The 61,096-nt window shown below is 43.3% G+C and overlaps 1 protein-coding gene across 5 annotated transcripts; it reads right to left on the bottom strand.

The window, feature by feature from the left end:
- Window positions 1-5,395: 5,395 nt before the first annotated feature.
- myom2a (myomesin 2a) lies at window positions 5,396-53,762 on the bottom strand. 5 transcript variants are annotated; one of them, XM_072463905.1, is made up of 38 exons: window positions 50,544-50,668; window positions 45,162-45,254; window positions 44,622-44,760; window positions 44,275-44,429; window positions 42,501-42,593; window positions 40,741-40,829; window positions 40,073-40,111; window positions 39,173-39,337; window positions 38,257-38,418; window positions 37,636-37,777; window positions 34,794-34,993; window positions 34,671-34,724; window positions 32,710-32,837; window positions 31,318-31,501; window positions 29,815-29,832; window positions 28,527-28,701; window positions 26,716-26,837; window positions 24,808-24,995; window positions 23,998-24,124; window positions 22,448-22,626; window positions 22,106-22,220; window positions 21,178-21,337; window positions 20,914-21,020; window positions 19,110-19,154; window positions 18,854-18,990; window positions 17,289-17,433; window positions 17,152-17,211; window positions 16,516-16,583; window positions 15,447-15,560; window positions 15,284-15,371; window positions 14,635-14,673; window positions 12,247-12,352; window positions 11,139-11,302; window positions 9,435-9,471; window positions 9,323-9,345; window positions 9,190-9,245; window positions 6,358-6,804; window positions 5,396-6,306 (listed from the first exon to the last, which is right to left on the bottom strand). In XM_072463905.1, the coding sequence occupies exons 1-38, from the start codon at window positions 50,666-50,668 to the stop codon at window positions 6,205-6,207; spliced, it is 4,590 nt and encodes a 1,529-aa protein (XP_072320006.1). In that variant the 3' UTR covers window positions 5,396-6,204. The 5 variants fall into 5 exon arrangements, with proteins under 5 accessions (XP_072320006.1, XP_072320007.1, XP_072320004.1 ...); XM_072463906.1 differs by lacking the exon at window positions 50,544-50,668 and adding an exon at window positions 53,659-53,762 and having other exon boundaries at window positions 5,396-6,804; XM_072463903.1 differs by having other exon boundaries at window positions 5,396-6,804.
- Window positions 53,763-61,096: the final 7,334 nt, after the last annotated feature.

Genomic DNA, 61,096 nt, shown 5'->3' with positions numbered 1-61,096 from the left:
CGCTGCAACTACACACTACATGACATGAGGGATTTAAAGTCATAAGAAAAGTTATGGTCAAGGTCAAACGTGATTTAAATATTCACAGGTGCAATGATGTGACATAAACATACATAAATGCCCAACTCAACTTGAGCATGAGAAGATACATTTTTAGTGGTAATTTAAAACTCTGAATTGACCTTATTTCACTTCGCCCACTTTCCCACTCTTTTCCCACGAGATCACCACTTCTATTGTAATCGCACTCCCGGTTCAGCAGTAATTCTGTTGGTTTAAATGGAGGGAAAAGATATATTATAAAGTAGATTGATTTGTGTAAAATGTCCAATGTTCATGTGACCAACAGGTCAACACTGCACCGATTCCCTGGGCCTGAAAACAGCTTTTTAGTCTGTGTAGAACTGATTTTCTCTTGTTCTATGAGTGGATGGATCTAATATTCAAAAGAAGGCTGTTCCAGAGTTTGGACCCCAATACAGCAAATGCCCTGTCACGTCTGGTCTTCAGCCTCAGTCTGGGACCCTCTACAAACAACTGGCCACTCAAGGTTCAAGGTTATTACAGGAGTATAAAAGGACAACATTTCTAACAGGTACATTGGTTAATATTTTGGTTTGTGTGCTTGCTTTTACTGATGGTCACATGTTTGTGTTTTTGCATTTACTCTTGGTCACATGTTTGTGTTTCTAGCATTTAAATCTAGTTCATAACTCTCACAAGTAAGTTCTTGTGTGGACAGTAGTGTGGTATATGGTGTTGGTTGTCTTTTTTTTGTTCTTTAAATATATATTGTTCTATATGGACCCCTTTGTGTGCTCTCGCTTCCTCCATTTTCTTCTTTACCTTCTCTGCCTCTGTCTGTCTTGTGTTTAATTATGTCCTTGGCGCAGTCAGAGTTCCATTTGAGGCGACGGTGCGTTTACATATGTTAAACGAACCAGTCAGTCCAGTGTGAATCAGCTCAGTCAATACAGTCCTTCCACAAATACAACACTAGTCTTCACCATAAACAACCTGCAGGACAACAACTGACGAAACTAGACAATGCCTATTACATTTCACACTTTAGTGGCCTGTCTTAATAACATACTTTGAGTTTTGCTTCAGGAAATATCAGGATAATATTGAAAGTACACAATAACTGCATGATGATCCCTAATGAACCGCATCGTAAAGAAAACATGAGCTATAACAAATCAACTGCAAAATGATTATTTAGAGTCCATCATGAGCCATTGAAGTTGCTTATTTGACTCTCTACAGCTCAAATATGATCATATCACAAGGAAACAGTGCCGCCGTTCCCATTATGCAAATAACGTGCAGTGCGTAGGTCATCGTATGCCTCGAGGGGCAGCGACCTGACCAGGCGGTTTGGACTGAATGACACAATAGGCTAAAGCAGCTGCACTCTTCCTTTTACAATTAGACGTGGAGCATTAAGTAGGCCTACTCTGCCTTTAGTTCTTTATCATTTCAAAACCCTGACAAGTTGGAGATGTACTATTATTATCTCAACCAGAATACAGGAAATGTACTAAGGCCCCCCTTAGGTTTGCATAGAAACTTCCCTTGTCACCCTTTGTGGTCTCGTCCTTTTCTCTAAGCTCGGGTCCTCGGGCCTGGGAGCCAGAGGGTTCTTCAGTATCTTTTCAGTTCCTGCACTGCACTGTTCTGGACCGAGATGTCTGATGTTTTTCCTGGGATCCTCCAGGTTGGGGGTCATTGCTCTGATGACCACGGGCACAACTTTTGCCTTCACCTTCCACGCCTTCTCCAGCTCTTCACTGAGGCCTTGGTATTTCACCACCACAATGTCTGGATCTGACTTTATCTGGAAGTCCCAGGATATTGGTTCGGTCATTCTTTATCATCTTTGGGGATGTTTCCCACTTTGACCTTGGGGTCTCCAGTCCATACTTGACTTGTTCTTGCCATTGAGCTGAAGGACTGAGGCCCTGAGCACCAGAGCAGAGGCCCAGATCTAACACACCAGACAAGACCCAAAGTGTAGGCTGTGCAGAGAGGCCCCTGAGACCATCCCGCACATAACTGCAGGGTGTAAGATGCTGGCAGGGACAGCATACATGGAGCCCCATAACCAGGTGGCTGGCATAGTGTACAGGAACATCTGTGCTTAAGGCATCAAAATGGCTAGCAGCAGCAGCCTTGCAAGGAACAAGGAAAAGGATCCACACAAGTGCAAAGAAATACTGTTTCAACAGCGTTTCATGTACTGAAGTTGATATACTGCAGTAATTATCGTGACTGCAGAAATAACATTGAAAGAGTTATGTTCAAGCGCCATCTTAAGGTAATTCTTTTGGTACAAATGATGAAATGTGCTGTCAGAAGTTGAAAGGCAAAAGAGGCTTCGAGAAGAAACTTTGTTCTTAATGCTTAAGACGGACCAAACTGAGTTAACAAGAATGCGTTAAACTCTATATTAGATAAGACTCTATTTGCATATACAAGAAAAACATTGAACATTACAACACTTACAAGGGGACTGGAATGCTCATGGAATGTTCAGGTTTTGTGACTGACTTACTCAAAAGAATTAGTTATGGATTTTCCAATTTCAATAAATATTTTGCTGCAACATTCTTGTTTTTTCGTCAGTGTCTTTGAGGTTTTTCAACCACTGAATCTGAATCAACTGAAAAATATCACATGCAGCTTGTTGTAGTATTTTAGGTCCATAATGCATCTGGAGTCCAAATTTGAATGTTGTCAGTGAAGACAATTATATGAATGTAAATTAAGTACGATTCAGTGCATTGTCTGTATATTTTTTTGAGACATTTGAGAGAGATTGAATCATGAACTGCTAAACTAATATGAGTTAGTTCAGCATTTCAGAACATGTTTGATAATTACATTAAACACAATGATTGTAACACTGACACATGGTTTAGTCATCCATCTTAATTTTAACTTAGGGTTAGGTCTCAAATATTTCAATGTTCAACTGTGCATTATTATATTTTCTAAACTTCAGACAAAAAAAATGCCTTAAACTGAGCAATCGGACAAATATTCTAAATTCTTTCCAATGGGGTGGGCAATATTTGCAATATTTTGTGTGTGCGTAATCTTGATAGCAATCTTGGAACGATATTCAGACAATTATGTTAACAATGCATCATGAACGTGCTAAAATGTATTGTTGATGTTCAAGTGTCGCACAAAATGTGAATGGAGCATAAACTTTACCACACAACTGCAGAATTATGACTTTACTCTCTTTTTTTGAGACTAAACTAGATGTTTCTCATTTGAATCGTTTCTATCATGGAAACAACATTTGCAGTATCCCATCTCGACTCTACATCACTATTGACTTTTTTTTTCCTTGTTGCGTCTGAATATTTCAAGCACCTTTATACAATTTTAACATAGTCCAAACAAAGTCTTAATCAGAGCAGATAAAAAGTGTAATCACGTGGGAATAAAGTTACTTCAAAAAAATATGAATCAAGTAAAAGTACAAAGCAGTGATCCAAAAAAAGAGTACAAATCTGAAATAATTGGAAGCTGATGAACTGGAAAGACAAAACCATAATGTATCTGGAGGAGAAACACAAGCGTTCAAATCATCAAATCATGAGACTGTTCCTTAAAACATTTACATTTTTGGTCTACGTGTCCATAGTCCATTTGGAAATAGTTCAGTGTAAACAGACTCGTACCTCATTGCTGCAGAGCTGTCGGAGCGCTCGGTGTGAAGGGCTCTGAGGCGTGGAGCGATATGGGAAATTCTCCTGTGTTTGCTGTACCTGTCCCAAGCCCCGCCCACTGCACACTCAAGCCCTGCCCCCCCAGTTTCACCTGGAGCTGTGAGTTTTTGTGCGGTTTTAAGATACTTTAGTGGTATTAGCAATTGACATATGTGGCCACCAAGATGTAGGGTTACAAATGAAACCAATGATGTCCCCACTAACCCACAATATATAAAAAAAAAACTAAAAAGTCAAAAATGTTGCCCACTCTTGAGGCACCAAAATAAAAAAGACTGAAGGGACCAGAAACAGGAAATATGAAAATGACATTCTTTATTGTAACACGTTTTAAATGACACATATTTCAATAAAATATTCTAAAAGCAGACCAAAAATTATGCACTCTCTCATTCACACATAAAACCAGGTCCTTAGATGAAAACGTTTTAGAAACTGGCAATTGAGGCCCAGATAAAGGACAGTAAAATAGCACGCTACTTTGGTTCTCGATAGCGGTACAGAGTCCAACCCAACTAGTCCACAGGGCACAGTGGAACCGCGCCTTGAGGGCCTTAAACTGCATGAACCGTGCGGGGGAGCAGTGTGAGCGAAGATCCCTAACAGAAAGGGGAGGCTCGGGTCAATCCTGTAGCACACGTTTAACATGAATTAAATGACTCTATGCACACATCTTAGCACACTAGAGGCGAGGCACAGGGCAGGAAGTGGTCCCAACGGCTAGTGTGCACGCAGCAGATCCGAACAAACACTCGACGTGAACCGCAGGATCCGTTCATAAATTATTCAGCAATTAAATATAATTAGAATGCTTACTGGAGTAATTAACTGAACAAACATACACGCCGAAGGTAAGCAAGATAGCGCGTGCAGAGCCAAGGACAATGTGACAAGGAGAGCATGTGGTTAACTCTCGTGACAATAAACACGCACCAAACAGCGGAGCGTGTAGTCGCCGGGCCACATGGGATGGTTTGGGACCTGGGACCGTGTCATCCAAGCTTCTGCCTGGAACAGATTCAGAGAGAACAGCAAAAAAAGGCCCAAGACATTCTCTCTGACCTGAACCATTCTCTGGTCTCTGAGCGTGTCTTTCTGCCCTCTGGCCGTCGCTCCTGTCCTGCTGTTGAAGAGTGAACGGGAAACCAGTCATGTTTGGGATTCGCTGCAAACCATTTTCCCCACAGGGACAAATAAGTCTTCTATCCATCGAAAAATATCATATTTTTGCAGATTTCTTCTTTCTGCAACATGTCAATCAATCACCTTCAGATCATATCTTGATTATTTTAATGAAATGTTTTTTTTTTTTGTTCTATTATAACCCCCGCCCTGCTCTTACGCTAATACAGTGAAAACACTCATTATCTGTGATTTTCTGGAGTTCTGAAAGTATATTTTGCAGTGTGTCTGAACCTTCAGTCCTTCTGTCCTAACAGCGGTCTCATTTTGACCATAAGAGCTGCTCTAAACTGGGGCAAAACAGCTTTAGCTCAACAACATGGACAAAAACAGGATAAAGCTACTTAAAGCTAATGATGAATAAAACCCATTATGACTTGCAAGTTCATAAAAGTTGTTTTCCAGTGGTATTCATGAGACATACTGTAGGCCATGCATTTATCCACACACAGAAAGGACAGACCAGAGAGGTTGATAAGTGACGTTTATTGCCATCACAAGCTTTAGGGCAAACACATGTGACCAGTGTTAAAACCAGGCTTACCATTCTTCTTTATTTTCCCCAAAAGAACAAAACTATCCTTAAAACCTCAATGCATTAAGAGACACATCCCTTATATCAGAGTATTGCAACTACGGCCTGAAGAAATATATGTTAACCCTCCATATATATTTTATCCACAACTTTAAGTGTTTGCTACATACTCTTTATGTAACTTAAATAAGATGAAATGATAAATAAGCGTTCCACTTTGTATCATGGAAGGTGCAACTCTTTGTCTCCATATGTTTTCACTTCCTTTTTGGCTGTCTCCAGTGAACAGCCGCGCCACTTGTGACATCCTCAACCCTGGCTACACGGATATTTTTTGGAAGACATTTCGGTGGCACAGGTAGTAGAGTGGTTATCATTTAACTAAGGTTTCTTGTTCAAAAAACGCTTTATTCTGCGCTACAACCTCCCAACAGTTTACAAGAGCCACATAAATCAAGGAGGAACATGACAGCTCTGAAATCAAAAAGCTAAACTCTTTTTATGCAGGAAGTGAACCAAACTACTATCTTAACGAAATGCAAATTTAAAAAAAATATCCATGTAGTCCAGTTCTAAGCATAAACTCCTCTTTAAGTCCTTTTTTTTAACCTGTTTCCTCTTGTTAAAAGTCCAGAGTTTTAAACCGAAAACCTGGACCAAAACCCTCATCTACATCTAAACATCAAACTCCACACTCATGCGGTTTTAGCCCTGCTCTGGACTACAGTGGACCTCGGACTCGGTCTACTTCCTGGGCGGGGTCGGGGACTTCATGGAGCGAGGCGGGGTGGGTGACTTGACACCACGTGGGGTCGGGGTGGGCGACTTCGGGGTCGGGGTGGGAGACTTCGGACCCGGGGTTGATGCGGGAGTCGAAGCCGGGGTCGGGCTCTTTACGGAGGGCGCCGGGGTCGGGCTCTTTACGGAGGGCGCCGGGGTCGGGCTCTTTACGGACGGCGCGGGAGTCCCGGGTTTGGAGGGCGTCGGCGTGGGCGTCTTGGAGTGCGGGGCCAGGGATTTTGGCGGGACGGGTGTGGAGGCGGGCGTGGCAGCAGGCGTGGCGGATGGCGGTTTGGCGTGTCCCAGTTTAGGCTCCGGGATCTGCTCGCCGTGCTTGTAGACGCTCACGGTGATCTCCACGAACTCGCCGCCGTATTTGTTCCGGACGTTGATGCTGTACTTGCCGGAGTCTTCGGGCGTGACTTTGGTGATGACCAAACTGGCGAATTTGCCGCCGTCGAACGTGACCTTGGTGTGTTCGGTGCAGGCCACTTCCTGCTCGTTCTTGAACCATGTGACCTCAGGGGTCGGGTCGCCCCACACGGTGCAGGTCAGGCTCAGGGACTGGAGAGGAACAGGAGACAGAGGTCAGTGTTCAGGACCAACAAGAGACGCAACAATCATTCACAGGGAAGAACAGAGAGAATAGAGATCACGCTTAAGTAGAACGATTTAGGAAAAATATCTGTTTTCAATTTTACAGACAAGAGCGATTGCACATGTACAAACATGTTTGTGCAGATCTAAACTAGTTAAACCACAGAATATGTCAGGATATTATGTTGATTGAGGGGGAATTGATGGAACTTAAATTTCAATTAGAATGTGATTAAACTTGCAACTCTAGACCAGGCTGATACTTTTTAGCATATCGACTATCTGCCTTACTCCTCCAGGACAGGCCGATACTTTGTTTTGGTCAATATGCTGCCTAAACACATAAAGCTTTATTTTAACACTTAGGTGCAGGTAATACACTGCAGAAAACGGGACTACACTACTCTCTTACATGTTTGTGGTTAAACAGGGCTTTGGGCGACTTTGTAGACAATTTAAATCATTTTGGGAAATTTAAAAAAACTCAAATCAACCCTACATAGACCATGAAACTTGGCTTCATTTCAGTGCAGACAACATGAAGAAAAACCTGTAATCTAATTATAATTTAAAGATGCACTGAGTAAAATAAATAAATAACACCTTTTGTGCACTTTACTACATCACAGAATCTGTCCAGGTCACATGTGTTCTAATGATCAGCACATTACGGGTTCAAACCTCAGAGAAGAGACTTTTAACAGTTAATAACAATATCATGATATTAGAATTCTAGATGGATAAGCCTTCATCCATAATTATATGATCATTTTTTTTAAAAGAATATAAAACATTTATTAACAAATAGAATGTGACCAAAGAAAAAAAACACAAGTAGCACTAAACAACCAAAGAAACAAAATCATGGCACATTTAAATGAAAGTAGGAGGAATGTCATTTTGTCCATTTGTCTGACGTGTGTTACTATGTCAGTCCTGTCTTTGATCGTTGGTGAGGTTCGTGTCATCCATTTCTTTGTGATGGGCCTTTTTTCCTGCAGCGTATGTTCAAAATATATCCATTTATTGTGTCCATGGCAGGAGTTCTGAGGCCCAAGTACATAGTTCTAAAATGGAGTGGGATAGCGTATTATATAGCTCTAATCCCATGTTTTTTTATCAAAGTAATTTATTTTGACAGTCAAAACCCGCTCAATAAAGTTAAACAGGAAATGATGTCGACAGTCACACGATCTCATTCAAGTTTATCAATCCAGTGTTTATCAAGCGCTTCAGTCCTCGGTTCCTGTTGTTGTGACGACCGGCAGAAGATGATTGTCAGGAATGCTGCTGTTCCAGTCAAACTCCAGCTCAGAAACAAAGATGGCGCCTGCAATTCAGTTTCTACAGAAAGTCATATGAAGTTAGCTACGATTGTGTGAGCTAGTTCAATCCATCGATCTCCCTTCAAACGGAGTCAAGCGGGACTGAAGCCATGATTCATTATTAAGTCCAGCTGTATTAGGAAACACACACCAAAAATATATAGGCCTATTCCAAACACTTCATAAAAACTACACCTTGATTACCATTAATAAAGCATGAACAAAGACTTGAAAAGAATGATTCAACACCCAAACCCCATAATGAAGTCGTTACTAAGCCTTTATTCATGCTTTATAAAGGGTAATTGAGGTGTAGTTATTATAATGTTTTACCCAAAATGTAAAGGCTACTTAAGTTGATTACAAAGGTGTCTTTTTAACCTGTTCACACACCTTTTTCATATTATATATTAGCATACATAAATATACTATACCAGCTCAAAAATGTATGTTTATCGAAGCAGTGTTTTTCAACCTTTGTTGCATAACGGCACACTTTTTTGGTTAAAGACAAATTCTAAGGCACAACAATATGACCAATTACACCATTTAGAGCAGGCATGTCCAAACTAAGGCCCGGGGGCCAAAAGCGGCCCTCAGACCAATTTTTGTTGGCCTTCCGGCTTCCTACTAAGTTTGTCCAAACAACAAAAATTCAAGCATTTTGATGTTATACCAACCTAATATTAATGTTCTATGTATTATTAAAGGTGTGGCGGCTCATGGAAACTATGTCAAATGTGTTCAACAAATTCAAGTTTCAAAATGCGGCCTTCTGTGAAAAGAGTTTGGACACCCCTGATTTAGAGAAAAAAAAAACAAATGCAGATATTTTCATGGCCCTTGTATCTGGTTCTTTTTTTTCCAGCGATGACGGACGTTTTGCCGTTTCCACTCGTTCAGAAGCTGCTCAGGACAAAGTGATAAATTATTGAGCCTGACATGACGGAACTTTGACTTTGTTTCCAGTGCACACCTGGCAACACCTCAAGTGTTCCCTCTAGTCAAGTGTCCGAGTGTATTTTACCTTGTGCTCCATGATGGTGACGACATCAGGCAAACCGCCGATGACTCTGCCACGATCTGACAAGAAAGAGGTCATAAAACATCAGTAACAAGCGTTGTATTTCTATTATGAACGGTAGATTATCGCTACTCACTCTTCTCAGCAAATGCAGCCGCCCTGAGTTAAAAACGAGAGGAATAAATGTTAGATTTAATTGCTGATAAATGCATGAATGACTGTAATCTGTAGTTCAAAGGTGAACTCACTTGAGCCTGAGGTACTCGTCGTAGGCGTCGGTGTAAGCTGCAGAGGACACAACTGTCAGTCTAACTTACTTTGGATAATAAAAGTGTAAAGAACTTGCTGCTACATTTGCTCTTTGCACATTTTAACAAGTTGTAACTAGTAAAGTAACGATGATGGCAGAATGTGATGCTTGTGTGAGTGAAAAGTACATGATTCCATCTTGCTCTTTTCTCTTAATACTATAATAGTGCCCTTTGGCAAAACACCTGAACCATTGAGTAATGTGATGACACACACGTCTATATCCCATATTTCTATTGTAGATACTTAGTTGGACTTGTTATGGTTCATTTAAACCACCTCCCAGACACAGACATCCAAACACACAATAAATGTCAATACTTTACAAAGCACAAACTACTAACAATGAATATACAATATATAAGTTTGCACAAAAACGTTCTAAATTCAGAATCAGTTCAATCCGAGTGGAGGCAAAAGTGCCATGGAAAATGATGTTATTTCAATGGAGAAAGTGGAATCTCTCTCAACAAATGCGCTTTGACTTGGAAACTACATTATCAATCTGCACCTGAAGATGTTTTATTCTTTCATTTCATCCACTTTTAAGCAGATTCCTTTGGGCCATTGTAACTTTAAAGACTGTTTTCTCCACATGCATTTTTCTCCCACAGAGACATAAAAATCATCATCTACACACACCAAAGAAATCAAAACCTGCCTCTGTCCATTGGATGTCCCAAATGTGTTGCCTGACCAGCCGTTCCCAACACGTTTTGGCAAACTACTTATCAAAACGGCTCGACCGCTGCGTTTACATTTCTAGGGCGGAGTTTAGAGCAGAGACAGAACCAATCACATAAACCCAGAAGTGACGCAAAAAACGCGACACGCTTAACCAGATATTACGTAGCCCATGTCGACAAGGCGTGTCCCGTGTTATCCGTCCTGAACGCAGAAAATGTCTCCTGAATCGTGACGACGCCCTTCGTACAACCGCATGTAACGCACGTTCATCACGGCGAGTAGAGCGGACTTTCCTCATCGTTCAAACCGAAGCCAGAGCAGAAGTAAACACTGGGTCACGAGCCGGGTCACGAGCCGGGTCACAGGCCGGGTCACGGGCCAGGTCACGAGCCGGGTCACGGGCCGGGTCACGGGCCGTGTCACAAGCCGGGTCACGAGCCGGGTCACGGGCCGGGTCACGAGCCGGGTCACGGGCCGGGTCACGGGCCGGGTCACGAGCCGGGTCACGGGCCGGGTCACGAGCCGGGTCACGAGCCGGGTCACGGGCCGGGTCACGGGCCGGGTCACGAGCCGGGTCACGGGCCGGGTCCGCTATCTTGAATGTTTTGGAACAGGGGTGAAGAGCTACTTCCGTATCCCAGTGTGACACGTTAAAACCTCCGCCTGGGATTGGTCGGTAAATGGATGACCGACGATTTCATTGGCTCTGACTGATTCCAGACCCTTAGGAACTCGAACAGAATGTGGGCGGGGCTGGCGGCTCAGGCAACCAAATGTGTGCAATTTTAGCCGTTTTTACACACAAAACCCTTTCCTGTGAAACCATGTCCAGGTTTGTCTTACATTTATGTTTGTTACCTGTAGCCAGATTAGATTTGATAGTTTTCTTTTTGGCTTCATACGAGAGCTTAAACTGCTCCTCGTCCTTCATGCGTCCCCCGGTTCCGAGGCTGTACCTTGCCCGCTCAGGTCGAAGGTGCGGGTGTGCGTCTGGACCCCGTCGGAGATCTCCATGGCGTATTGGCCCTTCTCTTTGTCGGACGGGTCACAGATCTGCATCCAGGCCATCTCCGCCATGCCTCCGATCCTCATCTTCTCTGACGACGCAATCTTACTCTCCCTGAACACACACGATGACATTTAGAACAAAATAAATCATCTTCACTGTTGTTACTTTTGTATTACTTCATGACTATAATAACATGGAATAAATACATTGTACATGGAATATCTACACTTTAAATGGTGGAATGATAGGATATTGCTTTGCGTAAGGTTGACTGCTTCACATTTATATCTAGAAAGTCCAATTTGTTTGTTGAATTGTTGAATCGTTTTTCTGATTGATCTCAACTATTTCTCTCTGTGGAGTAAGAAAACTGTAATTTTGTCAACTAAAAAGTCAAAAGAAACAAGAGAGAACTTTGCTGGAAAAAGTAGGGTCACGACTAATGATTGTAAAGGTGAAAGGTCTGGTGAAAGAAGCCTTCTATGTAGAAAATAAAGTATATTATGAATGGAAATGTGACACTTTTTGATTTGACAATACTTTTTAGTTTTTGTCATAAAAAAGGGTTTCATATTTGTCAGTTTACAACAATTTTCAACCAGGAATATGATTATTCCAATATTAACACTCATTGTAGTTAATCGATGCATCAACAATGCAAACTAAATTGAATCTGAATTTATTTTAAGAACAAAAATAAAGCTATTGCCAAAGCAAGAGTGAAAATAAAACTCCAGCACAACTTTCTCAACACGTGTTTCAACAGTTGGCGTGGTTTTATTTTAGAGCTGGAGTCGACCAAAGACATGAACTCTATTTAACTGACCCAAGACTACAAGGTTATGGACGTTTATGCAAAAACAACTATTTACACAGAAAAGGACTGGGAAACTATATATTTATCTTTATTCTGCTGCTGCCCTGTGTACTCTAAATCCTTTATCTATAATCAAAATAAAATAATGAGTCGACTAATGCTAGTTTTGGTTGACTAAAACACCATGGAGCGTTGAATGGACTGAGGAGCTGCAGTTGTGGCGAGCGTTTGCACTGACTTGTGTTTCCAGACGGTCTTCATCTCCTCAGTGTAATACTTCATGCAGCACTGCAGCCGGATTCCTTCAGGAGTGCACTGCAGCACCAGCTCCGAGGCCGACGCCCCTGCACAGCCAAACACAGCATTATTACAGCTGAAAGTACAAGCACCATTCAGCTGGTCACAAAGTGTGTACGCGCCGGCTTTAAGGATTTATACATGTTTTACAGCTTTAACCAGAGGTGGGGCCTTGTTTTGTGAGTCTCAGGAAGTCTCAAGTCAAGTCCGAGTCAAGTCCCAAGTCAAAGAGAGTCAAGTCCGAGTCAAGTCCCAAGTCAAAGAGAGTCAAGTCCGAGTCAAAGAGAGTCAAGTCCGAGTCTAGTTCCAAGTCAAAGAGAGTCAAGTCCCAAGTCAAAGAGAGTCAAGTCCGAGTCTAGTCCCAAGTCAAAGAGAGTCAAGTCCGAGTCAAGTCCCAAGTCAAAGAGAGTCAAGTCCGAGTCAAGTCCCAAGTCAAAGAGAGTCAAGTCCGAGTCAAAGAGAGTCAAGTCCGAGTCTAGTTCCAAGTCAAAGAGAGTCAAGTCCCAAGTCAAAGAGAGTCAAGTCCGAGTCTAGTCCCAAGTCAAAGAGAGTCAAGTCCGAGTCAAAGAGAGTCAAGTCCGAGTCAAAGAGAGTCAAGTCCGAGTCTAGTGCGAAATCAAAGAGAGTCAAGTCCCAAGTCAAAGAGAGTCAAGTCCGAGTCAAAGAGAGTCAAGTCCGAGTCTATTGTGAAATCAAAGAGAGTCAAGTCCCAAGTCAAAGAGAGTCAAGTCCGAGTCTAGTCCCAAGTCAAAGAGAGTCAAGTCCGAGTCTAGTCCCAAGTCAAAGAGAGTCAGGTTCGAGTCAAAGAGAGTCAAGTCCGAGTCAAAGAGAGTCAAGTCCGAGTCAAAGAGAGTCAAGTCCGAGTCTAGTGCGAAATCAAAGAGAGTCAAGTCCCAAGTCAAAGAGAGTCAAGTCCGAGTCAAAGAGAGTCAAGTCCGAGTCTATTGTGAAATCAAAGAGAGTCAAGTCCCAAGTCAAAGAGAGTCAAGTCCGAGTCTAGTCCCAAGTCAAAGAGAGTCAAGTCCGAGTCTAGTCCCAAGTCAAAGAGAGTCAGGTTCGAGTCAAAGAGAGTCAAGTCCGAGTCAAAGAGAGTCAAGTCCGAGTCTAGTGCGAAATCAAAGAGAGTCAAGTCCCAAGTCAAAGAGAGTCAAGTCCGAGTCTAGTTCCAAGTCAAAGAGAGTCAAGTCCCAAGTCAAAGAGAGTCAAGTCCGAGTCTAGTCCCAAGTCAAAGAGAGTCAAGTCCGAGTCAAAGAGAGTCAAGTCCGAGTCAAAGAGAGTCAAGTCCGAGTCAAAGAGAGTCAAGTCCGAGTCTAGTGCGAAATCAAAGAGAGTCAAGTCCCAAGTCAAAGAGAGTCAAGTCCGAGTCAAAGAGAGTCAAGTCCGAGTCTATTGTGAAATCAAAGAGAGTCAAGTCCCAAGTCAAAGAGAGTCAAGTCCGAGTCTAGTCCCAAGTCAAAGAGAGTCAAGTCCGAGTCTAGTCCCAAGTCAAAGAGAGTCAGGTTCGAGTCAAAGAGAGTCAAGTCCGAGTCAAAGAGAGTCAAGTCCGAGTCTAGTGCGAAATCAAAGAGAGTCAAGTCCCAAGTCAAAGAGAGTCAAGTCCGAGTCTAGTTCCAAGTCAAAGAGAGTCAAGTCCCAAGTCAAAGAGAGTCAAGTCCGAGTCTAGTCCCAAGTCAAAGAGAGTCAAGTCCGAGTCAAAGAGAGTCAAGTCCGAGTCAAAGAGAGTCAAGTCCGAGTCAAAGAGAGTCAAGTTCGAGTCTAGTGCGAAATCAAAGAGAGTCAAGTCCCAAGTCAAAGAGAGTCAAGTCCGAGTCAAGTCCCAAGTCAAAGAGAGTCAAGTCCCAAGTCAAAGAGAGTCAAGTCCGAGTCAAGTCCAAAGTCAAAGAGAGTCAAGTCCCAAGTCAAAGAGAGTCAAGTCCCAAGTCAAAGAGAGTCAAGTCCGAGTCAAGACCAAAGTCAAAGAGAGTCAAGTCCGAGTCATTGTCCCAAATGATAGAATACTGTATATTTTTGCAATGTATATGATTTTCCTTTTAAAAAGTCCTTTTCACATCAAAGTATCGACTGTGAAGATTATTATTTGATTTTTTTTAACACATTTATTATTTTCGTCCCTAATCTTCATCCATTTTATCAAGTCAAGTCTCAAGTCATTAAAAAAGTGGCTCAAGTCAGACTCGAGTCACAGCTTCGTCATATTTCCAGAGCCCGCTCCACGTAAACTGCTCCTAAACAGGAAGTCACTTTAGCGTGTTCATTTCTTTGTCCGAATGCTTCTTATGTGGACGTCTTTAATGTTTTACCGTGCACTCTTTTTGTTGTAATAACTCACCAGCGACATGAGCGAGGGCATTAATGATGTCTTCGAAAACTGAAAAAGAAAACACTTGATGTAATAAAACATTTGTAAAAAATAAACAGTGCTTCAATAATGATCCGCACACGAATGGAAACACATTTATCCAGGAACATGAAAATTGGCAAGTTGATTCCTGTTGGTGTTTTTGGCCATGAAACTCACTTAACTCGCCCGTTCATGCCTGTGTTCTGTCTCCAGTTCAACCAGAAGTGAAAGAGATCATCCTTTATGTATCCAAGTCGACCGATAAACCGACTAAACATAACGTCTTTCACACATTAGACAATTTACATGATAAAAGAGCCACTTCAAAACAGGCGTCTTTAACAGAAATCTTTACAGTCGCTCGATAAGTTCAGGAAAATTATAAAAACTGCGGTGACATAAACATTTAGTGTCAGTTTCTGTTCTGTGCTGCCAGGTTTTCCTTGTAAAAGAAATGTTCTAGAGACAGAGACTCTAAATAAAAGCTGCTGCATAGTCCGTGTACATAAAGTCCCAATTCTTTGAGCTCTTTGACTTTGGACTTTTCTGCTTTCAAACTCTTTTGTAATGACTTCTGTGCCCTGTATTTGGAGTCTAAATATAACGTTGTGATGGAGTATTTGCAGCTGAGTCTGACCTTGTCCTGAGATGTCAATCACAGAAGTGTCTTTGCATTTGTCGTCGCCGACCACAGCTTTGTACACGCCCTGATCCTTTCTGGAAAACTAAATAAACAAGACATACTTTAAATGGCAAGTCATTTTAACAGTCGTGTGAGAGATTGGATTGAAAAGTCTGACGTTGGGGATGGGCAGAGCGCAGGCCCCGGACATCACGCTGGGAGGAGCTTCTGGGACGATCTCGTCGTCCTCTTTGTACCAGTGGAAAGACGTCTCCTTCTTCACGTTAGCGACCTGCACGAGAAAGAGTCAGAGACGTGCGGGAGGAAATGGATTCAGGGCGGGTCAGAGAAGGGGTCAGAGAAGGGGTCAGGGAACGGGTCAGAGAAGGGGCCAGAGAAGGGGTCAGGGAACGGGTCAGAGAAGGGGTCAGAGAACAGGTCAGAGAAGGGGCCAGAGAAGGGGTCAGAGAGCAGGTCAGAGAAGGGGCCAGAGAAGGGGTCAGGGAACGGGTCAGAGAAGGGGTCAGAGAAGGGGTCAGGGAACGGGTCAGAGAAGGGGTCAGAGAACAGGTCAGAGAAGGGGCCAGAGAAGGGGTCAGAGAGCAGGTCAGAGAAGGGGCCAGAGAAGGGGTCAGGGAACGGGTCAGAGAAGGGGTCAGAGAACAGGTCAGAGAAGGGGCCAGAGAAGGGGTCAGAGAGCAGGTCAGAGAAGGGGCCAGAGAAGGGGTCAGAGAAGGGGTCAGGGAACGGGTCAGAGATGGGGCCAAAGAAGGGGTCAGAAAACAGGTCAGAGAAGGGGCCAGAGAAGGGGTTGAGAAGGGATTAGAGAACAGGTCAGAGGGTGGGTCAGAGAGAGTGTCAGAGGGTCAGAGGCTCAGAGGGCGGGTGAGAGGGTCAGAGGGCGTGTCAGAGGGCGGGTCAGAGAGAGGGTCAGAGAGAGGCTCAGAGGGCGGGTGAGAGGGTCTGAGGGCGTGTCAGAGGGCGGGTCAGAGAGAGGGTCAGAGAGAGAGTCAGAGAGAGGGTCAGAGAGAGGCTCAGAGGGCGGGTGAGAGGGTCTGAGGGCGTGTCAGAGGGCGGGTCAGAGAGAGGGTCAGAGAGAGGCTCAGAGGGCGGGTGAGAGGGTCTGAGGGCGGGTCAGAGAGAGGGTCAGAGGGCGGGTCAGAGAGAGAGTCAGAGAGAGGGTCAGAGGGCGGGTCAGAGAGAGAGTCAGAGAGAGGGTCAGAGGGCGGGTCAGTGGGCGTGTTCACCTTGCAGTTCAGCAGAACGGTGCAGTCGTCAGTGACAGTGAAGTACAGATACTCAGAGAAGTGTGGGCCTGGAACACACACATCGACACTGATGAGCAGCTCATGGGACGAGGCTCATCAATTAATCACAACTAATCGATTATTGAAACGATCGACAAAGAATAGTATCACGGAAATGTGTCAATTCAATCTTTTTGTTGAAAACTCTCTTTGGACGGTAAATATACTCCACCAGGACGTCCCACTGCGGCTTCATCGTGAGTAGGAAAAAGTGTCTAATGTCTTTTGTGTTCTAAACTAACTAACTAACTAATTAACTGATCCATTTATTTAAAGAATAATTAATTAATCGTTTATCAAAAGAATCATTAGATGCATTTACATTTTATTTGCAAAGGAGGATTGTGGGGTTATAAAGTAAATTAACACAAAAATCAGCAACCAAACAATTGAATAAAGTTCATATAATGCAAACCCAACACACTAGAGTCCAATTTAAGACCAGAGAATTAGGAAAATGGATGGAGTACGCTTTGAAAACCGCAATTTTTGTTTTGTTCTGAAAACACATTTCTCCACCGCGACATGAACGCTTCGACATCCACACCACAGTTGGGACATAAAAGCGCGGCACACCTTGTTTCCTGATGTGTTCCTTTCTCTGGAACTCGGCCTCCTTCAGAGCAGCTTTGAACACTGAAAACACACAAAACGTTGAGGTGAACTTGAACGCTGCCGTGTGGAATCGACCCTGAAGGCGAGTCTCCTCTCACCGTCTCCCACCAGCACCAGCGAGGTCTGAGCCTTGGCCCTCCCGTCGTGGATCTGGACCGTGTACGTGCCCTCGTTGGCTCTGGTGAAGTTCTCCACGATCATCTGGATCACGCCGGTCGCAGCGTCGTGGCTGATCTTGTGGCCCTGAGACACAAACGGGTCATCGCAAGTTTTTAATCACTGCTGATCATAATTTATTGATCGGGTACAAGACGAGAAACATTTAGGAATCATTCTAGACTCACGGTCGAACTTCAAAAAGCTTAAAGTTCAAAGAGTGCGTTAAACCAAGAAAGTGGTGTGCGAACGTTTTTTAAACTCTACGATCCTCTCTCATTGGCCAGATTACACTCCAACAGCCAATCAAAAGCCTTCAAACTGGGCACGAAAGGTGTTTGACATAAAACGATTTGATTCTACCTATGGGCGGAGCCAGGCCCTGGCTTTGGGGCTTGAGCCCCGGATCTTCACTTTAATCATGTCGTTCTTTTCATATTTAAATGTTTTAAAAGTGAAATGTGTCATTTGTGCAGAGTGGAGGGTCACTCTTCTTCATCTCTGATTGGGTGCTTGTTCTCTTTACCCGTTTCATTGGTTATTTTTGTTGAACTGGTGTATGATTGGTTGCATGTAGAAAGTGCGCAGTGTTTACAGCAGACAGCACGTCATGTGATCTGACCAATGAGCTGACAAAAAGGCCTTTTCTACATCAGTTAACTGAAGTTTTGCAAAAAGTGAAGGGCATAAATAAGAGCAGATCGACTGGAAAAAAAGAGATTTCAGAACATGTGCTGCAAAACAAAGTTTATCTAACGTAGAATAGACAACAACAGCACATAATCGTTCAAACTGTGAATTCATCGTGGTTGTAGCAGTGGCTCAGGTTTGATTCATCTACAAAGAAAGTAAAGCAGAGAAAGTACAGGACAAACAGCTCACTGAGGAAGGTAAGACTGACTTTTACTTTCCAAAACATTCTGACTAATTCTAAAAGAATCAGTTCAATGACAAAGAATACTCAAAGGGTTGACTAGCCCAGTCAGAAGAGCATGAGACTGTGGACATTAGGGTTGTGAGACAGAACATCAAGATTTCTTGAAAAAGTAAACGTAACTAAATGCCACCTCTGCTGTTCTGTTCAACGTTTTTTCACTCAGGTTTAATGTGTTCACGTGGCTCTCCGTGTTGTACATGTCTTTGTATTGATGCTGTTTCATTCCCGTGTTCTCTGTTGCGTTAAAAGTGCTGAAATTATACTGCAGTTTTCTTTTCTCGACTATCAAAGTTCAGCCTCGTGGTCACAGGAGGCGACAGGAGCGACAGGAGCGACAGGAGCGACAGGAGGAAACGGCGATATTTAAAACTAACTCGTCCCTAACTCTCACCAATCCTTCGCTCATTTCTAGTGATGCTTTTACACTGTGTACTCTTTCACAAATGTATTCATCACTGTCGCTCCTCGCATTTGCATGACACAACTGGGCACAGATCTGTCAGTCCGCCCCAGGGCATCTGCGGCTTCAGCTCACGACCCCGGCGAGGAGTGACTAAAGGGATGCCTCACCTCTCCACTGGCAACCTCTTTGTCGTTGACGATGAACCGGTAGGACACAGCGGAGGAGAGCTTCACGGCCTGGAGCCAGAAGCGGACGTGGCCTTTCTCCAGGATCTCGTAGTTCAGACCGTGTTTCAGAGGAACGACTGGAAAACAAAGCAGCTTTTTACAAGTTTAACCCGGGAAAAGTGCTTTTACCACACGGTGAATGATAGTAGAAAACAGAGAGTAGGGCTGAGGGCCTCCGTCAGTGTGCGGCGCTCACCTGGATGTCTGATGGCGTAACTGAGCTCCAGCATGGTGTCCAGGGCTGTGGGGGACAAACACAGGGACTCAACATAGGACGACACGACGAGCTAAAGCACGATGCAGCTTTATGCGCTAATGCAGACACTTTCACCCCCCACACTGTGGCTCAAATCTGTCATGTTGTTGTTATATTTGCTATTGTTATATTGTATTTTATTCGTGTACAAGTCTCTCCACAGCCTCGCGTCAGGACTAAACATGGACCGGCCTCCTGCTGGTGCCAGAGTCAGGACTAAACATGGACCGGCCTCCTGCTGGTGCCAGAGTTAGGACTAAACATGGACCGGCCTCCTGCTGGTGCCAGAGTCAGGACTAAACATGGACCGGCCTCCTGCTGGTGCCAGAGTCAGGACTAAACATGGACAGGCCTCCTGCTGGTGCCAGAGTCAGGACTAAACATGGACCGGCCTCCTGCTGGTGCCAGAGTCAGGACTAAACATGGACCGGCCTCCTGCTGGTGCCAGAGTCAGGACTAAACATGGACCGGCCTCCTGCTGGTGCCAGAGTCAGGACTAAACATGGACCGGCCTCCTGCTGGTGCCAGAGTCAGGACTAAACATGGACCGGCCTCCTGCTGGTGCCAGAGTCAGGACTAAACATGGACCGGCCTCCTGCTGGTGCCAGAGTCAGGACTAAACATGGACCGGCCTCCTGCTGGTGCTAGAGTCAGGACTAAACATGGACCGGCCTCCTGCTGGTGCCAGAGTCAGGACTAAACATGGACCGGCCTCCTGCTGGTGCCAGAGTCAGGACTAAACATGGACCGGCCTCCTGCTGGTGCCAGAGTCAGGACTAAACATGGACAGGCCTCCTGCTGGTGCCAGAGTCAGGACTAAACATGGACCGGCCTCCTGCTGGTGCCAGAGTCAGGACTAAACATGGACCGGCCTCCTGCTGGTGCCAGAGTCAGGACTGACCATGGACCGGCCTCCTGCTGGTGCCAGAGTCAGGACTAAACATGGACCGGCCTCCTGCTGGTGCCAGAGTCAGGACTAAACATGGACCGGCCTCCTGCTGGTGCCAGAGTCAGGACTAAACATGGACCGGCCTCCTGCTGGTGCCAGAGTCAGGACTAAACATGGACCGGCCTCCTGCTGGTGCCAGAGTCAGGACTAAACATGGACCGGCCTCCTGCTGGTGCCAGAGTCAGGACTAAACATGGACCGGCCTCCTGCTGGTGCCAGAGTCAGGACTAAACATGGGGAATCTGTGTTTTAGTTTTATGCAGCTAAAATCTTCCTGAAGATGTGAGACCGGCTTCTACATGACTGAAAGCATGTAACTACACTCAGACCTGTTAAAGTTAAAGCTATAATGATTAAATATGTTCTTATTGCTGTTGGAATTCATGTGCAATCTATGTGCTGTCGTGACACATATTCATGTGCAATTACTGTCGTGATCACATGCAATGGTATTTATTTATTTATTTATTTATTTGTCTATGGGAGTTTTTATTTATTTATAGGAGATCTTCTACTGAAAGTGTTTTTCAGACTTCCTATAAGTGATCTGTTCTGTTCTTCTGTATCTACCTCTGTATCTACCTGCCTTGCACCAATGAAATTTCCCCATGTGGGACAATAAAGGAATATCTTATCTTATCTTATCTTATTTGTTTATTATTGTGGTTTTAACACATACTTTCCTGCTTTAGAAACATACAAACTGCACGAATCGTGATACAAATCAAAACCGTCACCTCAGCTCTAGAAAAAGGCGAGCTACACTTATTTTAGATGAGAGAGCCCCAAACGTACCGTCCTCAGTGAGAGTGTGACTGGCAGAGACTCCATCAGTGTCAGTGACCACCACAGAGTATCGGCCCAGGTCGTCTTTGTCTGGGTTTGTGAACGTCAACCTCGAGCTGGAGACGGAAAACAAAACCAAAATGTAAATATATATATTAATGGCTGAAGATGGAGGCTGTGTGCGCTTCAGCTCCGTCTCTAATTCAAACATATCTAAGAGTTCCGGCTGTAAGTGAGAAATGGGACGTTGACGGTGATATTTTTGTCCCTTACGTTCTTCCTTTGCTGCTCGTGGACACGCGGGGACACTCTCCCACGGCGCTGTAGTTTTTGGACCAGACAAACTTGGACGTCTCACTGATTTCACAGGCTTCAAGGGACAAAAAGATGTCCCCGGTTTCCTCGTCCACTCCGACCTCGATCTCCCGTGTGCCTGCGAAGCAAAGTGCGAAGAATGTAAGGAAATGTTAAAACACCTAAAAATCCATTCAGTCTTCACTCGTAGCACATTCTTTCATTCTCCTGTCTGAGTTTGACCAGGCTAACTCCTGATTGTGTCACTGTGCACGTTGACCAATCTGAAAAGGCGGAACATCCAGACAAATAATTTGAAGCTGTTAAGTTTTTTTTTTTCAAGCTGAGAAATCAAATCCGGTTGAGAGAATTCTATGCTTTTTATTTTATTTATTTAATTTATTTATTTCATTTCATCCATTTCATTCATTTCATTCATTTTTTCAAAGGATAAAACATAAAAAACAAAATATAAAATAATAACACAAAAAACTACAAATTTAAATAAATTAAAATAGACAAAAAAGTCCCATTTGGTTCATAGTCTTTCAAATTTTGTCCATTTCCAAATTAGGTTCAAACGTCATTTTTTCCATTTGTCTGAATTCTATGCGTTTAAAAGACACAATACCAGTCCACAAATGCACAGAGAGCTTAACAATAGTGTGTATTTGTGCTGAAACAGACTGAAGTGTTTGGTTCGTCTGGGCGTTTCACCTTTGGCGTCGTCCCAAACCTCAAAACTGCTGCGACTGGTCTGAACAGCTGATGGTTCAGGCTCAGTCACATTCAGCGTTTGCAAAGTCATACATTGGCAAGACTATTTATTCCAACCAAGCATTGTCCTTTATCCTACCATCCATTTATATCAGTTTTTAACGTATATAACCATCACTTGTGCGTTTACCTGTCAGAGCTTTGGCGCACACCGGCTCCGACGCGAGTGAAGCTTTGCCAAGTCCACTGTCGTTTACCGCACGGACTTTAAACACGTACGACTGACCCTCCTCCAGTCCAGACACCTGCACGGGACAATCAAATACCACTCATCATTATAAGAAACACACTGCGACCAAAGAAACGTCTGTGGATGATATCTTTGATCTCGGACTGCGACAAGTCAGATGATTAGCATGATGTTCTTATTTATTTTCAGTCACTAATCACTCTTTATAACGACACAATGCATTTTACCATCGAGCCAAATCAACGACGTGAATAAATGGTCGTGTCGTTGTTTTTGACTCACCTGGAAGTAGCGGTGGCTGACTGCTTCCTCATTCAGAGCCACAAAGTCCTTGGAGCCCTTTTTGGCCATTTCCACGATGTATCCGGTCACGGCGCTGGCTCCGGTGTAAACAGGGGCCTTCCACAGCAGAACCAGGGAGTGGCCCCTCACCTCACTGAAGCTCAGGTCATAGCCCGGCCCTGAACGCAGAGATGATTGACGGTTAAACAGTATACGTGACATTTTGGGGTATTTCTTGCCCCGACTCACTCGCATGTCACGGTTGTTTTAATGTTGCGTAAATGTATCAACTCGGCCGTTTGGGTGACGTGATGATGGAATGATGATGTCACAGGTAAAGGTCGGCAACGTTGACAAAAATATAATAATATCGTTCCATAATGTGCTAAAATGTGTCGCACAAAACGTGAACGGATCGCGAAAGTGCCGAAATATCACTTTATTCCACTGTTTCGGAGATTACAATAGAACTTTCTGACTATTTCTGAGCTAATTTTTAATCATTTTAATCACAGATGAAACACTTGATAGTCCAATCTTGCAAAATGTCTGTTATAAAAGGGAAGTACATGTAAATAAACCTGAGAACATATATTAGTACACACAATTCACACACAGAGATAAGGATGGAATTACACACAGAAAGTTCTTTTACACAATGTCTCAATTTGTATTTGTGGAATAATCTTGAGGAAGAAATGAAAGCGAGTTTATGTATTATTCCATTTAGAAAAAGTAAATAAAAGTGAGTTGATGCTATTCTTGGTTTTACATTTTATGAAATTACATTAGGGCTGTGATTATTTTGGTGATTGATCCGTGTAACAATTATACTTTTGTTTGTTTAGAACAGGCCAGAGAATGTGAGAATTTTACTCAATTTGACGCAGATAAAGCTGAACTTCATCCATTTTGAGGACATCCTGGTGAAGAATGTCTTTAGACGAAGGGTGTTTTCATTAGAAACACACACTTTTAGTTGATTTCTGCTCTTTTATTTACTTTATTGTATTTATTATATTTTTTATTTTATTTATTTTATTTATTTTATTTATTTTATTTATTTTATTTATTTTATTTATTTTATTTATTCGATTTATTTTATTTACACTCACTTTTAGTTGATTTCTGCTCTGTCTGTGTAATAAAACCTCATCTCTCAGCTCATGGCATGTTTTTGAGTCAATTATTCGATAACTTCATTAGTTGCAATTCATCTATGAACTTGTTGTAGCCCTAAATAATATCCTTGAGTCTGTTGAGCGATTATTGGAAAAACGTTATTCCTTTTTCTATAACAGTGTTTTAATGTCAACGTAAGTAAAGGAGGTGAGGAAAAATAAGCACTCATTGTAATAAATAGAATTAAATGTGTGTATGTTACGTTTTGGGACATATTCTAGATCAAATACAACTGAAAAGACATTTTAGCTCTAGAAACCGCGATGACCTTAAAACGTGCAGCGTCTGAACATGTGAACGCAACAAAACGCTCCAGATTATGTTTGAAAAGGGAAGAAGTTGTGAACGCGGACACATGAGACTCTTACCGGGCGTGTCCATGGTCCACGCCTCACATTTCATGGGGGCGCTGGGGGCCGAGGGGACGCCAATGCCGGCCAAGTTAGCAGCCGTGATCGTAAACTCGTAGAAAGTGCCCTCCGTCAGATCCTCCACCTGAAACGAGCAAAAAATGTACAAAGTTGTGGTCCAAGACTTTACTTTGAAGTTAACTGGTCACAAAAGGTCACATTAACGTGACCTTTACAGGGGTGGGCAGTGTTCAGTTGATGTAATTGTACAGACAAAATGATGAAGAATGCTCAAAATGTGGGATGGATGGAAGGATGGACCACAAAAATGAAAGAAACTATTCATATTTGAAGGAGTGGTGCAGGAAACACAAATGTTCAAGCCATTTCATATTGTAAAGATTTTTGTCACTTGGATTTACTCACAGCAGAAAGAGAAATCAGAACCTTAACGTAAGAATACTGTTACTTCAAACTAAATATTACTTAAGTAGAAGTATTAAATCAGTCGACTATAAAGAGCTATCATTATCTGGACAAGAGAGACTCTAAAACACGTACAAAAAGTCCTTTTATAACAAAGACGGTGACGTTATTACATCAAAAGGTCAAAATGAATCAACAAATTCAGATTTTGATCCATAATTAGCCTTCAGTCACCATATTTCAAGCTTTATTTGGTTAAAAAAGTCTCAATGTGCAATAAAAATACTGCTAAAATCCTCATTAGTCGCAGCCTCACTGTTCAACCACGCTCACAGTAACAAGTTCAAAGTAAAATCCCGTTAAATGCCGATGAAAACACACCCTAAAGCCTCATTCGCTCACCTTGGTGACTCTCTCGGTCACCGCCTGCAGGTTGACCTCTTTCCACGCCAAAGTGTCCGCGTTCCTCTTATCGATGTAGTAGGCGTTGACTTTAGAGCCTCCGCAGTGTTTGGGGCTGTTCCAGGCCAGGGTCATGGACGAGCCGTCGCAGCTCAGCATCGTGATACCGAACGGGGCACTAGGGGTCGCTGTGGAGCAGAGCCATCAGAATCACCCCTTCAGTTCGACCCCGCAGACCCGTTCACCTCGGAGCGCTTCGGAACCATTCTTTTAACGTCGTGGTGAGTCTATGGACGTCACGCAAACATAGCTAAAATCTAAATCGAACCTGAATTATATATTTTATCCTGAAACAGATCTCAGCAATTCACAAGATGTTTAGTGATTCCAAGTTTGTGTTGCTGTGAGTCGTGGCTCAGTAAAGAAACTACAACCGGTTTAACATTTATTTCACTTCTTTGCAGGGCCTCTACTCCACATCATAACGTCTCTTTATGTCATTAATTGGGTTTGAATGATGTACATTAAGTAGTTGAATAATAATACTTTTGGTCTTGCAGTGCATTTGTCTTTTGGTCTGTCGGATCACTGAAAATATACATATTTTATCCCAGAATAGCACATTTCTGAGGTTTGTCATTTTACTTCCTGTTTGTAATTGATGACATCATATTAGGAAATAACGCAGCAAATTCTGGGCCAAAACAGTTTTTCATTCATAGACAAACATATATTAGAGCTGCTTTATTTTGTTGAATTAATGTTCAAAGGGTGATAAAAGTTGTTTCATTTATGTAACTTATGAATAAACCTTGGATGGAATGAGTCCCTTGTGTGATGTCATTTCCTGTTATTGTCTACAGATTTTTCTAAATTTCTCCACAAATAGCTACTTGATTGGTGTAAAACCACCATTTATAATTACAACAGTAAATACACCAAATGAAGTCAAAAAATGAAAAATTAGAAAAACTTGTCATAGACACTTTAAGATCCAATCGGCTCCAAAGAGAATGAGTGGAAACATGCCTCAGGACAGTCTACAATTAAAGCATTATGTGTGTCAATACTATTTGTGCTCAAGTCACATTATTCAAAGTTTTTGTTGTGCATTCATAAATACCAGTGATTAGGTGAGAGGTCAATAAAACGTGTGGATTAAACATGGTGGAAACACAGTGCTGAGTGAAGCCTGAGGTGGAGGTCGTGTGACATTTGGAACATACCGTACTCAAAACCCCTGTCTGTGAGAGACAAACAGGCCAAATTCAGAATTGTGAAAGTTGAAATGTTTTATACATAAAACTGGAATGATACTAGGGCTGACACTAAAAAATAAATATACTGTTAACTATAAACTGACAATTACATCATAAAAGAGATTACAACACAGACACGGTGCCACACAATTATATATTTGGGGTTTATTAAAACGCATCTATCTTGCATTTATTCAATTACTTTCACAGCTATTATTAAGGCTGGGCAAAACGACAACAATTACATTTTTTTTTGTCTGATTTAAAAAGGGGGAAAAATAGCTTTCTATATTAACTTACATTTGAACTTAACCAATTGAGACATTTATAACAAAAAAGTAAAATTTCTAAACTTCCTAAACTGTCTAAACTTCCTAAACCGTCTAAACTTTTTAAACCGTCTAAACTTTTTAAACTGTCTAAACTTCCTAAACCGTCTAAACTTTTTAAACTTCCTAAACTTTATAAACTGTCTAAACTTGCTAAACTGTCTAAACTCTGGTCCAAAGTGCACGTTTTTACTGACAGACGATTCACGGTAAACGACCCGAGCTGATCACTGACAATTAGAAATGACTGAATCTCGATTAAAAATGGGATCGATCTCCCCGCCCCTTCGTCTGATCGAATGTAAAGCGCTCTGACTCACAGAGAGCGGGCTCCACGGCGATGGGGCTCGACTCCTCAGACTCTTCACTCAAACCGAACACGTTCACCGCCTGAACTCTGAACGTGTACGTCTCTCCAGGAACCAGAGCGTGCACCACAAACCTGAGGAGAGACCAAACATTCCAGAATGCCTTTATTGTATTTGCACAGTTTTTAAAGTCCTTTTGTCATAAGTTCAGGCCTTTTATGCGACTAGAACGGTTTAAAGCGTCTTAGGACTTCATGTTTCCGGCTGCGTTGCTGCGTACACACTGACAAACACATCAACACAGGGACTGAACTGGGACTAAACTCGGAACTAAACCAGGACTAGTTAAATTTTTCCATTTCATATATGTCCAGATTTATTTCAGCCCAGTCCTTGACCGTTGGCTCCGTCCATGTCGTCCATTTCCTTGTCATTGCTTTTATTGCTGCAACCAGAAGTACATTCCACAGGGATCTATCGCTTGTTTCCATTGTTGGAGATACATCGTTTTATTTTATTTTATTTATTTTATTTATTTTATTTATTTTATTTATTTTATTTATTTTATTTATTTTATTTTATTCATTAAAATTAAAGTTAAATAGTGCCTTTTGCCTATTTAAGCACCTTAAACGCTGCCTTGATTTGGCTAACTCTTATACACTCTTTAAAAATGTGAAAACTAAACATTCCAAATTCCACATTGGAGGTGAAAATGAAGAGGAACATAATGTGATTTCAGTGGATGAACTGGGATTGAGCACATAACATCACAATATTTGAAAAGTCAAGCTGGTTTTGTCAAAAGAAACCCGCTCAGATGCATGTGAGTGACACTCCTACACAGTTACTGTCGTAGGAGACCTGCATCTGACCTCTGACCTTTGCCAGACTAATACCATTGGAACAGGACAGATCTGTGTTCTGCAGCGCTTCCCCCAGTTTGGATCTAAGTGCACATTCCAACCCTCCTCCTCCAAACAAGAGGACGGAACACTCCTGTTTCTGGTCGCAGCTCGCACACATTTCACAGTTTGGCTGATACGATCATCTCAGTATCAACTTTAAGTCCAAACTCAGAATTAGATCTTGGTTGTATCTAGAACAATCGTATCTAGTTAATGGCTCATTTGCATAGTTCATATTCATATTTATCTATTTATTTTTTTGTTCAATAAATCTTCATAAACCGCTGTTGGTAAAGTTGTTCCTCACAAACCTTCAGATGAACTAACTATTAGTTATTGATTAAAAATAATTCATTTCGATATTTAAACTTAGAATATGTTAAATAAACTTACCCACACTCTCAACAAGAGCTGTGTGGTTTTAATCAACTTTGAATGTTTCCCTGTTTTATAAGTGGGAAGACATGGGAATAACTACAGTATTTGGACTAGTAGAAATACTACACTGTTGTATTTGACATTATTCATTTATTAATACCACATTCTAGAGATGAAGGCAAAATCCTGACATTTTACTGGACAAATACAAATACTAGTTTTTTTTATTTTGTCTCCAGATATATTACACACTTTACTACAAATGATACTTAATCTTTATTACTCTCTGACATTTTTACTCTTTGAATACAAAATTGTTACTTATTTTTCATAATCCATAATTAAAAATCATTACTATTTAGATGTGAATTCAGTGAATCATTGAAAGTGTATTATTACTTCAGATGACAGAGCGATTTAAGGAGTTTATAGATTTTTTGTTCTTTGGCCCATTTATTTACTTGAAAGTCATAAATATGATTGTGTGAAGCCGTCTGAAGCCCGGTTATTGTAGTTTATCTTCATTTGAGTGTTGACCTGTTGTGCTTGAAGGGTTTGTGGTTGCAGGGGAACCACTCCTTGGAGCCGACCACTCTGCCATCGATGTAGTATCCCATCAGGTTCTTCAGGTGTTTGGGCGCGTCCCACTGAACAAACACAGACGACTTTGTGTTTCTGGTGGCAGTGACTTGCCCCGGGGCAGATGGGACGCCTGTGGAGAAGATACATAACGAGACAAATGTATTATTCATCATTCATTTTTTACCAGTGGGCCTCTTTAGACTTAAAGGACAAATATGATGCATTATTTGTGTTGTTATCAGCCTTTGGTTTGGCTTCTCATGTTTTAGAACTACATCTTTAAATAAAAAACTACTAACATCTGTATCAGTTACATCTGTATCTCAGTCAGTGCCGCTTCCCACAGCACTAACTGAGGTTTGGCCCAATCTACTGGTTACAGAGGGAATTACACAATGTAATAATAAACGCTACGATGCGAGGCAGCCATGATTAGACGGGAGACTCTGGAGATAAAACTGCAGAGAAGATTCTCAGAGCCACGTCACAGAGCGAGAAAACGACAGATATCGAGGAGATTCAGAACCGAGTGTTTTTGATGCTCAGAGCGGGAGGAGATTCAAACCAGCATTCATCAAACTAGTGTGAATGAAGCGGAATGCTACTCCAGGAGTGTTTTTGAAGAGGGAATAATGTTACAACACGGTTAAAAGGTCAAAAAAAAGTACATTTAGCATAATATGTGTCCTTTAATGGCTCATTTTCTTTTTTCTTTTTCAAATTTAAAATAAAAAACAAAAAACACAGGGATAACATTAAATTAAAACAGAAGACATCCAAATAAAATTAAAGCACATATAAACCAATATGGTCCATAATGACTCATTTTCAAGAAAACGTATTGACCATAAAACAGCTTGATACACAGTAAACAATAACATTTCATAGTACATTACAAATTAAACTGTAGATCTGTAATAATTCTCTTTTATTTCAGTCTTTAAACCTTAGAAGAATATCCTATATTATTAACTGCAACTGATCGCAATTGATTGATCGTTATTGATTACAACTATGAGCAAAAACAGTGGAGAAAAGAGAGTAACCTGAATAGATGCATTTTAATAGAAAATACATCCATCTATTGCTTTCAAAAGTGTGTGTGAATACTCTCAGAAGTGTAAACACGAGGTGAGTTAGAGCAGCGTTTGTAAATGTGACAACAACAGAAGAGAAAAGGTCCAGGTGAAGTTAGAGCACACAGTGAAAGTGACCTCAAGCCAGAAGGTTCACAGGTACATACCAAACGGCTTCTCCACGTCTGCAAAGTACGACACATGTTTCAATCACTTTCTGCTCATTTGGCTGTACGTGGTGGGAAAAGGGATCGGTTGAAGCTAATTTATATGAAATGTGTGAATTTGCCGACATTGACAGGACAAACTCGACATGACAGACTTGATTGTATAATTTTATCTTGTACATAATCTTTTAAATAACAGTTTTTTTTATTTTACACTCACTTTACTCTAAAGACAATTTCCACAATGGGAATAGAATATCCCCATCTTATCAGAGGAAGGTAGAGTAGCCAAAGATCTGATTCACTGCACAATGTATTACACAAGTAAAAGCAAAAATTTGGACTTGAATACCAGCTATTTTACTACTTCCATATTATGTAAATTACTTTAGGATTGTATGTCATTTGTATTCATGGTTTTCAGTCACGTAACATATTTGTTGTCGCTCCGCTGTTACATTGTCATGAACAACAGCACATAAGTTCTGGCTTTTGTCCTTATCTACAGCGGTGAGTCACTGACACTTGAAATCAGAGACAAATTTGCCACAACAATCTTTTGTGGACATTTCCATCTTCCTCGTCCACAAACCTCTGCACCGGACACGCCCACAAGCCTCTGCACCGGACACGCCCACAAACCTCTGCACCGGACACGCCCACAAGCCTCTGCACCGGACACGCCCACAAGCCTCTGCACCGGACACGCCCACAAACCTCTGCACCGGACACGCCCACAAACCTCTGCACCGGACACGCCCACAAACCTCTGCACCGGACACGCCCACAAGCCTCTGCACCGGACACGCCCTCAAAGCTTTTAAGAGCACGGACTGTGTGTCTGATCCTAAAATATCACACCCAGAGAGCCGGAAATGAGGCTCGTTAAAGCTGTCTGCAAGTAGGCTAATGTTTATTAGCATTGCCACGCGACAATATGTAAACTAGCATTAGCTGCTAACGACCTGATACAAACACCTCAGCCTCAGTCTGGAGTGATTTCTGTAAGTCCTCTGGTCCCTTCTGACCACAGTCACACATTTCTGGACAAACGGGGTCTTGGGGACGTTAGAAGAGGAATCCTTTGTATCGTTTGAATCCACAGTGAACATGCAGCTTTTGACCTCAAGATGGCAGTAGCAACGAGTGTGTCACGTCACCTCAGACCCATGATTTGATAAAGTGATCACGGCACAAAGTCTTCTCCAGCTCGGCCCAAACACTCTCACTGAGGTTCACATCTGTAGTAGATTAGTTTATTTTCTCTGCTTTAAAACCAATGATTTGACCCTTCTCAAACACACTGACATCTTTTCCATGACCACGGGATTTGTCTTTCCATGCGGTTGTTTCAGAAATGATCCAACAAGAGGAGATGACACATTTGCTTAGTTGATTCCAGGTGTCGACTTTTCTTTTTTGGACAAGCAGTGTATTTGCCATAAGGAATAAAGGCAATAAAACAAACATTTAAATGAAATGTTTGGTCTTGCTGAACCTTACCGTCCATGTCGATTTTCTGCACAGGCTCAGTGGGCTGCGACGCCTCACTCGGCCCGTGCTCGTTCACAGAATACACTCTGAACTGGTATTTCTGCCCCTCCTCTAAATCAAAGACGGGATATCGCGGAGAGCTGATTGCGACGGCCGTGTTGATGCGGCGCCATGCTTCTGTGCCCGCAAAGCACTGTGGGAAAGCGGAGCAAAAAGGACCAGAGAACCGAGCAGACAAATGGACAAGCGATTATCACCAAGGCATACGTGAAAATACAGCAGTGATTGACAGACATGTGCTTGAATTTCAACATACAATTTGATTCGGAGGTGCAATTTGAATTTAGTTAATTTTAGTACAAATCTGTCAATGTTTATGAGGGGAAATGCAAACATTTATGCTGAATGTCGTCCCCAAATGAGAAATGATAGCATCTGGACGTCAACAACTTAAAAGTCTAACAATCACAGACAACAATAGGAATATGGCTGCTTGAATATGGAAAAAAAGTCATCATAATTAAGTTTATTTGGGTCATAATTAGGGATGTGGAGATTCTTGGTTATTATTCAGGTCACAATATAACAATAGGCAGCAGAGTAATTTCAGTTCAATACATGCTCCTAAAAAGTCCAACTAAGTGTAAAATACTTTTTATGTGACAATATCATTACTTTTTCATTCAGAAATTTTGATTTCATAAAGCTAAGGAGGAATGAGAATTAAGGACTTTACTGCTGTTTTGTGGTGGTGGCATGAGAATAATTGTCAAATCGTACAATAATCACAACACAGTGACATCCCTAATCAACAATTGTTTTTTTTTGTCAACAGTCAAACATTATGAGGTCTGTCTTATTTAGGGCTCTCAGTATTTCTGTACATGATCAATATCTGTTTTTCGGTACCTGTTCTGTATCAATTATGATTTAAAATGACAAAAGAGAATGATCGTTTTCATAAATTCCTGTCTTTGAATAAAATCTGTACTTTTTAATCATTATTTTTTAGCGACAATCTTGTGTACTCTCCCAGGACCCCCCAGACGGACCCTGTCACTATTTTCTAATGGTACCAGGCCCTAGCTAATTCAATGTAATCCCAATTAAAATATGATTAATCAAAAAGAAACATCTCCACACAATTTATAACAATAGAAAAATCCTGATATGTGTCATTTTTAGATCTACAGTTATTATTATTAGGCCTATATTATGTGGCTTTCTTCACTTTTTGCTAGTTTGATATTAACCTTTATTTCATTTAAAGCTAAATGATCAATTCCAAAAGATAGATCCAAAACTCCATACGCTGCACTTAGTCTGTTTCTGATTTGGGGACGTTCTCATTCGCTGTACATAATGCAGATTGAAGCGCACACGGGCAGATGGGTAACGCACCTTCTCGACGACGTACCACAGCGGCGCTCGTCCTCGCGCTTTGGGAGGAGTCCAGCTCAAAACCACGTAGGCCCTACACACCTCAGACACATGCAGCTCTGTGGGCTCGCCCGGCAGCGTGACGTAGCCTGATGAGGTCAAGCGCAAGTCAGGTACAGGGCAGCACATACCGACGACGACGCTTTGAAAAGTGACATGCGGGACAAGCGTAACAGGAAAGGTTTGACATGCGGCGGTTTAATGCAGACAGACACACACTGGATCTGCATGCTAAAGACGCCGGTGAAGCCATTCAGCTGTTCAACTTTAACAATAAGAACTGCTGTTTCCTCGAGAAGATTTTATTTCCCATCCTTAATAACCTTAACACAGTCTACCCTTCTCATTTACGCCGTGTTCCAGGCAGACAGGTTTGTCGTTTCACACTTAAACGTTACGAGTTGCAGTTGAATTACTGATGCGTTCATGTGGTCCTCGGGGGCCACGGTTTCGGAGATGAAAAGTTGAGGTTCTGACTCGTGCTTTTTTCTCAGACCGTCAGGATTTAGGTGCCACCAAAAGAAACACTCAGCGTTTCATAAACATTGTTTGCTTTGGGAAACATTCCACAATGTTTTTACTTTGCTATCTAATGTTATATATGTGGTTCAGTAAACAATAGTGTCAAGTTTTTCTTTTGCAAAACTGTTGCTCTTAAAAAAAAAATCCCTAAATGTAGTAATATTTAGTCAAAGAGCTCAAATGTTAAAGATAAATTGACAAATCAGCTGATCCGTCTCCACAGCAGGTGACGTCAGGTGTTGGACAGACGTTGTTCTTTTTGTGCTTCATGTCCCTTATTCAACTCAGAACAACATTTTCCCAAACTCCATAAGTCGACATGAAGGCAGCACAACTCGCCTGATGATAAAGAAATGTAACCAGATAAACGAATGGCTTTAATGCGTTAGATAAAGGAATATGGTCGGATTTAACATGTAACAGTTCATCTCGTATGTGAAGTGAGAACCCATTGAGCATCTCGGAGTCTGAACCCGAAAACCCCTTTTTACTTGCCTGACCCGCCAGCCCCGCCCACATTCTGTTCAAATGCGTAAGGGTCTGGATTCGGACCATTGGGGTGTCTCTCAAATGCAGAAGACTTTGTGTCACGTGTCTCTCAAATATTTTCGGAACAGCCAGAACAAAATATATAACTTAATTCACCTCAGATTGACAGAGTTTAGTGCGTCGCTTGTTGACTCGGCAGAAGTCGGCAACGTTATTTTTATCCTTTCCTCGTAATCCACCATGTTTGTTTAGACACGAACGGACAATGCGTTTGTCTGATTGGTTAATCCGCCTGTCAATCACTCCCTTAGGAAATTGGAGCGACTGGGTTGGATCCCAGACCCTCAGGTTTTGTAAAGTAATCTGTCGAAACGAGTTGGGAATGGCTGGTCAGGCAACCTTTTTACCAGTTTCCTAGAACAAACCCTAACCCTTTAGTGTGGCAACATGTAATAACCTGACCCTGTAACACACAATTTAACCCTATCCAGCAATAAAAATCCATGTCGTTGCATAAAAAGTACTGTAAAATAATGTAAAAACGATTTATTTATTTTCTTTTAGCAATAACTAAAAAAGTGGGATCAGTGAACTAGCAGGAACAGCTGCATGGACAACTTCTTTTTACTTTTATTCAGTTTGTTTTGAGGCTTTATTAGATTGGAGAAAGTAAAGCGTTGAGAAAGGGACAATTAGTACAGTCCCAGATATTGAATCCATGGCTTGTGCAGTGCGTTATGTGTCGCAGATCTACCACCGACTTATGAAACACATTTCACAGTGTCACTCGTCTCTTTTAGTCCAACACGTGATGTTATTTCAATTAGCACTTGGGAAAGGGAAAAGATTAAAAATGACCGTGGGATTATGAGGAAAGTGGGTGAAAGAGGGACAGTTCTGAATCCGTTTACCTTCCAGATCATCGTCCTTGATCACAATGTCATATTTCCCGTGGATTTTAATCACTGTTTCGGACACAAGTCTTGGTTACGTTTCGGGGATCTCGCCGTTTTGACATTTACCTTCGTCTGTACCTTGCAGCCGTTCGTTCTCCGCGGCGTCGATGGCGGTGACTTTGGCGGACTTGCGGGACGGCCTGCTGATGCCGGCGCTGTTCACGGCCCGGACCCTGAAGTGGTACGAGTGGGCCAGCTTCAGCCCCTGCACCGGGTATTTACAAACCTTCACGGGAGAGTCGTTGCACTGCACCCAAGTGTCGCTGCCGGACTCACAACTGGAAACAGACCGACAGGAGTTTAAACCTTTTCCTTTAGATTTCCTCTGATCAGAAGGCTTCAATTTACTACTGTAAATACACCGACCGTAAGTAATTATTTATGCTTGAATGTAACTAACCAAAGTGAGGGTAAAAGTGTCAAAAGCATCGAAAATCAGATACTAATCGATTCTAAAACTAGTATCGAAATCATTTGATATGTGACAGTTTTAATGATTTTGTGCTTTATCAGAGCTAGTAGAAGAACACAGAGTTTAATAAAGAAAGTACTATTATTCTAGAAAGTACTATTATTCTAGAAAGTACTAGTATTCTGTGTCGAAAATGTCAATGAATTGTGTAAAACCTTGACCAAAAAAGAGCAGCTCGGTGAGACTGGGCCTTCGCAGCTCGGTGAGACTGGGGCTCTGCAGCTCAGTGAGACTGGGGCTCTGCAGCTCAGTGAGACTGGGGCTCTGCAGCTCAGTGAGACTGGGGCTCTGGTGAGACTGGGGCTCCGCTGCTCAGTGAGACTGGGGCTCTGCAGCTCAGTGAGACTGGGGCTCTGGTGAGACTGGGGCTCCGCTGCTCAGTGAGACTGGGGCTCCGCTGCTCAGTGAGACTGGGGCTCTGCAGCTCAGTGAGACTGGGGCTCTGGTGAGACTGGGGCTCCGCTGCTCAGTGAGACTGGGGCTCCGCTGCTCAGTGAGACTGGGGCTCCGCAGCTCAGTGAGACTGGGGCTCCGCAGCTCGGTGAGACTGGGGCTCCGCAGCTCGGTGAGACTGGGGCTCCGCAGCTCGGTGAGACTGGGGCTCTGCAGCTCAGTGAGACTGGGGCTCTGCAGCTCAGTGAGACTGGGGCTCTGCAGCTCAGTGAGACTGGGGCTCTGGTGAGACTGGGGCTCCGCTGCTCAGTGAGACTGGGGCTCTGCAGCTCAGTGAGACTGGGGCTCTGGTGAGACTGGGGCTCCGCTGCTCAGTGAGACTGGGGCTCCGCAGCTCAGTGAGACTGGGGCTCTGCAGCTCAGTGAGACTGGGGCTCTGGTGAGACTGGGGCTCCGCTGCTCAGTGAGACTGGGGCTCCGCTGCTCAGTGAGACTGGGGCTCCGCAGCTCAGTGAGACTGGGGCTCTGCAGCTCGGTGAGACTGGGGCTCCGCAGCTCGGTGAGACTGGGGCTCCGCAGCTCGGTGAGACTGGGGCTCTGCAACTCAGTGAGACTGGGGCTCTGGTGAGACTGGGGCTCCGCAGCTCGGTGAGACTGGGGCTCTGCAGCTCAGTGAGACTGGGGCTCTGGTGAGACTGGGGCTCCGCAGCTCGGTGAGACTGGGGCTCCGCAGCTCGGTGAGACTGGGGCTCCGCAGCTCGGTGAGACTGGGGCTCCGCAGCTCAGTGAGACTGGGGCTCTGCAGCTCAGTGAGACTGGGGCTCTGGTGAGACTGGGGCTCTGCTGCTCAGTGAGACTGGGGCTCCGCTGCTCAGTGAGACTGGGGCTCCGCAGCTCAGTGAGACTGGGGCTCTGCAGCTCGGTGAGACTGGGGCTCCGCAGCTCGGTGAGACTGGGGCTCCGCAGCTCGGTGAGACTGGGGCTCTGCAGCTCAGTGAGACTGGGGCTCTGGTGAGACTGGGGCTCCGCAGCTCGGTGAGACTGGGGCTCTGCAGCTCAGTGAGACTGGGGCTCTGGTGAGACTGGGGCTCCGCAGCTCGGTGAGACTGGGGCTCCGCAGCTCGGTGAGACTGGGGCTCCGCAGCTCGGTGAGACTGGGGCTCCGCAGCTCAGTGAGACTGGGGCTCTGCAGCTCAGTGAGACTGGGGCTCTGGTGAGACTGGGGCTCCGCTGCTCAGTGAGACTGGGGCTCCGCTGCTCAGTGAGACTGGGGCTCCGCAGCTCAGTGAGACTGGGGCTCTGCAGCTCGGTGAGACTGGGGCTCCGCAGCTCGGTGAGACTGGGGCTCTGCAGCTCAGTGAGACTGGGGCTCTGGTGAGACTGGGGCTCCGCAGCTCGGTGAGACTGGGGCTCTGCAGCTCAGTGAGACTGGGGCTCTGGTGAGACTGGGGCTCCGCAGCTCGGTGAGACTGGGGCTCCGCAGCTCGGTGAGACTGGGGCTCCGCAGCTCAGTGAGACTGGGGCTCTGCAGCTCAGTGAGACTGGGGCTCTGGTGAGACTGGGGCTCCGCTGCTCAGTGAGACTGGGGCTCCGCTGCTCAGTGAGACTGGGGCTCCGCAGCTCAGTGAGACTGGGGCTCTGCAGCTCGGTGAGACTGGGGCTCCGCAGCTCGGTGAGACTGGGGCTCTGCAGCTCAGTGAGACTGGGGCTCTGGTGAGACTGGGGCTCCGCAGCTCGGTGAGACTGGGGCTCTGCAGCTCAGTGAGACTGGGGCTCTGGTGAGACTGGGGCTCCGCAGCTCGGTGAGACTGGGGCTCCGCAGCTCGGTGAGACTGGGGCTCCGCAGCTCGGTGAGACTGGGGCTCTGCAGCTCAGTGAGACTGGGGCTCTGGTGAGACTGGGGCTCCGCAGCTCGGTGAGACTGGGGCTCCGCAGCTCGGTGAGACTCAGTGAGGATCATTACACTCCCTGAGTAAAATTCCTTATAAATGATGGAAAAGATCAACTGAAGAGCAGTCGATGAAGCGCTGATATAAGGTGAGTGCTGAATCTCACCGGTCGACAAAGTATCCGGTGATAGCCGCCTCGTTCACGGTGTTGGGCGGTTTCCAGGCGACGAGGACAAAGTCTGAGTTGATGTCGTAGGCCTTGACGCTCATGGGGGCTCCAGGGGCCCCGGCGGAGGAGGGGGCCGCATCTACAGAGGCAGGAGAAGAAGAGATGAACATCACAGGACTCTGGGACATTGTTCATGCTGTGGCTGGAGTGACCAAGGAATTGTAACAAGTGAGATTGATCTTTTTTTAAACTGTGGGTGCACTAGCTTTCATGTTTGTAATGCTTTCCCAGTCTTTCTTTGCACGTAACGATTGGTAAAAACTGAATTTCATATTGTGTTACTACCGTTACTATCTAAGTTTTCTGAGTTAATCCGCGTCTTCCTCTACAGTTGGAGTTGGTCGCTTATGGCCATAGCTGATCATTTACAACAAAAGTAGTCTCATAATAAGGAATTCTTCTTTTGGCGTGAACTGAAAAAAATATTAGCCACGTGTTCACAAGGTGGAAATAAAAAAAAACTCGAACACGATAAAGAGTAGTCATGTTGAACCACATGACCTTTTTTGTGCAGCTTTTGTTCATATGTTGTTCAAACCGACTCAAAAGTACTCATACCTGAGACAAACAGGTATGCGCTGTGGTCCACGGTGCCGTCCTTGGCGAAGACGCGCAGAGTGTAGAGGCCCTCGTCATCTTTGGCCAGAGTCGGCAGAGTGAGACGAGCCGCTCCGCCTCCCACAGACATCTCAGCCAGTTTACCTGCCGCCAGGAGCTTATCTGAAGAAACACGCAACGATGTGAAGCTTAGCTCAGGAGGAAAACTGTGTGCATTTTGTAACCGTTAAAACTGTTTAAAGACTATATGACATTCTAATTATGACTTAGCTGGTGAAATAGAAACTGTATTAGGCTGAGCAAAATAATATGTCTGTTTGCCGTAACCCGACCGACCCGGAACAAAACTAGCTGACTGAAAAATAAATGTCAGCGTTTTGTTAAAATAAACCCAAATTAATTTATTTTTCAAATATTTCACCGAATTACCGACCGGTCTTTCCAAAAGCGCCGTGTAGAATAATTTTATAGCGCTGGTTAACCTATCTTTCATCCCAAGTGACTAAAAACGCATTGCGCAATTAGATTGCTTTTTACCTGTTGGTTTGCCTCTGTCAGCGCCACTGCCCTGGCCACCGCTCATGCCGTTCTGAGTCATGGTGTGGCTTGATTTAAATTTTACTTGCGCATTGCATTCTGGGAGGCAAACACGCCCAGCAGCGCCATCACAACAGAGTTGTTTAATGCGCCACAAACGGTGTAAGTATAAACTCTAAGTAGGTAGACGATGAATCTGAAAATCAACCCACTGGAATTCTCCCTGACAGAAAGAGAACGAGAAAGAAAACCCTGTAAGAAGACAAAAACACCTGATCTGAGAACCAAACCCGAGACCTTCTGGCTCTGAGGTGACAGTGCTCCCTGCTCGACCGCTGTACCACCTTTAGTTATGTTCCCGGAGCGGTTTGCGACTCACCGTCTCTGTACCAGTGCACGAGGGGTGGGACGTTGGGAAGGTCCGGGACCACGACCATGGTGCAGCGCAAAGTGACGGCTCCGCCCTCCACGCCGAAACTCACAGGGAAACAGTCCAGAAGAGCCACCTCCAGCTTACTGGGATGGATCTCGGTCAGATGGGGAACTGCACGCGCAACAAATCAAGACGTGAGCCGGATTTAATCAAAGCTGACGAGATAAACAATTCACGTAATGGAATATTTGGATTGCTTGATGCTTTTGGCCACAGTATTAGCTTTAAAAGGACTTTAAGACCAGTCATTTCTATCAGTAAGACATTCCCCTATCAGGACTTGTGTTAGAACTACATCTACTGGCAGCAGAGAGAATTACAAATGGAAAATAAACAAAAGCTAGCTTGCCCCGACATGCTAATACAAGCACGACGTTGCAATGAACGCAATTTGAAGACAGAAATGATGCAGAAATGATTTATTCATTTCTGTATTTCAGTCTTGGACGTCACAATCCGGGGAAATTAACCTAAACACACGGGAACAAATGTTATAACCCGGTTAAAAGTTCAAAAAAGTTAATTTCGCAGTTTATGTGTCCTTTACTATTTAATGTATAAGTAAAACTGTTAATATTTGAACGTTTCGAGACTCATTCGCTTATAAATCATCTGTTGAATTGACTTGTTTGTGTTTGGAAGTCTTCAGTTGACACTAAAAGTTAGTCGTGGTCGTCGGCGTCGTCGTCCAGTCTCAGTGACCACAGCGGCTCCTCGTCGTAATAGTTTCCACTGATTATCTCTCACATGTTCAAATCCACGTCTATTTGAGGAACAGTCTCTCTAAATATCTGGGGCTCCATCCAAACTAATATGAATAAAAGTGGTGTGAAAGTGTTTACTGACCCAGACCCAGATGGCAGGGCTCTCCAGATCCACTCGCTCCTGTGAACAGAGAAACCACAGACAAGACAAGACCATCATTTAGGGACGTTTCTGTTTAAAAATGTACGACGAGAATCACTTTGTTAATACTTTACACCGTCACATACAGCGCGAAGGAGAGCGCAACGTACAAACAAATGCCAGTGGCCGTACAAAACCTTATCCCCTTGTGAAAGAACAATTTGAATGTAGTGAATTTGCGCCATATTTAAACATTTTAAACAAGACAATTCAAAATATATATCTTCTAGATCTTCTGGAAGCACAAGATCATTAAACAAGTTTGTGGTGATGATTAATCTGCATTAAAATGGTCCTCTACAGTCTTAATTATAATGAAAATACTATGATTTGCTCCTCACGTCATAAAAAAATATATAATCCATAACTTTTAACCTTCATTTAAGTGGTTTTGACTCATTTAAATGTATTAAAATGAATTATTGTATCAAGATAATCCAAAGTGCTACAGGACATTTCTTGTTAATAGTTTAGCTTGAAATTAAAAAAATATATTTGCTAAAGAGGTCAAAGTTACTCAAAATCATTCCAGATATAAATGAGGTAAATCGATGTAGAGTTTGAGCAGTGCAATCTCTCGTTTTCTGACCCGTAATAGTGAAACTTACTCTTGACAGTGACCGTTGCTGTGCTGGTCGCGGTGCCGTGCTGGTTGGTGGCCACGGCGCTGTATTCACCCGTGTCACTCACTACACACCTGCAGGACACACACATCGAGGACATAGTCACCTGGAGATTCACCACAAAACAAATGTAGGACTTTGACCAGTGAGAAGATTTATTCAGGTTTATTTTGTTTCTTCTCCTAATGTGATTCTGCCTCATGTTTGTTTGTGAAGCGACCTACAGTCTCACTCAAATCTACTTCCTGTTTCCATTTTGCTATATAAAGTTCCTTCTTCGCTTGTTGCTTCCTCTAGAGCGGCACTAGTTTGTTTTAATCAACCGCAGGGGGAGATAAATGACACTTTCCCTCTACTCACAGCTATACAAGTCCTCAACATTCAGAAATGTTCAGGGAAAGAAAGCGTGTGTGAACTTTTAAACATGCGTGGGTAGCCTACAGCATCTGGTTCAACAAAATATTAAGCAGAGTAGTAGATATTTGTATTTGTTATTAGACTGTAGCAGTTCTTTCACATCTTGGCTATATTTTTAGCTTTTACAGGAGCTTTTAACGTCTCAAAACATCCGACTGTAATTTTCTTTTTTCCATGAAAAATAACTTTTCAACGTGTTTCCAAGAGATGAACGACTAAAAGAGCATGTCTAATTTTACACTTGAAGCTCTGAAGTTGCTTTATAGCTTTTCAGTTTATTGCCATGTTTACAAGTCTCTTCTTTCCCAGTTTACAGTCAAACACATTGTCCTTTATCTGTAAATGACCTCATGTTGCGACAGAAACGAGAAAGGCGTGCGCAGAAGGGAGCGCCGAGACTTGGGGTGAGAATAGAACAGAGAAATGCGACCTTCAACTATTTCAAACGCCATTTTCTGCTCAGCTCGAGGCCAGTGGTAAAAGCTCCTTCAGGTTGTGCAAGGATTCCTCTGCAGATCAAATATTTGCTGAATGTAATTAAACTCTTAGTCCTTGTTCAGAACTACAATAGCAAGAGTGTAAGCCTGTTTTAGACTTGGTTTAGCGTTCATTTAGAGCTAGAACAGTCATGTTTTAGAACTGATGCAGCTCGAAGGCCAAATATATTCGTAGGTGGGTCGTAAATCAGCCTTTTAAAAACTTGGTTCGGAAGGTCTTGAAAGTTTAGAACAGTGTATCAATAAAAGTGTAAATGCACTAAACATTGGTGTTTAACATTTGTAAATGTTCAAGAAAAACAAAGAGAGAGAGAAAGTCTGAGACGCTCCACAGACGGAGAGAGGAAAATGGAAAGAGAGTGGGAGGAGGAGTGAGGTATTTGTGGCTTGAATGACGCAGCGGTCAGCACTTGACATGAACAGCTGAAGGGTCTTCAAGATGACGAACTGGAGCAAGACGCAAAGCCCGAGGCCCGTACAGTATCCCCAGAGGATTAAAAAAAGAGCAAACACGCCTCCTCCAGTTAGGTAAATTAAGATTGCTCTGGGAAAAAAAGGTCGCCAGACAAATCAAATTATTTAGATATTTGCCAAGATGAAGTTGAATAACATCTCACATTCATGTGCATATAACTGATGAGAATAGATCTTCATTTTTCCATTATTATTGTTCGTATTATTGTCTTACGCTAGCTGTTTTATATTTTTAATTTTAATTTGTATTTTTATCTTATCTTATCTTAACCCACACATGAATTAAAGCTGTGTGGACAAGAGTGTGTGGAAAACGATGCAATGCAGTGCACTTCTCAATACGTGACCGTGTGTTACCTGCTGATGATCAAACTGTGGACTCCATATTTGTTTTCAATCTTGTACTTTCCTGGAGCGCTCAGCGGGTCGACCAGCACGCCTCCTTTGTACCTAAATATAGAAACCAGAAAGAGCAAAGCGTTTCAATGCATCCAATAGAAATACCAACACTCATTGTAACCAGGACGATGATGACAGATGCTGCATCGGGTTACAACAAGAACAACAACAATGACGACGACAACAACAACAACAGCTGCAGCAACAGTAATTACAAATCCCTGTTCAAGCCTCTTGCATTGGTGAGTCAAATGATGATGATGGAGAACAGGGGCTTATGGGACATTTATTGTTTTTGAAAGAAATATCCAAAATTAAAATCCTCAAATGTTGAACCTTATTATTATTGTTTTATGTTGCACCAAAACATTTTCCTGTGGATGTGACTTCTGTTCATTGACAATGGCAATAAACCTTTTCTGATTCTGAGAAGGCAATCTTTGTTATAATTTAGTTTTATATTTTGTATTGCCTTGATTTTATTCTAAAGCACTTTGGTCCAGGAATTGGCTCCACAAACTTTTGACACTGTTGATCATGAGATTCTCTTACAGATTAAATGAAATGGGCATCACTGGCACTGCTGAAATCTGGTTCAAGTCCAAGCTAGAAGACAGGACGTACTTTGTTGAAATGAATAACTGTGTCTCAGACCACATGCCCTTGACCTCTGGGGTGCCCCAAGGGTCGATCTTGGGACCCCTTCTGTTCAACCTCTACGTGCTGACATGACACTCAGATCTATGTTTCACTGTCGGCAGGTGACTATGGACCAGTGGATTCACTCTGTCACTGCATCCAACAGATCAGTTTGTGGATGCAAAACAACTTTCTCCAGCTGAACACAGACAAGACTGAAATCATTGTCTTTGGCCACAGAAACAAAGAGAAAGTGTTAGCGGTCACCTCCAGAGTCTCGCTCTAAAACCTACAAATCAAGTTAGAAATCTGGGGGTAATAATGGACTCAGACTTGAACTTTAATAGCCACGTCAAATCAATAACAACAGCAGCTTTTTACCATCTAAAAAACATTGCCAATATCAAAAGTATAGTGTCTGAAGCAGATTTAGAGAGACTTATCCACGTGTTTGTCTCCAGTAGATTAGACTACTGTAACGGCTGCTCACTGGCCTCTCCAAACCAGCTGTAGAACAGCTGCAGTACATCCAGAACGCTGCTGCTCGGGTCCTGATGGTGATTTTAATACATATTTTCTTATTCTGTAAAGCACTTTCAATTATTTGAGCACAAATTGTGCGCTACAGATAAACGTGCCTTGCCAATAATGCATTTTTTTGGGTATTTAATATTAACCTATTACATACTGGATATGTAGATCATTATTTTTTACATTTTGTTCAGTTTACTGAACAAAATATTGCTCCAAAACAACGAGATCTGTTTAGAGCTGATAAGCTCTGCCTCTTCATCCATAAATTTCACAGTAACAACATTTCACAGGATTTTCATTTACATGTTTTTATCATTACTACTTGAAATTAAGGCCTGGAGTCAGATTTATTTTTAACATATAATCACAAGTAAGTACAGAGCTGTGAGCGGGGATAGGGGGTAGGTGGAAACAGAAATAGCCTGAGCACTTAAACCTCGAATGCAGGACGGAACAGTCTTACTAAAACATGCAGGAATCCTTTGAAATACAACTTTGACTAAACTCACGGTAAGAGAAAACTATTATTATATATATATGAATAATACAGAATTCCTACCATTTGACGATGGGCCTGGGGTTTCCTTGCACGGTGCAGAACAGCTTCACTGGAGTCTTCTCCCAAACAGTGTGAGGCCTCAGAGCCACCAGGAAGTCTGGCATTTTCCCAATGTCAGCCAACAACTCCGACTTCTTAGTCATCATTTCTCTCACCTGAGAAAACAACATAGTAAACTAGAACTCGACTATGTTCAGTGGTCCATCTGTGCAGGGTAAGCTCATGTTTTTATTGGGAATCATCCCTCAGACTTAAAAGGAAAACTGATGCTGGATCAAGATCTGGCTTCACGAATACTTGATACTTTTAAAAGCCGATTATGACCCAAATAAAGGCGTGGCTCGCACCTCTCTCTGGATGGCGATGTTGTCGACCTGGGCCTTGGTGGCTATCCTCATGCGGTGCAGCTCCTCCTGGATCAAAGCCAGGCCTTTCCCCACGTTTGCAGACACGCGCTGATACTCCGGGACTGAATCATCCTGGGACCTGAGCAAACAAAGGCCTTTAAACAGAGACAGTGCAGGAAAAAAACACACATGCATCTAAAGGAAAACCACTTATCAGAGGATTGTGTTGAAGAATAAACCTCACAGAAAATCCAGTGCAGAACAAAACCACGTCACACACATTTCATTAAAAACAATTATAATAGCAATAGCAACACCTTGAAAAATATGAATAAAATGTGTTAAAATGTTGATTTATTTATCGTTTTATGAGGATAAATATGTATGTTTTTGAAGTTTATCTTATTTGCACAGTGAATAAGCATGAGTCCCCAATAAAAACATGCAAAACTGGATTTAAATGACACAGAAAAACTGATTCTGATGGTAAAAGCAGTCCCAGTGACCTCCGTGTTGTCTTGCAGGCCTGAAATAGCTCACCTCTCCCGAAAGGCCGGGACGGTGTAGGCTGGTTGTGCCATCGCCTCGGTGGCCTGCGGCTCTGGGCACTTCTGCTTCTGACTGACTGATTTCCTGATGGACAAAGAGTGAGAGTTAATATCACAGAATATTACCGCGAAGACGACTCTGACTGGAGAACGTGTAATGCAAACAGTGCATTAAAGACATGTCAGCGAACAACAAACAAGGCATAGCATAAACGGAGACTCTCTCTTACTTCATTTTGTACTGCTCTGTCTGCACTTTTTAACAGTCGTATAAATCCAAATTCCAGCCCTCATATCCATTCAAATCTGTATGTTTTGCAAAATTGCGCTCATTAGTAACCAAGATAACGTGCAAACATGTATTGTACCAGAATAGCTATAGTAAACATCTTTTTGGCTGCAGTTTTTATGCCATTTATTCATTTTGGTTCCAATATAAGTTCTATAATCATGTAGGAAACTTAATGTTGTCATTTTGGATACGTTCTGAGGCCTAATCAACCCCTTGACCCCTGACAATTCAGCCAGATGAACACTCCCCAAGCTGGAACACGTCTTTAGTGGGACGTGGATGCTTCAAAAGTTTATTAACGCTCCCAGGGGCCATTAGCTTGAAGAGAGGTTGAAGGGGGGATGAGGTTAGAATGAATAGCTTTTAGTTTTATAGCATTAATTACAGTGGGTAGGGGTCTCATTATGTACTCTGTTCTATGTATTCTATGTTCAGAAGGCCACAGTGTCGTGCGTTTGATTCCCGTCTCTCATTATTTACTGCATGTCCTCCCTTCTCTCTCATCCCCCATTTCTTTCTCATCTGTCCTGTCCTATGAAGCCTATGGCCAAAAATCCTTAAAAAATCATAATGTTTTGGGTCCACTTCACTCCTCGACAAAGAGATTTGAACAGGCCTCTATCGTTGTTCTCTAAAACTAAATGGAAGTCTGTGTCTCGCCTCGCTCCCTCTCACTGCCAGAAGAACAGTTCTGACGTGGTAACAATCGTTATTGTACCAAAATGATCATAAATATAACACGGATCTAGACGTGCAATGACAAGGAAATTATGCAGCTTCTGGCAGTGAGGAGATGTAATGAAGATAAGTTTGTTATCTTAAGTTCGGGAGCAGGACCACGCCCCTTCCTGCGGCTACACTACTTAATCATCCAGATCACATACTCCGGTGTTCATGACTTCGTGCCCCTCCCTCCCACCCTCTTTTAAACTGTTCTAATTATTCTGATTTATCTCCTAGATGGGGGTATCCAGGCCCGGGAGCCTTCAGCCCTCATCGCAAGAAGCCCCAAAACGGCATCAACTTGTGTACATTTGTGTTGTTCATGTTTCTCCCCTGCCAATAAACACCTTGCATCGTATCTGGGGTTGTGGTCCTTGCTAGTGAATTATTGTTATCAGTGCATTGATATAGCACCTTTTCACCTTCAAGGCACTCAAAGCGCTTTAGGCAATGTGGGTGAAGTGTCGACATTTCCTCTAGGGCCCCACATTGGCACCCGATGTCCCAGTGGTCTCCCATCCGAGTACTGACCAGACCTTTGACCATCAGGTACGACCACGGACACACGCCCCAGATGCACTTTAAGGGCTCTGAACTCTGACATCAGACTGAAACCACTCGAGCCGACATGGCCGCCGCAGACAGAGTTTAACTGACGGAGCCCGGGGACAGTTTTGGAACCATGAGGTTATCACTGTGACCACCGGGACAGGCAATGAAAACGTATATACAAGACCACCTTAATAAAGCAAGACTAAGTGCAAATAACGGGAGGCTTAGTGGTTTGAGATCGTCTCCTGTGTCTCGATGTGAGGAATGGGACACAGATTTTCACAGGGGAAGAAGCGAAGAATGAGAACCTATTTGAAAACGTAGCCACTTTTAGAGTAATTGAATAGTTTTCTTGGTTTTTCTAGTCATTTCTATGTCAGTTTGCTCAAAGGCAGAGTCTTTACCACTCAAACATACTTTTCAGTCCAGTTAAAAATAGTGGAGTAGAAAGTATAGATTCCTTCTCTCAAATGTAGTGAAGTAAAAGTAAAAAGTATCCGCTGTAAAATGTCAATAAAGGACTGTACAGTACTTTTTTTAGAACATATGGATGTACTTTGTTCTTTCTTCTTTGACAAAACCGACACTTCTGCTCATCCGTGTTTGTAAAGTAAATCAGCTCAAAGTGTTGGTCTATAAAATGAAAGGTTTTGAAATGAAACAACAGAGCGTTACAGAACCAAGCACAAAAATGTGACGAAACAAACAAAACAAACCAATGCGTGATTTATTCAAGCCAAATATGAGTTTAAATGTCTACGTCTACAAAGCAGCTCTGCGAGAGTCGAGCAGCGGCGAGCGATTTATGAAAAAGCTGAAATGATTTAGCAGAAGCCGCAGAGAGTCAGTGACAGGCCCATAAGCTCGGAGCATTAGAGCAGATTAGAGCCAGATACTGCGGCTCAGGGCGAACGGGACTTCATCCAGACAAGTGTGAGGTCAAAAGCGTCAGCATGAGGGAAACTTTGACACGTTTCTTCAGATATTTACATTTATGAGCTTAGAATTTATTTTGTGCACATTCGTTACAAAAAATAGGGGAGGGGGGTATAATTTTTTTGGTAATATAATAAGTTTTGAGCTGTAGAGTGTTGAATAAATAACTAGGAAACAAATTTGGTGTGAAAACAAACGCTTCACTTTCATGGTACTTTTAGTGTTCTGCCACTTATGTTTATGTGGTGGTTTGAGTTGTTTTGTTGTGCACTTTGTTTGTCTTTCAATGTGTTTTTTCTGTTTTTTTTTACTGCAAATGACAAATAAACTAAATTAAACCTGATATTAATATTCCAAGACTGAATCAAGGTGTCGTGGCACTTTCAAACCGTAAGTAAAACCTAATTCTTTGAACGATTCATTGTATTAATCAAAAAAAAAAACACTCCTGTCACAATTTTCCTTCTGCTGTTTGTTTTTTGCAGCTCAGACCTTCTAGACCTACACTAGACCAGGTTCTAGTGTCAGCGGCTCAATGTATTGATAAAGATCATTTCTGTAGCAATAAATCGTACTTCAGAATGTGTCACCGTGACAGACTTCTGCACACAACAGGGAGACATGGAATACTTTTTGCGTAACGGGAATCGACGTCGCTTCGTATTTACTCAATGGCAAAAGCCGGCAGCTGTTGCAAAGCTCGCGTCTACCCACACACTGTCTGATAAACCAAAGCTTCTAACACCAGCCTCAGCTCCAGCTCCGGCCTCGGCTCCAGCTCCAGCCTCAGCTCCAGCCTCAGCCTCAGCTCCAGCCTCAGCCTCAGCCTCAGCCTCAGCTCCAGCCTCAGCTCCAGCCTCAGCCTCAGCTCCAGCCTCAGCTCCAGCCTCAGCCTCAGCTCCAGCCTCAGCCTCAGCTCCAGCCTCAGCCTCAGCTCCAGCCTCAGCTCCAGCCTCAGCCTCAGCTCCAGCCTCAGCTCCAGCCTCAGCCTCAGCTCCAGCCTCAGCTCCAGCCTCAGCTCCAGCCTCAGCTCCAGCCTCAGCCTCAGCTCCAGCCTCAGCTCCAGCCTCAGCCTCAGCTCCAGCCTCAGCCTCAGCTCCAGCCTCAGCCTCAGCTCCAGCCTCAGCTCCAGCCTCAGCTCCAGCCTCAGCCTCAGCTCCAGCCTCAGCTCCAGCCTCAGCCTCAGCTCCAGCCTCAGCTCCAGCCTCAGCCTCAGCTCCAGCCTCAGCTCCAGCCTCAGCCTCAGCTCCAGCCTCAGCTCCAGCCTCAGCTCCAGCCTCAGCCTCAGCCTCAGCTCCAGCCTCAGCTCCAGCCTCAGCCTCAGCCTCAGCTCCAGCCTCAGCCTCAGCTCCAGCCTCAGCCTCAGCTCCAGCCTCAGCTCCAGCCTCAGCTCCAGCCTCAGCTCCAGCCTCAGCCTCAGCTCCAGCCTCAGCTCCAGCCTCAGCTCCAGCCTCAGCCTCAGCCTCAGCTCCAGCCTCAGCTCCAGCCTCAGCTCCAGCCTCAGCCTCAGCTCCAGCCTCAGCCTCAGCTCCAGCCTCAGCTCGAGCCTCAGCTCCAGCCTCAGCTCCAGCCTCAGCCTCAGCCTCAGCTCCAGCCTCAGCTCCAGCCTCAGCCTCAGCCTCAGCCTCAGCTCCAGCCTCAGCTCCAGCCTCAGCTCCAGCCTCAGCTCCAGCCTCAGCCTCAGCTCCAGCCTCAGCCTCAGCCTCAGCTCCAGCCTCAGCTCCAGCCTCAGCCTCAGCCTCAGCTCCAGCCTCAGCTCCAGCCTCAGCTCCAGCCTCAGCTCCAGCCTCAGCCTCAGCTCCAGCCTCAGCTCCAGCCTCAGCCTCAGCTCCAGCCTCAGCTCCAGCCTCAGCTCCAGCCTCAGCTCCAGCCTCAGCTCCAGCCTCAGCCTCAGCTCCAGCCTCAGCCTCAGCCTCAGCTCCAGCCTCAGCTCCAGCCTCAGCTCCAGCCTCAGCTCCAGCCTCAGCCTCAGCCTCAGCCTCAGCCTCAGCTCCAGCCTCAGCTCCAGCCTCAGCTCCAGCCTCAGCCTCAGCCTCAGCTCCAGCCTCAGCTCCAGCCTCAGCCTCAGCCTCAGCCTCAGCCTCAGCCTCAGCTCCAGCCTCAGCTCCAGCCTCAGCTCCAGCCTCAGCCTCAGCTCCAGCCTCAGCTCCAGCCTCAGCTCCAGCCTCAGCCTCAGCTCCAGCCTCAGCCTCAGCCTCAGCTCCAGCCTCAGCTCCAGCCTCAGCCTCAGCTCCAGCCTCAGCCTCAGCTCCAGCCTCAGCCTCAGCCTCAGCCTCAGCTCCAGCCTCAGCTCCAGCCTCAGCTCCAGCCTCAGCCTCAGCTCCAGCCTCAGCCTCAGCTCCAGCCTCAGCTCCAGCCTCAGCCTCAGCTCCAGCCTCAGCTCCAGCCTCAGCCTCAGCTCCAGCCTCAGCTCCAGCCTCAGCTCCAGCCTCAGCTCCAGCCTCAGCTCCAGCCTCAGCTCCAGCCTCAGCTCCAGCCTCAGCTCCAGCCTCAGCTCCAGCCTCAGCTCCAGCCTCAGCCTCAGCTCCAGCCTCAGCTCCAGCCTCAGCCTCAGCTCCAGCCTCAGCTCCAGCCTCAGCTCCAGCCTCAGCTCCAGCCTCAGCCTCAGCTCCAGCCTCAGCTCCAGCCTCAGCCTCAGCTCCAGCCTCAGCTCCAGCCTCAGCTCCAGCCTCAGCCTCAGCTCCAGCCTCAGCTCCAGCCTCAGCTCCAGCCTCAGCCTCAGCTCCAGCCTCAGCTCCAGCCTCAGCTCCAGCCTCAGCTCCAGCCTCAGCTCCAGCCTCAGCTCCAGCCTCAGCTCCAGCCTTAGCCTCAGCTCCAGCCTCAGCTCCAGCTCGACTCCGTGAAGCAGCGTCAGCCTGAAGCGCCGCGTACCTGGCCACGGTTTTCTGAGACACTTGTTTAGTCGTGTGGTGATAAGCGTAATCGGTTTTGACGTGGCTCACGAGCTTCTTCTTGTACCACGGGACCACTTTGGACGCCATGTCGGGAGACTTCATTGGGGGGACCTGACCAGAGGCACCGGGGGGAAACCAGACAAGGATAAAGAAACAAACAGAGGCTCCGTGCTGTAAGAGTTTGGAAACAGAAACAGTCGAAATTCCAGGGCTGAAGGCAAAAGTGAAGTGGAATTTCAATGGAGGGAAGAAAACATATCACAGAATATGAAAAATCAAGAAAAATCAAGGTAGTTTTGGCCAATGAAAGCTACAAATGTGAGTGGCATCGGAGCCTGGTTTGAAGTGGTTTTCTATTGTACTTTACGATATTTGCTTATTTAACGTGATACTTTACAGACAAATACTCACAGATGTTGACCCCCACAACAGCTTCTCATTATATCTACAGATACATTACAGTTTTGAGATTAGAAAATGTCATCCTTAGTGCAAAGAATAAACTAAGTGACTTTTCCACCCTGCACATTCAGAGTTTTTGCTTATTTTTTTTGTTATAAAGACTTAAAATCCTTCACATTTTGATCTGATCTCGAAATATTGAAAGGTTTTTACTGCAGTTTTGACATAAAGGGGCTGCTGCAGGCTTAGATTTCTAGGTTAAATCCAGATTAATCTCAGTTTGAAGCATGTTTTGAGCCTCTTTTATTTGGATCTAGAGTTTGTGGGAGAATTAAATAAAAAAAACATGCAGTATACTATAAGAGTACAACGATCAATCTGAATAATCCTGACTAGTCGACTATTAGAATAATCCTTGACTTTTTACCCATTGTTAGTCGTTATCTGGACTAAACATACAAAAAGACCCTTTATAACAAGGACATTATATTATAGACCAAAACGCCATAACAAGAATAAACTATTTGGACTTTTAATAAATAATATACTTTATCTTTAAATATTCTCTATGTAGGCTTTAAGTGAGGATGTTTTCTTTATCTTTATAAGGTAAAAACATACCAGTCAACATCGAAAATAATCATTTGTTTCTACTATTGGTCTTTATTTTGACCGTGCTTAAGTCACTTTACCAGTTCAGACCTGGTTTGGTGTTGGTTTAAAACTGGTTTGAACTCAGTTTAGTCCTGATTAAATCCAAGGGTAGAGTTAGAACCAGAGAGTAAAGGAAGTGATGGTTTAGTGGATCAATCAAATCAAAATGTGGAAAGTGGCCTTGGATTTCTCTTGATTTAAGACCTTATTTTGGCCCTCATTGAGTTTATGTTCTTCCAGTGAAATGTTGAAAAGGAAATATTTGAGAACCACTGATCTTTTTCATGTAAGAACTATATCTATAACAATTTAACACCCAATTATAACAAATTCTGACAAAGTAGAAACCCACATGTGCTAATAAGAGTTCAAATGCAGTACAGCTCAGAAAAACCTCGACACACGTTCAGGACATTCAGTTCACAGACAAAAATGCAGAAAATGAGGCAGATCAGGATTTCTCTTGTTCTATGACACAACTTTAAACCTGTTAAAATGACAAGTTCAAACGCCACAGGTGAAATATTATCGTTTTGGAGCCATAAAATGACTTAAGTCAACGCGACAACCAATTGCAGACGGAAATGTGCGGGCGATATTGACAAAAACGTATCGCTCAATGTTTTTTTTACCGTCCCAATGAAAAAAAAGAACAGGATATTATAGAAATCTGTCAGGAATGTGCTCAAATGTGCCTGTTTTGGTTGAGATTCATACTAAATGTCAACAGACTGTAAAGTTAACAGAGGTGGTAGTGCAGCCAAAAATTGTACTCGAGTAAAAGTACAACATAGTGACTCGAGTGAGAGTAAACTAATATTTGTGGAGGCAAAACAATAACATCTCCACGGAGACAGCAGGAAAAAGTGAATTTTTTTTAAAGTGCACCTTTAAAATGTTTACATTTTCCCTTTTAACGACTTTATAACACATTTTCTACAAATCTACTCTGCAAATTATCAATGCATTTTCAACATTGAATTGCTTTGAACTCTTTTGACATCTGGTGCAGTGAAGGCCTTTATTCCTTTAGTACAGGCGTGTCCAAACTACGGCCCGGGGGCCAAATGCAGCCCTCAGACCAATTTTTGTTGGTCCAAACAACAAAAAGTAGTACATTTTACTGTAAAATTTGAGAAAACTCAAGCAATTTGATGATATACCAACCTAATATTGATGTTTCAAGTCTTATCAAAGGTGTGGAAGCATCGAAACTATGTCAAATGCAAAATTTCATCCGGCAAGTTTGACATTGTCGGGTCGTTTGTGGCCCTCTGCTCTGTATGTTTCAAAATGCGGCCCTAGGTCAAAAAAGTTTGGACACCCCTGCTTTAGTATCACCTGCCAAATACTCTTCATTTAGCTTTTCCACAGAACATAATCAATTAAAAGCGTTACAGTTTTTCTTGATTTCAATATAAATCCTTGTAAATCCTACTGTTACTTGATCTTGCCCCACAACGGTTCTTTATGTACAAAACTAACTCAGATCATTTTAACCACCATTTCGACCACAAGTCCCTGTGAACGCGTCGATCTTAAATCTGGTTTGTGCAGCAGCCGTGGCCACATATCACCAGCAGACTGCCCATGTTTCACCTTACACCCCAACGCTATGAATAGATTAGCACAGAACAAGTCGCACTGCAAGAGGCTGTGCACAAACGAATAGAAAGGTAAAAAAAAAAACACAAACTCGGCGCTGATTGACCGGCGACCTTTACCAGCGACAACAGCAGCCGTACGACAGGCCGATACGATGAGGAGCGCGCGGGGAAAACGGTCAAATCTATTCTTTCAACACGTTTACTTTACAAAATTGCGAAAGGTCAGTAACCCTTTAATGCGGCGGTCTTAGGAGAACAGCGCTGTGGGATGTTAGGCGCACAAAAGAGGGCTTAAGTGGCATAACCAGCTGTCCGAAAGTGATCCCAAACACCCATTATCAATCCAAACACGTCGGCGAAACCATTAAAACACAACGTACAGTCACCACAGCGGGGTTTAAGGAGCAGAAAATGCAAAATTGGACTCACCCCGGGAGATTAAAAGAGCGCAAAGCGGTGGTAGACCAGCCTGGTGCCGCTTGGGAAGCACTTGCTGATGTGTCACAGGAGGAATGCCGTTCCCCTTACGCCCCATGTATGGACGCACTCGAGACTATATATAGCATTTACCCCCCAAAATTTGCACTCATTTCACACTTTGGGCAAGAACCTTTGGGGCAAAAGTAAATGGAAACGTTTGCGTCCAATTCTTGTGTTTGGGAATTTGTGACGGTGCTGGAAAAACTGGTGCCACAAAGACATGAAACTGTAATAATGAAGCTTCTGAACTTCTCATCATGTTAAATCATGTTTTTATCATCGTTTTTCGACCTCTTGTATTAGTGTTGTCACCATACTCACGTTTCAAAGTGTATTTTGATCAGTGCGTAAATAGTTCAATCTCAAAAGGTTCTGCAAAGTTCAGATTGTGTCCTGTTTAATGCGATTTCGTTTTAGTATCGATACTTCAAATGAGTATAGTTTTGATACTAGTTTTAGCGTCTGATTTTCCATACAATTTATATTCCAATATATATGATTATTCCAATCTCTGAATAAAACAACTACAATTTATACGATTATGTTTTTCAATTTCAAACGTTGGATCGTCGCAATTCCAAAAAACGTCTCCAAAATGTGTAAGTAAATCGGTCGAAGCTGCTGTAGGACATGAAATCGCACTGTCGACTTTCAAAATCCCCACGATGTTTCCAGAAGAGAGTTGTTGTCGTGTACAAAATACATTCAAATCACCACCTCACCTTTGCAGAAATCAGAAATCAGAAAACCCTAAATCAAAAGCACAAACTGTTGAATGGGTTTGGCTCTTGCAGGTCCCAGAGGCGAATGCCCGTGAGCCCTTTTTAGGTTTTCAAGATGCCGTCCTCCTCGGTTCACACTTGTCGGCAGAAGTCAGGCCTATTTTTAACCCTCGCCGCTGATACTCCGATGCCTCCGATTCTTACAGTACAAGACTGCCACCGCTATTAATACCCAGCATTCAAATGACTAAAGCTCTGTGGGAACCACGTGTGGAGGAAATAAAGAGATTCACCGAGGCAGCTGCAGTTTGTCTTTACGCCCTCAAAACCAACAGCTGCCACAACGATCAAGACCAGGGGTATTCAACATAAGGCCCGAGGGCCAAATCAGGCCCTTCGAGTGATGAAGCCGGCCCGCGACCCATCTTCCAAATATAAAAATATGTATATCTATCCTGCTTACTGGTTTAATCCTGGGTTAGTTTTAGTTTAGACCTGGTTTGGTCTTGGTTTAGTCCTTGTTTAATTCTGCTTTAGACCTCTTTTGATTCTGGGTTAGTCCTGGTTCAGACCTGGTTGATACTAGTCCAATCCTCGTTTATTTCTGGTTCAGTAGAAGGGCACTTTTGCAAAGCAATGTTGGTTATTCCTCAAAAAAATCTAATCTATCAGAGGTTATTTTATTGTATTAACTCGATTTACTGAGTGTTGGGGATATTTTGTGTGACCCAAAATGTTGTTACAGTGACATGTTGTGCACCTCTGGCCCGCAGAAAAATAGCCCTGTTCCAGACTTTTAGATTTTCAAGGGCGTAAACACGAGGAGTGGTTGATTATTTTTTGTTGCTTGCGTTCCAGTTCAAGGTGAACAGGAAAAAATATTACATTTAAAGATGAAAATGTTTTAACTTCTGTTGTGAACGTAAATGTAAGAAAAAAGGCAGTACAAGTTGTTCATCATGCCATGGCTTCATAAAATAATTATTAGCATTTGAGTAAACTAGAGCTGACTGAAAATTAGCATAAAAATTCTAATTTTGCCTCATTTTTTTAACCAAAAACCTTCCTGTTGCTGATAACTACGGCTGATCGTCCAACTTTGTTTTTTATTTCCCTCACTTCAAATTTTGAAATAATTCAGTTCTGAACATATCAATCCAGTTGCAATTAGAAAGCAAATCATCAATTCAAGTGTAATCGCAAAAGAAAGAAAGAAAACAAGCTTACTGTGCAAATATTGGTTAAAAACAAGAACAAAGTGTTAAATGAACAACAAACCCTGCAATTATTAACTCACCAGTTTCATCACAGTAAAAAGTGTGTCCTCTGCTGCCTTCTGCTGTCCAAACTGGAGAAGACAAACCTGCAATAGAAACACAGGCCTAACTTTGCTGCTAAATAGCCATTAAAGTCTTTTTTACAATCAAATGTAGTTAATAACATCTGTAGCAAACTGAGTGCTATATTCACACAGAATAATGAGTTATTAGAAACGTAGAAAAACATCCATTTGAAGGTTCCAGTATTGCACAAAACATGCACAAACTTATTATTTTTTTATTTTCATCCCGCTCTTTTTGCAGCTTTATGTGAAGATTTTTTTTTTTTCAATATAGAATGTATTATATTTGATAATCTAACTTTGCGTTCATAGCACAGGCGCCATCTAGTGGTTATGAGCTGGTTATGAACACCAAATACAGATCAAAATGGTCCGTTCACACCGCTGCGACAAAGCGTTCAGTTCACATTAAAAGTCGCGCTTGAGCATTTTGACGGCCGTTGGAGCGTCAGGTGCGCTTGAGCGTCAGGTGCGCTTGAGCGTCAGGTGCGTTTCAGCGTCAGGTGCGTTTCAGCGTCGGATGCCCTAAATTATTTTAGTAGTAGACTAGTTAAACGACTATTTATATTGTACATCTAGGCTTTTTAAATACATTTTTGACCAAATAAAGGTTGGAATATGGAGACTGAAGGCTTCTAGATAGAGAATATTTCCAAATAAAGAGTACTAGAAAGGTTTTTAATCCTTAATTTCGCTTTCGCTGCTTTGTTTTGTTTCTTGCATTAATTGTTGCTTAGGGATCTTTAAATTCTGTTTTTATTTCTGTTGTTATGGAAAGTGTCTTTGAGTGTCTTGAAAAGCATTATATTATCAGGCCCAAGTGCCACAAGCTGGCAAGAGGCCTATCAAGGTCACTCATGTTCCCCAATTAGTGAGCTCAATAGGGGATGACTGAATCTTACACTAAGGAGTTATTATAATCAAGAAAATAAACACAGTACAGACCATTATAACCCTCTGATGTTTTATCAAGGCTTATAAATCAGAACGTTCAATGAGACTAATCTCCAAATCATATAAATGTATTATGATTTAAGCAGCCAACTCTACTAATAACATTAACATTAAACGGGAAAGAGAAGGTCATTTTACTTTGACTGACAAAAATTGGTATATATATATATATATATATATATATATGTGTACATCCCAGTGGTCAATAGGGAATTCTATTGGGGAAATGTGACACAATTGTCAAAGTGCTCATTATTCACAGGGAAATGCTGATGGCTGGAGAAACTGTGTCACTTCACATGTTTTAGGACTGTCCTGTTGCTCAGAAACATTGGACTGAAATCAATAAATAACGACATCTCATCTGTTAGAACTATGTATTTGGGCCTTTAAACTCCTGCAATGGACACATGGATATATGAATATATCTTTGGAACACACTTTTGGCGGCGGGGAAAAGGCAATTACAATGAAATGGATTGAGTCAAACCTTATCTATAATCCAGGACTGGACAGACACTGTACTGGACATACGAGCAAAAAAATCACATTCAGACTCAATTTGGAACTGGACAAATTTAACAGACATTGGACAGACACCACTTTTTTTTGTTTAATGTCTAATGTTTTGATTTCTGTCCCATATCTTTTGAGTTGTATCTTTTTTCATGTATTAACTCGTCTACAGCTCTCGTTTTGTTATGTATAAAATACTCAATTAATTCAAAATTCTATTCGATGGTCTATGCAAGCCCCGGGAGGACAAGATGACGGTCAAGTCAATGGCGTGTGCTCATTGGTGCATGTCGCCAAAAAAATCTTTCTTCCGCTTTACTTCCTGGTTGTGGAGCAAGCCCTGAGTCTTTTCCCATGATGCTTTGCGTGCACGCTGACAGCAGATTACCGTACACTGTTCACCGTGATAAAATACATAAATACATAAAATACAACCAAAAAATACATGGGGGCGCTCAGGAGGCATCCGGAACAGATGCCACCTCAGCTGGATCCTCTCAACGTGGAGGAGCGGCGGCTCTACTCCGAGCTCCCCCCGTGTGGCCGAGCTCCTCACCCTATCTCTAAGGGAGCGCCCAGCCACCCAGCAGAGAAAACTCATTTCGACTGCTTGTCCCTGTGATCTTGAGAGCTTTGTCTTTCGACTCAGCTCCCTCTTCACCACAACGGTCCGATGCAGCAACTGCATCGCTGCAGCCGCTGCACCGATCCGCCTGTCAATCTCACTTTTCCCTCACTCGTGGATACGACCCCGAGATACTTGAACTCCTCTTGTTGCAAAGACTTCCCACCCACCCAAAGAGGGCAAGCCACCTTTTTCCAGTTGAGGAACATGGCCTCAGATTTGGAGGTGCTGATTCTCATCCCAGCCGCTTCACACTTACACTCACAACATTATCTGCAAACAGCAAAGTTGTTCCCCCTTCTTGAACAGAGAGACCACCACCCCGGTCTGCCTGTCCAGATACTGTCCCTGACTTGTCGAGTCGATGGTTGACCTCCGGCCTGGGCTTTCCTGGTGCCACGTGCTTGAACATGGTGTTCGTTATGGACAATCCGTTCTTCACCCTTTCCAGGTGTCTCTGTTGTTCCCCACATTGTAGACCCCCAGTTGAACAATTGAGTCCCTGGTCAGTGCACTGTCCAGTACCCCTCCCAGGGACTCCAAGAAAGCCGGGTACTGCTGGGACCATGGCTCTGTGCATGAGGGTCAAAGGTGTGCTGGTGTGCTGGTTCTGGCAGCGCGTTGCGGAAGGTCCCGGCCATGATTGGATTTCGCTGGACTTGGGTGAGCGCTGTGGTCTGAAACCAGAAGAAAACCAGAAGAAGATATATGCATTTTATCTTGGGGCAGCGATATTATTATTCATGTCACATGAAAAGACAGTTTGGCGACGCCTCTCACTGAGGAAGAGGAGGAGGAAGGAGAGCGACCTGAGAGAGGGACAAAGTCAAACCAGAACAAATATTACAGACTGAAGTATCAGGGGTTATGCCCACACCAGCAGCTCATTTAGACTCATTTAATCCAGATATTTGTTTTTTTTTGTATTTTTTTTATAATCCATTTTGATTCCAGACTGTGGAACAATGGTCCAGGAGCTGGCAGACCCCCACCAGAAAGATGTTCCATAGTGTGCCTTTAAGAAGCACTTTATGAAACACAGCAGACAACTTACTATGCACGATTTGTTTTTTGGAAGGGCTATGGATTATTTTAGTGGTTGACTTAGTGAGCGATTGTTTCCATTCTTGAGACTTTGTAAATACATTATCAGCCAAAACAAAGTTGAAATATGATGACCGAATGCTTCTAGAGAGAAAATATAAACTAGACGCTGTGGAATGGCAAGAAGCCATTGCGAGTGACTGCGTAACGCATGGCCATATTCTGTACAGTTGCCGTGACGATGATGTCACGCCATGACGATGATGTCACCAATCACCAACATCCCCTCACTTAGAGATAATTGCAAAGTTGACAACAGATCCCAAAAAAACGAGGGATACAGAAAGTAACAGCAAGAATCTTAAATGATTATCTACAAAACAAACCTAGGATAAAGTGTATTATTGAGGACATTTTGATTTCATAATGCCACTGTTACAGAAAATGTCTTTTTATATGTGTGTATTGTCCAGATTACGATCATCAAAATCTTTTGACTACCTTTGAAACTGTTCTACTTTAGTCGATTAGCAGCACTAGTATTTATCCAACAGAACGTTTTATTGAATGCATTTTATTTTAACCAACATGTGTGGCTGTATTTCATTTTGGAGTTAAAAGTTTAAAAAAAAAAGAAAAAGGTGTCATATTTATTTATTAGAATGTGTTGCAATGAAAAGGATTTTAAACATGACAAAGTCTTGCATGACCTTTACAACTCTCCTTTTATCTATGTTAAGATAAAGGGAGAGTTGTAATGTGGGACCAGCATCGCTGCGTGGCTGGGAGTGGGCGGAGTCTGGAGAGGTCGAGGGGGCGGGCCGTGACGAGTGGGCGGGGCAACAGCTTACGTCTGGTACTGCTGAACCTGCTCCTTCAGCTCGTCCATGTGCAGATCACACTGGAAGATCAGCTTCTCCAGCTCCCTGACAATCAAACGAGACCAACATCAACACGTTTACGCTAACTTTTTAAAGTTGTTTTTTAAAATGATATATTTACCGCTCGGGGTCAAAGTCGCCGACGTGCGCACCCTCCCTTTTCAGACGCTTATGTTCCTCCTTTGCAAACATGTAGCTTCTTTCCAGGAAGTCCACCTTTTGAAGCAGCTCCTGGACAATGTGTGGAGAAGGAAGAGTGTCATTGAGTGGACAGGAAAAGAACATCAATTACAAATCTTTGAACCCACTGATTATTCTCCAAAAATGAGCAGTTTACAAGGTCAAAGGGCATTACATCATTACACGATTTGGCACATTTTTTTTGAATTGCACAAGCCCAGATACTTGCAAGTGCTTGAGTTTCCATATTATCTTTGTCCCATGTTTATTTTTGATCAGCTCTTTTTATGCAGCATTTTGAGATAATATACCCGATCAAAACACAAATAATAGTAATCTAAGGCCGCAGTTATTTTATTACTTGGTTTATGGATTTTCAAATGAAATGTATTGAACAGGCGGGCGAAATATAAATATAATTTCAATTTCAAAAGATTTTTCTTCTGGGTGACTTAATACCGCTATTTATATTTCATTTAAAGCTATTTTGCGTTGTCGGTGGTTCTTTATAAAAAAAATGGATAATAATTTATTTTATTTATAAGTGCGGCGGATCTGTAAACCAAGTAATAAAACAACTGTGGCCTAATGATGAAAGAAAACAATGATTACATGGTTAAATGCTCATACAAATCCAATGATGTATCTGATAACATTATTTTGAAGTGTTCACCTCCATCTGCTCTTTCCTCTCACACGGCTCCACCTGCAACAGACACTTCAGCTTCAGATCAACAGTGTGGTTTAAGTTCAGATATGAACTTAAACAGGCTCAGGTTTGGCTATAAGTTAAAGAAAAGTAGTGACTATGGTGAAGGTCAGGATCAGTCAAACCGCTTACATTTTGTAGAAAGGTCTGAGCCTGTGAGCGCAGTGTGTCAATAAGGTCTGTAAACCTTTTCAAGGAAGAGGATGTGGAAGACGGAGGACTTTCTGTAGAAGAAACAAAGTCGTACATGCAAAAAGCGACAAAAACATGAAACTATACTGCAAGATAGTTTTATACTTCAGGTTCTGAGTTTAATTGTTGTTTCTAGGGCAGGTAAAGACACTACTTATTATTCTAGTCAATGAGTTTGCTTTTAAATATGGATTAGTACAGTTTCTTACCTTTCGCAGTTTT

Source organism: Eucyclogobius newberryi, unplaced genomic scaffold, assembly GCF_026437365.1.
Source record: "Eucyclogobius newberryi isolate DKJ021-1_F unplaced genomic scaffold, fEucNew1.0.hap1 SCAF_4, whole genome shotgun sequence".
NCBI classification, from domain to species: Eukaryota; Metazoa; Chordata; class Actinopteri; order Gobiiformes; family Gobiidae; genus Eucyclogobius; species Eucyclogobius newberryi.
Note: the sequence above shows the minus strand (reverse complement) of the source record. Positions and strands in the feature narration are given on the sequence as shown.

Excerpts from the sequence above, each read along its gene's own strand:
- myom2a (XM_072463903.1), bottom strand. The coding sequence starts at position 50,668 with ATGAAGTCTCCCGACATGGCGTCCAAAGTGGTCCCGTGGTACAAGAAG. Across the intron at positions 42,594-44,274 it reads CCCAGGCCCATCGTCAAATG|GTACAAAGGAGGCGTGCTGG; the intron begins GTAGGAATTCTG and ends TTCTATATTTAG. Across the intron at positions 39,338-40,072 it reads GCCCTGCCATCTGGGTCTGG|TTCCCCATCTGACCGAGATC; the intron begins GTCAGTAAACAC and ends TTGCGCGTGCAG.